Source organism: Cupressus sempervirens, chromosome 3, assembly GCF_028749045.1.
Source record: "Cupressus sempervirens isolate cs-2001-9-10 chromosome 3, ASM2874904v1, whole genome shotgun sequence".
Lineage (NCBI taxonomy): Eukaryota > Viridiplantae > Streptophyta > Pinopsida > Cupressales > Cupressaceae > Cupressus > Cupressus sempervirens.
In genome coordinates, this window is record NC_143120.1 from 1,118,316,977 (window position 1) to 1,118,389,065 (window position 72,089).

General features: G+C 34.7%; 1 pseudogene; it reads left to right on the top strand.

Moving 5' to 3' along the window:
• Window positions 1–18,706: 18,706 nt before the first annotated feature.
• On the top strand, window positions 18,707–41,406 carry LOC149570719 (WAT1-related protein At5g47470-like; annotated as a pseudogene).
• Window positions 41,407–72,089: the final 30,683 nt, after the last annotated feature.

Genomic DNA, 72,089 nt, shown 5'->3' on the forward strand with positions numbered 1-72,089 from the left:
ATGAAAAGATCTTACCTCTATAGTTATATTTAGATTAGGCCATTGAAGGATAGCCTTCACTTTCTCAGGGTCCATTCTTAGACCTTCTGCTAAAACTAAAAATCTCAGGTATACCAACTCCTTCTTCACAAAACTACACTTCTTCAGGTTTATCAACAACTTCTCTTCCCTCAACTTATCAAACACCTTTTTAATATGCATCAAATGCTCCTCCAACATCTTACTAAAGACTAAAATATTCTAGGTAAACAATGACAAATTTACCCCAAAACTCCTTTAGTACCTCATTCATGAGCCACATGAAAGTGCTCAGTGCATTGGTTAGCCCAAAAGGCATGACTAACCACTCGTACAATCCTTCCCTTGTCTTGAAGGAAGTCTTCCACTTGTGAAATACACTACTCCACTCAAATAGTCCATAATATCATCCATCTTTGGAAATGAAAGTCTATACTTGATTGCGATCTTATTGATAGTGCAAGAATCTATGCACATCCTCCATTCTCCATTATTCTTAGGTGCTACTACTATTGGTAAAACACATGGACTTAGACTCTCCCGAATCAACCTCTTCTATAACAAATCATGCACTTGTCTATTCAACTCTTCAATTTCTACTAGTGTCATTCTGTGCACTATCTTATTTTCAAACTAGCTCCTAGAATTAAGTCCATCTAGCAACTGATCTTCCTTATTGGTGGTAATCCACCAGACACATTATTAGACACAATATCTAGAAATTCTTCCAACAAATGTGCAACTTCTATAGGTACCTCTTCTACTTCTTCTTTGCCATCTTTTAGAATTAAAAGAAAATAGATATGTTCATACCCCATACCCTCTAGGAACTTCTTTCCATCAACAAAAATGACTCTATAAATACTACATAACTTTTCATCTATATCCTTCAATAACCTCAACTTATGTTACACTTCATCCTTTGTCAGAGTGTAGGTATTTGATTGCCCATCATGTACAACATGCATGTCAAGCTATCACAAACTACCCAACAACATATGACATATGCCAATAGGTATGGTATCATAGATCACCTCATCCTAGTAGCTTCCAATCTTGAACTTCACTAAGCACTGCTCATTGACCATGACCTTGTGGTCATCCTACACCCAAACAATATAATATGGATGTAGGTGTTTCTGCCTCTTGATATTCAACTTTTTAACCATATTTTTTGATACCGGATTGTTAGTTTTTTTGCCATTAATGATCATATCACAACATTTATCTTCACATTTCCACCTAGTGTAAAATAAACTCCTTCTTTGTTCAAGCTCATTCTCTCCACTAATCAAGACTCTCCTATTAACTAGGACTTCTCTATCATCATCTTCAGAATGGGATGATTTAGCATCCTTGTCAACATGCACAACTCTGCCCTAAAATTTAGTTCTTTTATCCATCATTCCTTAGCACTGGTAACATTCAAAGGCTCTATGCCCTTCTTCTCCAGAGTGAAAACATTTTCTATGAAAACCTCCTCTTCCAGCTCCTTATCCTCTTCCTCTTCCTTTTCCTCTCTGATCTCTTTTGTTCTGATCATGGAAATGATTTGAATTGTTTTCCCTATGGTTTAGACTACTATTTCTTGCCTCATCCTTGTTCTTTTTATCATCATTTTAGCCTCCATAAGACCATCCTTTAAATCTTCCACCACAACCTTGTTGATATGTGGTGACTAATCAAGAATGTAATGTACACTTTTCATAATTTTATTGGTAATTTTGGGCTAACATGTTGTCATTAATTATAACCCTAAAGAAACAAAAATCTTGTATAAAAAAGGCTTAGGGTGAGGGATTTCATAAGATGTGTTGCAAAAATTTATTTTCTAGTAGTATTGAGTTGTAACGGATTACAAATTATAATCACTGGATATTAATAATATTGGACTGGTTGTTTAGTGGACGTAGCTCAGGGATTGGGTGAACCACGTTAAATCTTGGTATCTTGTGTTCTCTTCTATGTGATTTTTTTTTTTTTTTTATTGGTTACATTTGCATGTGATTTTTATTTATGTCTGTGGTTAATCCTAACAAGTGGTATCGGAGCAAGGTTTTTTTTTAGTTATCCTCTAGAGAAAAGTCTCATGATCGATTGGGAGTCTCACGATTAAGTGAGAGTCTCAAGGTTGAGTGGGAGTCTCACAATTGAGTGGGAGTCTCATGGTTGAGTGGGAGCGATGGTAGATGAGGGTAAGATGAAGGTTGAGAAGTTTAATGGGTGAAACTTTTAGTTATGAAAAATGCAAATGGAGGACTATCTTTCTTAGAAGGATTTATGAAAGCCATTGGAAGGAAAAACCAAGAAATAGGGAACTATAACATAAGAGGATTGGGAGATTTTAGATAGAAAGACACTTGGAAGCATTCAATTATGCCTGGCACCATCGGTAATATTTGACATTATAAAAGTGAAGATGACAAAAGGGTTGATGCAAACCTTGGCAAAATTGTATGAAAATCCCTTTGCTTCAAATAAGGTATTTCTCATGAAGTATTTATTTAATATGAAGATGATAGAAGATGGATCTACTGTAAATTATTTAAATAAATTTTAATACTATTACTAGTCAGTTATCTTTTATGAATGTCAATTTTAATGAAGAAATTAAGACTCTCGTTATTTTGTATTCTTTGCCAAAAAGCTATAATGGCTTGGTAATGGCTATGAGTAATTCTATTTCTAAATCTAATACCCTAAAATTTGATGATGTGATTGGTGTTATTCTGAGTGAGGAAAAACATAGGAAAACCTTAGGTGGATGTACATCAAGAAGTTCTTTGAACACACAAAGTAGAGGCAAAATGACTGAGAGAGGAAACAATTCTAGAAATTATGGGAAATCAAGAGGAAAGTGAAAGGGGAAGAGGTCTCAATCCAGAGGATTGAGAGATTGTTGGTATTGTGGGAAACCAAAGCATAAGAAAAAAAATTGGACTCTAAAGAACAACAAAGATAAAACAAAAGGGAACAAGGAGGAAAATGTGGTAAGTAAAAAATTTGAAGATGAAGCTTTTCTTCTTTCTTTAGAAAGTGTTGATGATTCTTGGGTTTTAGATTCTAGGGCTTCATTTCATGCTACACCCCATAGAAGTTATTTTATTGATTATGTCCAAGGTGATTTTGGACTTGTTTATTTGGGAGATAATGAACTCTGTCAGATTTTTGGAAAGGGGAAAGTTAACATTAAGTTTTAGAATGGGAATCATTGGCTACTACATGAGGTAAGACATGTTCCAAGACTGAGTAGAAATTTAATTTTAGAAGGAAAACTTGGTGATGAGGGTTGTGTAGTTACTTTTAACGATAAAAATTAGAATGTTTCAAAAGGATCCCTTATAGTAGCAAAAGGTGTGAAAGTAGGCACCTTATATTTTTGTATAGGTCATATTGTGTCTTCTACTTTAATTGTTTAAGTGAAAAATGAAAGTTTAGGAACAATTGTTGTAGTTGAGAAGGGAGAACAAACAATTGTTGTAGATTCAGATACAATGCTATGGCACAAAAAACTTGGTCACATGAGTGAGAAAGGTATAAAATTACTTCATTCAAAGAAATTTTTACCAGGTCTGAAATGTGTCAATGTGGATTTCTGTGAAAGTTATGTGCATGGAAAGAAAAAGAGAGTGAGTTTTGTGAAGAGTGGGAAGAAAAAGAAAAATTTTAAAAATAGAGCTTGTGCATACAAATGTATGTGGACCAGCTTAGGTATCTTCCCTTGGTAGCACTCATCATTATGTTACATTTATTGATGATGCAACTAGAAAAAATATGGGTTTATTTCCTTAGATAGAAATCTAATGTATTTCAAATTTTTAATAAGTGGAAATGCTTGGTTGAAAACAAGATTGGTAAGAGATTAAAATGTCTTAGATTTGATAATGGTGGTGAGTATTGTAGTCATGAATTTGAAGATTATTTCTCCACTAATGGTATTCATAGACAAAAAATTGTTCCAAGGACTCCACAAGAAAATGGAGTGGCTAAATGCATGAACATGACAATAAAGGAGCATGCAAGGAGCATGAGGTTACATGTTGGGTTTCCCTTAAACATGTGGCGAAGACTATCAATACTGTTATATATTTGATTAATAGAGGTCCCTCTACTCCTTTGGGTTGTACTACTCCAAAGGAAGTAGGTGAGTTATTATTTTCTCAAAACTTTCATTTGTGAAGCATTTTCACATATAGATTCTAAAAATAGAACCAAGTTGGAAGCGAAGTCAAAGAAATGCATATTTGTTGGATATTACATTGATGGATTTGGTTATATGCTTTGGGATTTTGAAAATCATAAAATTGTAAGAAGTAAGGATGTCATATTCAATGAGAAAGTGTTGTACAAAGATGTATTGCAGCAACATGACAAGAAAGAAAATGATTATGTAGTGTTGGATGATACTCCAAAAAATGATGATCCAATAGCTCCTCATGATCTAGAACAACCACAACAACAAATACCACACACCCCAGTGAATGTTAGACGATCAACAAGGCTAAGTAGACCTCCAAAAATATTTTCTCCCTCTTTGTACTCTATTTTACTAACTGATGTAGATGAACCTAAATGTTATGATAGAGCTATCCAGGTGGATACAAAGATTCAGTTGGAGTTTGCAATGAAAGAAGAGATGGACTCTTTGCTGAAAATTAAGACATGAGATTTATGCAAGTTGCCCATAAGTAAAAGGGCTTTATAAAATAAATGGGTTTATAGGTTCAAAGAAGAGGATGGAGATAAGAAAAGATGTAAAGCCATGTTAGTGGTAAAAGGATTTGCACAGAAAAATGGCATTCATTTTAATGAAATATTCTCTCTTGTTGTTAAAATGACTTTTATTCGCACTATTTTAAGTATTGTGGCTACTGAAGATTTCCATTTGGAGCAACTTGATGTTAAAAGAAATTTTCTTCATGGTGATTTGGATGAAGAGATATATATGGCACAACCATAGGGATTTGAGGTCAAAGGTTATAAGAACTTAGTTTGCAAATTGTAGAAAAGTTTATATGGATTGAAGCAAGCACCTCAACAATGGTATCTAAAATTTGACAATTTTATGCATGAGCATGGATGTAGTAAGTGTTATTCAGATCATTGTATTTATTTTAAGAGGTTGGATGATGACAATTATATTATTTTATGTTTATATGTTGATGATATTCTTGTAGCTGGGTCTAACATGGATCACATTAAGGGATTAAAAGAACAATTAGCACATTCATTTTCTATGAAGGATTTGGAGGGAAAAAATTAATACTTGGCATGAAAATTTACAAAGATAAGAAGAACAAAAAATTGACATTATTTCTATTAGAGTGGGGTTTTCGTTGCACCAAAAGACCAATTTATCAATGACTAATACAACCACTCAACTTATAGTACACATGAGGTGGTTAAGCCCTTGTCACAAATCTCATGGGGAGCACTAAACAAATTTCGAACAAACTCCTCCTCAACATTACCCGATGGTCTAAGAATTTGAACATATGACCAAGCTTTGATACCACTTGTTAGAGTGGGGTTGTCATTGCACCAAAAGATCAATATGTTAATGTCCAATACAAAAACTAAACTTATAGTACACAAGAGGTGGTTAAGCCCTTGTCACAAATCCTATAGGGAGCACTAAACAAATTTCTAATAGTTGCAACATTTCTCTCTGGAGAATGCTAAAGCTGTTAGCACACCTTTACCTGGTCATTTGAAGTTGACTAAGGAGATGTGTCCAAAGATAGAAGAAGAGGAAGATAAGATGTTCAAGGTACCTTATGTTTCATCTATAGGCAGCTTCATGTGTGCTATGGTATGTACAAGGCCAGATATTGTACATGCAGTAGGAGTTGTTAGAAGGTATATGAGTCATCCCAAAATTGAGCATTGGAATGTAGTCAAATGGATTCTAAGATATTTGAAAGGAAAATCTAGTAAGAGTTCACAGTTTGGGGGCTCTACTACTGACTTACAGGGCTATGTTGCCTCAAATTTGATAGGGGATATGATATCATGAGGAGTACTATAAGTTATGTATTTACTGTTGGTGGGGTAATAGTGAGTTGGGTTTCTCGATTGTAAAAAGTTAGTGCCTTATCCACTACAGAGGCAAAGTATATTTCTGCTATAGAGGCATTCAAGGAGATGATATGTCTTCAATTCTTCCTAAAAGAATTGGGACACCTATAGAGGGATAATTATTTGTTTACAAATAGCTAAGAGTGTCATTCATCTTGCAAAGAATTTTGATGTACGTTGAAAGATAAAACACATCTAGTTGTAGTACCATTTCATTATGTTAGTTTTGGATGATGGATAGTTAATGCTAGATAAGATACATAAAAATGAAAATCCAACAAATATGTTTACAATAGTAGTGACAAGGGAGAAGCTAAAATCTTTTTTAGCTTCAGTTGGTCTTCTCGACTGAATAAGATAAAAGAACAACTAAGTCCAAGGTGGTTCGATCTAGTGGGAGCCCCATGTGCTAGCATTATTGCTACAAGATCAGTATCCAAGTGGGAGGTTGTTGTTTAGTGTGGAGCCTGATTAGTCCCCTAGTGGGAGATTGTTGATATGTAATGACTGATCAAGAATGTATTGTGCACTTTTCATAAATATATTTTGGGCCTATTTTATCAGTAATATTGGGCTAACATGTTGTAATTAATTATAACCTTAAAGTAGAAAAATATTATATAAAAAAGGCTTAGGGTTAGGGATTTCATAAGGTGTTTTTAGAATTTGTAATCTTTCATTGGTTGTATTTATTAAGTGGGATAAACCAAGGTATCCCTTACGTTTTTTGTCCTCTAGTCCACATGTGAGGACAAGTCTTTTTTGTAATTCCTTTATTAAGAAAAATAGTTTATTCCTCCTTAAGAGGATTATGACACTTGTTATGCACACACTTATGAATGTGACAATCATTCACATGGGAGTTACAAATAACTCCTCTTCTCATCTCTTTATAAGAGATGCTTCTCTCTCATTATCAACACACATTCATGATGTAGTTCATGTAATGAGCCCTTTGGCTCCACTTATCTCCCTCTCTCTCTCTCTCTCTCTCTCTCTCTCTCTCTCTCTCTCTCTCTCTCTCTCTCTCTCTTCATTCTTAGGAATTTGGCTCATTCATACAATTCACAAGGGGTTTTCTTTGCTTTCCCCTTTCAAAATTCATGTCTCCATTAGTGTTTTGATCTTGGGAAGCTCTTGTAAATTATGGTAATTATGTTCATCATAGACTCTCTTAGATTAATTTATAATTCTTTATTTTTTAGTTCATTTTGATTTTATTATTTCTAACAAGTGTGATGTGATAATTGATTCTTGTAGTGGTGTTGATCTATAAGTGATTACAGATTGTAATTAGGTTATAATCACTAGATAGTAATAATATTGGACTCATTGTTTAGTGGATGTAGCCCCGGGATTGGGTGAACCACATTAAATCTTGATATCTTGTTTTCTCTTCTATGTGATTTATTATTTTTTGATATTGGTTATATTTGCATGTAATTTTTATTTCTATTTGTGGTTAATCCTAACAAAATTCTTCCATTGTTCTTGTTATCAAATGCTTTTCTCATCTTCTTCTCAACTCTTAGGGAAAAATGATACACTTCCTCAATACTGGTCATTCAAACCAAATTCAGCTCCTCCTAGATGCTTGGCCTCAACCCATTAAGATAATGAGAAACCTTCTCCTTGTCAACTTCTACATGACCTTTTCTGATGAGAGCTTGGTAGAACTCTTCTGTATACTCTTGACTAGATCTTCTCGCCTACTTCAACCCTTGCATTTTCTTCAGTAGATCAATCTAATAATCTGTAGGAAAGAACTGTCATTTCATTTTAGCTATCATTCAATCCCATCTGGTAATTTTGTCCTTCCCTCTTCTATTTTTATCCAATTAGATCTCCTTCCTCTAGATATTTGTGTGGCCCTTTAGTCTTTCCTTTGCAAACTTGACACTATCTAGATCTTCAATATCTTCATATTCAAAGTACTCTATCAACTCATTGATCCAATCGATTAATTCCTCTGGTTAAGATTTCCCAAAAATGTGGGAACATCAAACTTAGGTATTTTTCCAATCTTAGAATGAACTTATTTTTTTTTCCCTCCTTTGGGTTAAGAACTTCATCTACTACTACTTGATCAACGTTTCCTTCTTCTTCTCTTTCATCCTTAGTTTCATCATCTGCTACAAAAAATTTCATTCCTCTGTGCATTTTTTCTTGTAATGCTTGCATTTTCCTCTAGAGGGCTCTAAAATGTTCAAGTGTAACACCTATGAATATTCCACCACACTCTCTTCATGGAGCCATTTTTGTACTTCCACAAAACCCCTAGTGCAAACTACCTCACAATTGGCAATTTTTCTACATGCTTAGCCCAAACCATGATCCTGGTGCAACTACCTCATAGTTGGCAATCTATTTACACACTTGGGAACTCCTACTCTAATACCACTTGATGAAAGGTGCTCCCCTTATTACCACAAACACATAACATAAATAAAAAAAAACAAAAATTTGTGAGAACAAAATATGGGTTTCTTATTATCACCGTAAATGCAGAATTATAGAATTCAAAATTATAATATGATATCCCACATGGTTGCCTTCATTATGGTAATTTGCAAGACAAAGTTGTGGACTATCATCTAGATCTTTTCCAGACAATCTACATGTGTTTTTTAAATAGATAATTTTATGTCACCCTAGAAGATTCTAGACACTCAAACATAATATGTAGGGCAGACAGACCCTAACAATACATATAGGGTCAGCCAAATACACCTTTGACATTTATTTTGAAAGTTTTGGTTGGTCCAAACTTTGAAAAGCCATAAATTTTGAATTGTTGCTCCAATTGGCTATTATAACCACTTTTTAGAATCCTCAGCTTTTGATCTACAGGCTCAAATCCACACAAGCACCCATCCATCAAGTTTTCGGGCCTCATCCAGGCATGTATAGGCCTTCAAAACTGAGCCCAAAGTTTTTGTACCAAAGCATTTATTCCAAAAATCCATAGTAGCTTTAGCGATGCTTATGATATGGCATTAAGCCTCAACTGGTAGGCTGATTATGACTAAGATGAACCTCCACCTTTGAAATTGGGACATTGTGAACTTGTATGATTGACTTACTGAGTAGCAAGCCTCCACAAACAACAACTCTACATTAAGACAACCATTATTCAAATAGTTGAAATGAAATATTTTTTGGTTGATGTAATATTTATCTTACACTCAGGATGATCCTGTATCAATTTTAAAATAGTTCACAAGAGCTATCAGAACTAAATAGAAAGTGTAAATATTTTGTAGTATCATCATATACAAAGTTGCATGAAGGTGTGTGAAAAATGTGAAAGAAATTGTTGAGACACACAATCATAGTGTTGTGTCCATGAAGAATACTTGACAACATTGAAAGAAAATGTATTTATATTATTTACATTTATAGGTGTATGTAAAGTTAATGTATGGAGTTATATATGTATTCAATAAATGAAAAAGCATTGAAAAGAAGAACATAAAAAGGGTTGTTGCCCTAGTAGTTGTAGTTGTTGTTGTAACAAAGATTTGTTACTTAATAAAGATGGTAGGTCCAAATGGAGTATTTTTTCTCCCTATGATGAGACTGAAAGGTTTTTGAGGGTTTTCCAGTCGGCACAAAATCTCGTGTCCCTTATTCCCTGAGTTGTTTATATTGTCTTTGCATCTTGAATTCATGAGATCAAATTTATATGTTTATTTTGATTTAACATTTAATGTTTTAGTAAATGTGATGCATATATACATACATACATATTATACATGCAGATACATAAATATACATATACATACACACACACACACACACACACACACACACACACACACACACACACACACACACACACACACACACACACACACACACACACACACACACACACACACACACACACACACACACATATATATATATATATGTATGTACGTACGTATGTATGTATGTATGTATGTATACATGTATATGTATATGTATGTATATTTTTGGTGTGAATACATACTTTACTATTTACACTTATTTAAGTTTACTTAGGTTAATGCATTATTTTATTATTTTTATTTGTGAGACACTTGGGAGTTTGCACACCTTTTGAGTTGTCATGTTGACAACACAGGAGTACACAACTCTATTTTAAGCACATGATGTCTACAACACTATTTTGCGTGTCCCACCCTTGTAGGCTTATCCTCTCATCACCGCACTTACTTCCGTGCTTAATGGAGGATAACCCATATCTGGTGGACATGTGCTTGGTTGTATGACACATCATGATGCTAACTTCTATGCATTCTAGAAGCTCTCCTGAGGCCTTTATATTCAGGCACTCCTAGTGTACTCTTATGAGAAAGTTATTGAATACATTGTTAGTCTGATCATACCCTCTCTCTTTGGTCTACTATGTGCTTGTGTTTGAGTTCTTAGTTCTTGGGTGAATTTTGCCCTTAGGAAAATTCTTACATGGTATCAGAGCAACTTGGAGATTTTCTCATCACAAGCCGTTTCAGACCTCTCTTGCTTCATCATCTCAACTTGAATCTAGAGTGCTGCAGAAATTGGGAGCTTCTAGCACCAAATCTGACCTCTCCATTGCATTCGAAACATTGAACCGGTGAAAATTGACTATAAACTCGGCTACCTTGGCCCAAAGTCAACTATGAGGCAAATTTTTTTTGCAAATCGAAACTCAGAGGCCCTGATTTGCGGTATGGGTATGGTCATTTTTCACAGATTCAATTAATTCATTTTCAGATTTGTTATTTTTTCTTTGTTTTTCCATCATATTTTTCATCAAATTTTTGGAAATTATTTTTTCCCTTTTGGGCACCAGCAGAAAAAAAAATTTTAGCAGCCCCAAGCAGTGACACCCCGGATCTGCCATTTTTGGAGGGTTTTTATTTGTTCGCAGGGTTTTATTATTTAATTCGCGGGCATTCCTGCATACCGACAGCCCCAAATAGTAAGGCTCACGGTCTGCGTAAGCATTTTTTCGACCACGGGGAATATTCACCGGCCAAACCTCTTAACAACTCGACAACATTTCCTTTTGTTAACTGTGTATGCGTGTTTTTTTAAAAACAGCGCTAACAGCGCACCCACTACCAATGTGGGATTTTTCTCGCTAAATTTTGGTAGCATTAAACTGTCCAGTAGCATTCTCCAGCCCGCGATCTGCTATTTGATCTTTCGATGGCGATAACAATTTGTCTTCTTTGTTTCCCAGCGTGATTCCCGTGCACGAGTTACATTTTAACGAGGGTTTGCAAAGTTTCCTGCCCGCTCGTAGACATTTCTCGGCTTTGGAGTTTTCGGCGATAGTCAATACTCCCACCCAAACTACAGCAGAGCTCGCGCCATGCAGCAATCTTTAACTCGCCCACGTGGACAGAAAGACGAAGTAGCCGAATCCTCTACACAGTCATCAAACACCTAGGTCACCACATCACTCCTATGACAATCGAGACTACCATGTTTTCCATGTGGAACTTGTGATTTTTGCCATGTCACTAGTACGGCTGACACAAGCACATTTCGTACAGTACAGATAGCCAGCTCAGCTTGCCACGTCAGCCTAGGGCGCTAATTTTTTGCTGACATCAGCAGAACACTAGGTTCAATTTGACGACTATTTGACCGTCATTCCTAGCCATTTTACAACTATGTTGACAATTGTTTGACCATCAAATTTAGACTCACAATTTTTCTTCCAGACCCCTCTCCAGATTACCTTTCAGTTTGGTAGCCTGACTTTGAGAGCCGATATCTCAGACATTTAGACTCCGATTCAGGTGCAATTTTTTTTGAAATCAGATAGAATTTCTTAAATTTTTTAGTGGTGGTGTTTGTTTCTGTTTTTGGTGCATAGATTTTGTAGAAATTGCATTTTTTAGTGACTGTATCTGCATAATCCTACATTTTGCAACTTCAGAAGCTCCGTACGGGCACATCTGGTCACTTTTTCAGGTTCTATTTTTTTTTTAAGTGCATTTTTTTCATCTACTTTTCAAATTTGAAGTCAGATTCTAGGGTTGTCTGGACAAATTTCTCACTTTCAGAATTAGGCCTTCTTTGGCATTGTAAAGGTTTGATTCTTTTTCATAATTGTTGTAAATCTAAGCTACAGTGCTTAAGTGACAAATTTCAACCTCATAAGGTAGTTGTAAAAGGAAAATCAGAAAGTCCACTTTTTTCATTTTGACAAGTGACCCATTGTAAACGCACTACTTATAAAGTGTCAAAGCATCTTTTTTTGAGGGGTCTTTTGATTGAGTGAAAAGGGGGGTGTGTACTATGTTTTTGTGTCTCTATTTTGTGCTCTTTTCATTTCTGCATCATGGGTTTTAAATGTCCTCCTCTAACTTCACACAACTATTCTACATGGAAAGATATTGCACAGAGTAGATTAATGGAAAAAGGATATAGTCTATATGTTGCTGGTACAATTACCAAACCTACTAATGCTAAAGAATTCATTGAATGGAAAAGACAAGACCAACAGGCTTTAGGTGTTATCAGGAGTTGTGTACATGGGGATCTTCTCTTTCACATTAAAAATTGTTCAAAATCTAAAGAAGCTTGGGATCAACTTGAACAGTTGTATGGTAAAGTGGATGAAGAAAAGGGATTTCAGATTGAGGATGGTCTACTTCTCTTGGATCTTAAAAATTATGACACAATTCAAGATTACATCATCAAAGTCAATGAGTATAGGGCACTTCTTAAAGATTGTGGAAATCTCATGAAGGATGATAGGTTGATTCATCACATCCTAAAGAAGCTACCTTCTGAGTATGCCAACTTTGTTTCAAGCTTTAATACTCATAGGTTAACCATGGGATCTTCTTACCAGAAGCCTTCCTTTGATGGATTTGCAGACATGTTGATTGTTGAACAATCTCACTTGGTGGATTTTGGACTTCTCAAGTCATCTAAGACCAAAGCCTTAGTGGCTAGTGATGATTCCAAATCAAGTCAAGGGGGGGAAAAGCAACAAGAAGAAGCAATGGAAGTAGAAAACACAATCTGAGACACAAGAATCCTCCTCTCAATAAGGCGGTTCTTCTTCAAACAAGAAGGGAAGTAATGAAAACAAGGACAAACTCTTTTGTGCATGTTGCAAAAAGCCAAATCATGACGAGCATCATTGCAAAATAAAAAGAATCGATGAGTTAGAAAATCTACTCAAGAAGAAGAAAATCTACTCAAGAAGAACAAGATTCAAGTGCCAGGTACTTCCAAGGATTCTACTCCAACCTCTTTGAAGGGTAAAGGTCAAGCACTTATGGAAAACTCAAGTTCTTTGGAATGGATACTTGACTTTGGTGCCTCTTACCACATGGATTCTTCAAGGGAAGATTTTTCTTCATTGAAGCAGTCAAAGGTACCACACATCTTCATGGGAGATGATACTAAAATGGAAGTTGAAGGAAAAGGACATGTAGAAATGGAAGATGGGGAATTCAAAGATGTTCTCTATGTTCCAAATCTAAGCTCCAATCTCCTATCAGTTTACCAAATCACTCACCTTGGAGATGGTCATAAGGTTGAGTTCCTTCCAGATTCAGTGATGGTGCGAAGTCTAAAAGATGATTAATTGGTAGCAGTGGGGAAAGTCAATGATGACAAGAGGTTATATTTCTTCTCCCACTTTGTGCCTAAGAGTCCTTCTCAAACCTTGTTAACTCACTCTACTTCAAACATCAACTTATGGCATGAGTGGTTTGGTCACCTAGACTTCCGCTCTCTTCAGAAACTTTGCTCAAAACACATGGTCAAAGGTCTACCAAACATCAACTTTTCTAAGGGAGAATGTTCATCTTGTTTAGTGGATATGAATCTCAAGGAGAAGTATGATAAAGGGAAGTCTTCTCAAACTCCATTTGTTCTTCAGCTAGTTCACATGGTATTAGCAGGACCCTTTGCAGTGACTTCAGTCAGCCAAGGCCGCTACATACTCACATTTTTTGATGACTTTTCGAGATTCACTTGGGTCTTCTTCCTTCATCATAAGAATGAAGTGGTTCATAAGCTTCAAGACTTCAAGACTCATGTTGAACACAAGTCAAGGAAAGCCATCAAAGTATTAAGGATGGACAATGAGAATAGATATGTAGACAGAAGACTTAAGAACTTTTGTAGAATTGAGGGGATTGATCTTCAGAACTCACCAGCATTCAGTCCGCACAAGATAGATATTGCAACTATGAGGATTAGGACTCTCAAGACCATGGCAAGTTGCATGATTAAGGCCAAGTCTCTTGATCCTACACTTGAAGTTGAAGCCATTAGCAGTGCTACTCACATACTTAATAGGTCTCCTCATCTAGCCTTAGATGGAAAGACTCCTTTTGAGGCATGGTGCGGCAAAAAACTAGGTGTGAGTCACCTTAGAGTCTTTGGTTGTCTAGTATGGGAAAACCTTTCTTCCAAGAGTTCCAAGGCACCAACATCTACACCTTGTACTTTCATCGGCTATGAAGACAATGCAAAGGCTTATAGACTTATGGATCTAGAGACTCATGAGATTTTTGTCGAGAAGGATGTTCATTTTGAGGAAAGTTCACCGAGCTTATCCTCTACCCCTCTTTGGACTTCATACACAGTGGAAACTGATAGTGACACTAGTGATAGTGCTTCAACAGGTTTAGACATGTGGGGTTCTATCGACAGTTGCAATGAGAGGTCACATCAGTCTAGTCCACATGCTTATATTGCCACAGTGAAAGGTCCATCATAGCATGGTACATCTCATCTTCCAGCTCTAGCTTCAGTTGACTTGGGAGATAGACTTGAGGACTTACATCTTCTCATTGATGATGATTCTTCTACAATTTTTGCGAGGGCTCACTCTAACCCTCATGTCCATTCTCTACATGATCAATATACACAGGTTGGCGTGATTGTGGATCCTTATGAATAACAATTAGTGGAGGTCTCTTTGTCAGTAGAGGAGACAGATGGTTCAGTGGAACAGGTTCAACAGACATCCTTGACAGATATGCATTCGTTCTCTTCACCATAGTTGGAATGGGTGAACTTCAGCATCAGCCCAGGGATACTTGAGCAGGTTTCAAGGCCACCATACATCTTTAGGACTGTACCTTTGGCATTGTTTATTCCTAAGGGGAGAACACCATTCTATATTTGTGGACTAGGTTCTTCATCAGAGCGGCTTACACCTGTTGGCATTCTTCTTTTGGGGGGGGGGGAGCCTATTTTGTCTCTCTTCCTTCTTTCATTCTCTTATGTATATACTAGATGTATGTCGAAATGGGGGGGTTCTGATTACTCCATCCATCGATGCATCCTTACTTATCTCTCTTTTTGGGGGAGGGTTTTTCCCATGAGGTTTTCCCTCTTTCCCCACTTTATGGGAGATTGCATCTTCATTATGTACATGGGTACCTAATATGGCCTAGTAGTTGGGACCCATTATGTATCTTCATCCTAGTTTGTAAGCTTAAAGGCATTCCCCTGAGTTGCACTTAAGGGGGAGGTGTTGGTGTAAATACATACTTTACTATTTACACTTACTTAAGTTTACTTAGGTTAATGCATTATTTTATTATTTTTATTTGTGAGACACTTGGGAGTTTGCACACCTTTTGAGTTGTCATGTTGACAACACAGGAGTACACAACTCTATTTTAAGCACATGATGTCTACAACACTATTTTGTGTGTCCCACCCTTGTAGGCTTATCCTCTCATCACTGCACTTACTTCCATGCTTAATGGAGGATAACCCATATCTGGTGGACATGTGCTTGGTTATATGACACATCATGATGCTAACTTTTATGCATTCTGGAAGCTCTCCTAAGGCCTTTATATTCAGGCACTCCTAGTGTACTCTTATGAGAAAGTTATCGAATACATTGTTATTCCGATCATACTCTCTCTCTTTGGTCTACTATGTGCTTGTGTTTGAGTTCTTAGTTCCTGGGTGAATTTTGCCCCTAAGCAAATTCTTACATATATATATATATATATATATATATATATATATATATATATATATATATATATATATATATATATATATATATATATATATATATATATATATATATGTATGTATATGTATATCTATATACATATACATATATATACATATACATACATACATATATATATATATATATATATATATATACAAACATATATATATATATATGTACACACACACACACACACACACACACATATATATATATACATACATATACACATATACATACATACATATATGTATATGTATATGTGTGTGTGTGTGTGTGTGTGTATAATTTCATACCTTGTACAAATCATTCCTCATAGTTTAATAGTTAATATTTTAGTTTGATCAACTCCATACTTAGACAAATCATTGGTAATTAATGCTCAATGATTAACTTTCATAAATGTGGATATATATTTCTTACTTTTTTTGTATATGTTGTTTTTTTCTCTTGCTATTGGTTGTTGTTTAATATTTATTAATCAAAGAGATAATTATTTTATTTATGTGAGTGATGAATGAATGCATTTTATAAAATATTTCGTTAGATCAATGTAAGAAAAAAAGGGTTGTCTGGTTAAATTTTGAATTTGAATTTTGAAAAAACAAAGATTATGTATATGTTTATGCCTAGGTTATTGACCTTACAATGACAAAAATGACATTGGTTGTGCAAACAAGTGACTAGATCTATAATGGACATAATGCTTAGAAAAGAGAAATCTATAGGAGCATTATAGTAGTTGAAACCAAATATATGAGAATGTTTGTGCAAAAGATAGGGAAATGAGTCCAACTTAATACAAGATAGTAGTTTGTAAATGTATAAACATATCAAGAAATCTTTTTAAAATACATCTATACTTTGAATAGGATAAAAAAAAGTGTAAAAAAAAATAATGTAATTTTTATAAAGATTAATAAAATATTGATAAAAGCCTTTTACCGATGAAAAAAGGTTTTTCATAATAGACAAAAGAATACATTTCATTACATACATATTAAAATTTTACAATGATACTCATGTACTTAAATCTTATATTTAATATATATAATTTAGATATTTAAAATTAAAATAATGATTGATCATAAATCTAGAATAAAACTTATATACAAAATATCTAAAATAATAACAGATTACAAATATAAAATATTTATTTATGTTGTTATTTATTCACTTAAAGATAAATTTGCATTTTATTTGATATTATTGAATCTATTGAATTTTTCACTAGGAACCTTTGGTATAGAGAAGAAATAGTATATCTAGATTTAGGATACTTGTATGTGATAGATTGTGTGGCATATTATAATAAAGAGGATATGGGGGAGGGAAATATGTAAAAATGCTTAATAAAATACACGGGTTGAGAGTAACAAGAAAAACATTAGTTCCTTAGGAAAAATGGTGCATTGGAGAGCTTGAGTCCCTACCTTGTAACGGGAAAGAGCTGCAAGATTGTAAATAACACATCATTTTCCTAGGCTATGATCATAAAAGATATCTTAATCCTAGGCTCATCGTCATCTATTTCTTATAAAGAGATTTTCATCTCTTTGATTTTCAACAATAGTGTGGTAAAAATTTACTTGTACTAAAACTTAATTCGAAATAAGTACATTAGATAAGAAGAGTATAATGAAAAATAATTTTCCTCAAACTTAAGCCATCACACTTTGGTTTGTCCTCATTCACTCTAATGGAAATATCAGATAAAAAATTTATAGTGACACGGAGACCATTTTCCTAATCTTAATCTGCCATACTTTGAATTGTTGCCCTCATGCATTCTAGTAGAAACAACACTTTAGCATTTCTCACTGCAAAAGAATCTACAGAACCATACAATTGGCCTTGCTTAGCTTATCCTCACAACTAAATAAATATAAGTTCAATTCTTAATCAGACAATCTAAACATCTTACATAGTTTCTTCCATGGGTTCACCATCATCTATTTCTTTAGTTCTAATTTTCTTGAGAACCTGCATCATATTTGATTGCATTAATAGAAATTTCTATTAAGATATTTTATTTTAAACCAAATACTAGATTTAGTAGTTTTCCATTTCTCTCCACATAGTACAACAACCCTAATTTTCCAAGCATTGCAACTATGAATAGCTATGACTTTCATCAATTTATCCACTAATAAGCATTTGAGACACATGTGTGACAATGTTATGTTCTAACCAACATCTTAAGGGTCTAGCATCATAAACCTACAAATAAAAAAATATAGATTTAATCAACATAAAAGATCTCAATAGGGAAATTGTACAAATACAATAATATAGTATTCAAATTGTATATATTAATAGAACTTGAAATTTATAACCAATAAGGTTTTGTTTTCTTTTGTTCTAACGATTTCAACTAATTAGTATAACAAGAAATTCCTCAAGGAAAAGAACTTTGAAATTATATTTAAAAGGTTAGTTTCCTTTCATCCAGTTTGAAGATGGTTCGAGTGTTTTCTTATGTCTCATCCCCATGTTCTAGTATAGAGTTCAAACCTTTCTACTTTACTATTCAATCAATGAAAATAATGCTTTTTAAACAAAGACACATATGTAGAGAGAGATTGTGGAAGGGTGGAAAATATCCTTCCAAAAGAAAAAATGTACATTAAGGGAGATTTTCCTCTTGGCTTATAGGACATAACCATTTATGCCTCCTTGGTGGGTTCTTAGATTTCTTTTGTTGTGATTGGTATTCTCATGGGAAATAAACGGAAAAGGGTACAAATCCCCCCTTTTTTAAAAATCTTATTCTAGTGCCTTTAGGGGCTTGGTACTCAACCCTTTTTCCTTCTTCCTTGAAAAGTACGTAGTCCTCTAAATCATAATATTTTCTATGATAGACTTTCAAAAATCATAATATATATATGAATTTAGGAATAGGGAAAATCTAAGAAGTCCTCTAAAACTATAAAATTTTCTTGCATGATGGCATGTGGGAATTCAAAACTTGAATACAACATGAAAAACTATAGTAGAGAATAAAGTAATATTGTAGTTAGCACTTGTTAAGCTTGAGTGGGTTAGGTAGTTAGGAAGTGAGGGAATGTGTCAGTTGGTCTTCCTAGCCAACCAACCCTTTTACAAGCACTTAGAATATTGATAATGTACTCATAATATCTTGGAATGAATAAAGAAAAGTATTCTTTCACCATTCTGATATTGTGGTAATCATGTACATGCTATGTTATTACTTTGTAGGTATATATCTTGTTATCATATAAATGTAAGTAGTATTTGTATTCTACATTTTGGTGTCATTGCCTAAGTCTGAACCCAGAGGTCATTGGCAAGACATGATGGATTAATGGGAAGACCCTTCCTACCACACATATAAGTAAGAACTAGTAATAGAAAAGAGGAGGAAATAACAAGAGAAGATCAATTGACATGAGATCTGGTGACAACCTGGGAAGTTGTGGTCAATTAGTACATGCAAAGGGAATCCTATAGCAGAACTATTTTTGAGGGCACGGTACATAATGAAATTTTGATGTCACCAGTAGTGTATGATCTATTGGGAAAAATTCCTCACCTATTGGCATGAAACTTGTTATGTGTTGAGGAAGAAAGAGCCGAGACAGAAAGGAAACAAAGGAGGCAATAAGTACTCCAACAATTTGTTGAAAGGATGACAAGGGAACACAACTTGGATGAGCGTGACAATCCTAGGAAGGGAAACATACACTAAACTAATTCATGACCTTTATTCCAAAATAATATTTGAGGTAGCAACCAAAGGAAGAAACTGAGGAGGAATTCACCTTGAAGATATTACGTCTCCAATAGAAAAAGGAGAGATGACATAACATAAGGGGACATGGGGATCCCACTAGAATCCAAGAAGAGTTGATTGAGCATACAATCGAAGGTATAGCCAATTTGGCTATCTTTGAGATAGCACGAAGTTAGGGTGCATAAATTTAGAGACCCCTACATGGAGAGAACTTAGACAAGAGAAAAACCTAAACATAGGAGAATAACATACTTGTAGGTTCAACAATCAAGAATCAAGTCTGTTAAGAGGGAACTTTGAGTTTTGAGAAAGTATTCCATTAGGACGGACTATTCCATTTGGAGGAAGTGCACCATCAAGAAGGATTATTCCATCAAGAAGAAGTGTTCTAGAAGGAAGAATTACTCCTTTGGGGGGAAGTTCTTTGTTAGGAGGAAATGTTCTCGGAAGAGGAGCCATTTCACCTGGAAGCAAACCACTAGGAGGGAGTATTCTACCAAGAGGAAAAAAGGACAACATAATAGCAATAGACAAGGAAAAATTTCCTAGATTTATCGAGGATAGTTCAGAGGACCTTGCACGTCACTATAAAATATGGATAACCATATGGCAAGATAATAGAGAGAATAATGGAGACGAGTGGCTAAAAGAATTCCCTGCCACACTAAGAGGTATAGACATTGACTAGTATACAGATTTGGAGGAAAGAAAGAAAAAAACATGGAATAATCTTCACATAAACTTTGAGGAGGAATCCAGACTCCTGAGGGACAATGATGAAATAAAGACCTAGATTTTTAATACAAGGCAAGGAAAAAGTGATTAAGTTAAATCTTATAATAGAAGGCTAAAAGAGATGATAGGGAAACTTGACAAAAAGTCTAGGATAGACTAAAGAAAAGGTGGTTCATTGAAGTAATGACATCATCCCTTAGGAAAAAGATAAAAATGGTTCCACTATCAACCTTTGTGGATGCACGTACTCGCACAATGGACATAGAAAGTGAGAACAAAACCTCCAAGGAAAGAAGGCACGAAATTGTGAGTGAAAGTTCAAAAGAAAGTGAGAATGAATCCAAAACCATCCAAGTCCCAAGAAAGGTTATGAGGTGATTAATGAAGGAGGTAATGGGGAGTAAGGAAGAGGAAAAAGAAAGGAGGGAGATATGGTGCACAAACTGTGAAAAGGAAGGCCATACAAAAGGGACATGCCCGTGAAAAGTATTTTGTGAGATTTGTCAGGTGTTGGGACATGCAATCAAAGACTATCCCTATAATCTTAAAAAAGATAATGCTCAAGTATTCTTCACACAGGGAGAAAAATCCACACCACTCTTCACCCCTCCAAAGAACACAAATATAGAAGCTTCATTGGGAGGATATAGAAATAATAGAAGAGGGAGTAATAATTATAGAAACAACAAAATCAATAATAAAATACCCTGACAAGCAATCCAATATGATTCTAAGGGAAGACCTATGATCCAATGTAGGTGGTGCAATGAATGGGGAAATTTTACATGAGATTATCAAAATGGAGGAGGGCAGAATGGATAATTTCTATGTCAATGGTGTGGACTAGGAAATCATGAGGATGCAAATTTCCCAAGACAAAAGGGGGTGAATATGTTAGACATTGAAGAACCAGAAAGTGAAATCATTTACATCAAAAGGATGCAATCCATGAAATTGGACTACCCAGATGTTACTATAGATAAGGAACAATTTCATGAAGCACAAAAATAAATTCAAGATAACATGTGAGAGGAAGGGAAGGGAAGGTTAGATAAACTTACTATGGATGGGGGTGTACCAAATATCGTGAGGTAAGTATTGGAGACCACCATCCCAATGAAAATTGTTGATTTACTAGAAACATTACCTTAGTTGCATGTAGCATTAACACAAGGGGCAAGTCTCAGAGGGATACTCTCTAAGGAAGACAAGAAAGAAAAAGCATAGGTTGAGATAGAAAACAATATCCCATTCACTACAGGAATGGGGAGGACATCAACAATAGTAGAAATGGAAATATTGGGGTCTAAACTCTTGAATACTATTGTTGATGGAGGTTCTAGTGTAAATTTTTTATCTGAAGAAATGTGGAAGGCAATAGGGAAACCCACACTCTAGCCACCTAGATTTCAATTGGTGGGAGCAATTCAACACAGAATTAAGCCAATAGGAATCCTAATGGGACAAAAAGGGATATGATTCTTTTCTAGGAAGAGTATGGCTAGTTAAAGAGAAAGATACTCATAATTGGAAATGTAACACTCTATCTATTGAATCAAAGGGAAAAAATACACCATAGACCTGAAGAACCAGTCAATAAGCTAGGACATGACATTAGATTCAAAAGAAGAGGAGGAAGATCATGTAGGGGTAGAACTAGATGAGGAAGGGGTAATCAGAATTGGGGAATAATCAGAATTGGGGAATGCTCAAAAGATAAAACAAGCTCCCTCAATGGATTATTCCACTAGAATATGGGAGACTATGAAGTCTTCTAGCCCGAATCTAATATGTTGCAAATCCAAGAATCAAATTCTAAAGAAAGATACTTGGAAGGGTATAAGGAATATAGAGTAGGTGTAGTAACCATTAGCAAGACACCATCACACATATTTAAGAAAGAGGTAGAATATAAGGAGGCCAAACTCCAAACAATAAACCTTGGGGAAGAAGATCAACGTAAGGAATTTCTGATAGGGGACGACCAAGATCCAGTGTTAAAGGCTACAACTTTTAGAATCTTTCTAGAGTACAAGGACATCTTTGCATGGATGTATAGGGACTTGAAAGGGGTGCCTCCAGAGCTATGCTTCCATTGGATTCCATTGATACTTGGAGCAATACCAGTCTAAAAATAACCTTATAGAATGAATAAAAACTATACAGCCAAGGTCTAGGAAGAAATCATAGAAATGCTAGAAGCAAGAATAATATTCAAGGTACAAACAAATGAATGGGTATCCCCTATAGTCATATCATTGAAGAAGGATGGAAACCAAATTCAGATATGTGTCGACTTTAGATGTTTGAATGTGGTAACCATGAAAGACCCTTTCCCCATCCCTTTCACTAATACCATCTTAGAGGAAGTGGTCAGCCATGAAATATATTCTTTCATGGATAGATTTTTAGGATATAATCAGATTAGCATTGTGGAGGAAGATAATCTAAAGACTAAATTTGTTGTTAAAGATGATCTACATGCCTATAACTGAATGTCATTTGGGCTATGCAATGCACCAACCACATTCTGGAGAATCATACTACACATCTTCGATGATATGTCGATAGGAAACTTTAAAGCCTTTCTAGATGACTGGTCTATTTATAGTGTGAAGGAACACCACCTCAAAATTATTAGTGAATGCATGGACACATGTCATAGAGAATGGTTGGCCTTGAATCCAAAAAATGAAGATTTGTGGTTCTACAAGGCAGACTTCTTGGTCATATTGTATGCAAGGAAGGATTAAAGAAAGATCTTGACAAGATCAGGGTTATTCTAGAAATGGAGGCTCTGTCATACGTAACAGGGATCAAATCCTTTTTGGGGCATGTGGGGTACAATAGGAGGTTTATCAAAGGATTTACAAAAGTATCTCTACCCTTGGAAAAGATAACAAGGAAAGGAGAATGGTTTGGATGGAAGAAAGAATAGGAGGATGTGTTCCAAACATTAATAAGAGACTAATTGGAGCCCCAATCCTCATATTGTTGAAATGAGATTGTTTTAAAGTGAAGTACCTGTAATGGAACAATCATTATTTTGTCAATGATGTCAAACTTGCTATGTGCTAGTGAGACAATTTCTTTTTGGTTTGAAAGCTATCATTTAGTTGATTGATGAAGAGGATTTGAAAAGAGGAGATAACAAGAGCACCTATAGAAAGGTTGAGTTATTTGGTGTATAAAAGGAGCACTAAGACCAAGTAAGACATTGATACTATAGTGTATTGTTTATCTACTTAAAGTATGCATTGAGAGATTAAGTAAGAAAAGTCTAGAAGAAGATCAAGTAAGAAAAGTGTCTACCAAGCCTTGTTGAGCAATCAATGCAAGATGAGAAGAAATCAGTAGAAGCCGAGTGAAAATCAAGAGGTGCCGAGCAAAGAAGAAAAATAGTGCAAGCCAAGTGAATGTTAGTATATGCTAAGTAAAGTTTAGTTGGTGCTAAGCATCAGTAAACTTTAATGTTTTCTGATTGAGCTAGTGTTGGCCGAGTGACAAAACAATATAGATGCTAAGTGACAAAAAATAGTGTTAAATCAAAGATTTGACAAATTTGACTGACTAATTTAATTTCTTGAATTATGTGAAGCATGTGGAAGATAACTGAATTGGTGGAACAAAATTCAAGGTAAACTATTTTGAGGTGAATTCAAGGAGGATTGTAGAAGAAGTTTCAAGAGGAACCAAATGGAAAAGTGGGTAGATTCATTTAATCCTACCTAACCCTAAAATGGGTGATTGTGGTTAAGCGAAAAAAGATCTAAATTCTCTATTTATACAGATAGTTGGTCAAAAGAAAAGATTTTCATGTCTAAGATCCTAAGGAAGACAAGGCGTCTAGGGTATTGCTTCATCTAGTAGCCAAATAGAGGATACTGTAGTTGGCATACAAAGCAAGAAGACTTAAAGGGATGAATGCTTGAAGGGTAAACAAGCTATCAAAGCTGAAGTGTATGAATGCCAAGAAAAATGGAGGATTGAAACAAAGATCTATAATCTACTAGTGAGTTGTAAGTTTTTATCAGATCAAGTCCTATTATTGCTTTCTAACAACTATACCAATGTGGATAAAATCCTTTGGATTAAGGTTGACCTAACAATCATTTGTAAATCATTTAATTGGGTGACATTCTAATGGAATGTTCTAAATTCTTTTAATAGGACTCACTCCTAATAGGGTGATTGAAATCCTTTAGCCAAGTCAAATTTAACACTATATATTGTAACCTTTAACAAGGTTGGCCTTTTACAAGGCATCACTTCAAAAGAGTGAGAATTAGTAGCATGTTACTGGTGGTTTTTCCCAAATTAGGTTTCCAAATAAAATCCTTGTGTCAAATTATGTGAATGTGTTTATGGTATTTCATGTTTACATTTTTGCAAAGTCATTTTGACCTAGGATAGTAACTTACAAAGTTAAAGTATTGTATGATCTAATGGATGTATGCATGTTAAGGTTTTATGGATATGGATTTGATTAGCATTGAAAAGTTTTATTTCTACATCTAGACCTTAGATAATTGATTTACCCCCCTCTTAGTTATTCTAAAGAATTCCAATGCATATACCATGACTAGAACAAAGAGTTCCATATCCATGTGGATGCATCCAACTATGCAATAGGTGCCACTTTGGCACAAACTAGGAAAGAAGGGCTAGACCACACAGTGTATTTTGCAAACATGCTTTTATCAAAAGCATAGCACACCTATAGTACCACTGAAAGGGAATCTTTAGGTATGGTCTATGCCATACAAAATTTAGACATTACTTATTAGCTAAACCCATTACATTTTTTGTGGACCATCAAGCCCTAATGTACTTGGTAAATAAGTTGGTGATTAAAGGAAGAGTGAGTAGATGGTTAATCCTATCATAGGAGTTTATGTTTAAGATCATAGTCTGACTAGGAAAAACTCATGTAATCACTAATCAATTGTCTAGAATCAAGTTAGGAAAAGCCTCTAACAGTGGAGTAAATGAAGATTTTCCAGATGCACAGTTGTTCCAAATTGTGGTGCTACCTCAAAGATACAAAAAGATTGCACAGTACTTGTCCATAGCCACCTTTCCCAAAGAGATGTTAGTAGTATAAAGGATAAAACTTGCACTCAAAAGCAACACATCCTAGTTGATCAAAGGATTATTACACAAATTAGGACTGGATGGGGTCTTAAGAAGATGTGTCATGGGGGAAGAAATTCTAGGAGTACAGAAAGAGTCCCATGAAGGATTGATAGGAGGTCACATGGAACCCGATACAACTACAAGGAAGGTTTTATTGGTGGGACTCTAGTGGCCCACATTGTATGCAAATGCTAGAGAATGGGTGTTGAGCTATGACACATGTCAGAGACCTGGCAAACCGCTAAAGAGGGACTTCATGCCACTATTTCCAACTCAATCACAATAACTATTTGAACATTGGGGACTAGACTTTGCGGGTCCCTTACCTATAAGAAATACCCATCAGTGTAAGTGCATAGTGGTCACAACATAGTATCTGACAAAATGGATAGAAGTACAGGCTCTGCCAGATAACACAACTCTCAATACTACCAGATTTTTGTATGAATAAATAGTAGCTATATTTGGGACTCCACTCCAGTTGACCAGTGATAGGGGGCACATTTTATCAATAAAACGATTAGGATAATGATAAGTGAGTACAAAAAATTTCATTCCTTTTCCAATCCCTATTATCCAAGGGAAAATGGCCTAGAAAAATCCACTAATAAAATACTAGTAACAATTTAGTATAAGACCTATGGAGTTGAAGAAAAAGATTGGGAAGAACGACTCGCAGTGGTGGTATGGACGTACAGAACTACTTATAAGGCTACCATTGAACACACTCCATTTCATCTAATGTATGGTCTGAAAGTAGTAATTCCAATAGAACACATAGTACCAAGTCTATGAGTGGTAATTCAAAATAGGTTGGGAGATGAGGAGAGTATAAATGAAAGACTCCACACTCTGCTAAAACTAAACAAAAGGACGGCACTTGCTTAATGGGATACCAGAGTAACCCAACAAAGGCATAAATTTTGGCATGAAAAGAACTTTAAAAAGATGGATTTCAAACTAGGCCAATTGGTACTCAAGTATAATGGAAAGAATGAAATAAAGCCAGGAGAATTTAAAATCTAGTGGTTGGGACCATATAGAAAAATGGAGGTTAAAGAAAATGAGTCAATAAAATTGTCAACTCTAGATAATAAACTAGTGAGGGGCTCAGTCAATGGGTCAAAATTAAAGCCATATCAATAAAGAGGGGAATGCGTAAGCACTTATTATATCAATATAAAGGAAAACTCCAACCTAAAAGAAGATATAATATTATAGAGGGAGAGAAATTTAAAAGACCTAAACAAAGAAAAGGGGGCATATAGAGTATGCACAAGAGCTACCACATTATCTCACAACTGTTAGCCCTGTGAGAATGAGAGAACCAAAGGAAGTTAGAGATAGAACAAACCTAGTATGGATAGAGCTGTATGACCACATGAAGGAGAAGAAAAGAGCCTAAAGGGGCCACATGTGGCATATGAACTAGGGGAAAGGAGGATGTATAACATAGGAGAAGTCTATAGAGAAAGGTCGTATAGACAAGAAGGTCAATAGAAAACCATATGAATGACCGTACATGGGACAAGCTATATAGAGATATCACTTGAGATCTTCCATATGGGTTGGACGTACGAGGAGGGTAGAGGTTGTACAGAATAGAACCACCATACAAGTGGGATGAGAGGAGGTCATATGGAGCAGGGTCATACATACCAAGGTCATACAGAGTAGGGTCATCTATATGGAGGTCATAGGAAGTAGAGTACAAAGAAAATGAATACAAATTAGTCGAATTGGTCACAAGACAGTGACAAAAGATCAAGTTGTAAAAGGCTTCTCTAGTACAAAGGAAAAAGAAAGCTATGAGGAAGGGGTTGTACCAAGAGTAACTTCCTATATTGTAGAGGGTCCCTACACAAATATTGAGGCATACCATGTATACAATAACTACCAGAGTCAAAAAAAACTTAAAGTCATAGGCATTCCTCCTAAATACCACAAAATGGTCAAGTCTGGGAAATCCTAGTAAAGGAAAGATCTTTGATTTGAAAAGGAAGAACTCTGTATTTCTCATGAAGATGAAGGAGGTACAAAATCCTATAGGCAAGGGGGACAAAGGGAAGATAAAATAAAGGATCACGACTACCAACATTTCTTTTGAAAGCATCATGGGCAATGAACGTTGCATCTGGTGGGAGCGTATAGAGGATAATAACCCTCTCAAATAGGCATTGAGGAAGGCTGAAGTAGGAAAAATTATCTTCATGCCAATATTTGATTTTAAGGAGTTTGAACCCATATTACGAAATATGGTGACAAGTTATGATAAATCATACCATCAATCTATAGTCTAGTATTTCCAGCATCCCATGACAATTTCTTACTCAGCTAAGGAAATAAATAAGGTTTTTGGAATCCCTAAATAAAAAAAGGAACTTGAAAAAAAACTAATGTTAGTGGAAGAAAAGAAGAAATGGTTGAGGTTAATGTGTAGAAAGGATCTCACAAATCAGGAATGGGAAGGAATTCTGAAGAAAAGTAGGGGTCAGAAGAATATCTTCATTACTAATGATGAATGATGGTGCATTATTGACTTGGTAAAAAATAAAATCACAATAGGAAGCCACATTTGATGTAGGAGCATCCTAGGTGTAAGAGCAATCTTAGATCACCCAAAAATATTTTATTTTTAGTCTTTTCTATTTTAATAAGGACTAGTAGATAGGGTGGTTACTATTTATGAGAGCTTGCTATTTTCAATAAGTTTTTCATATGAGCTTGGAATGTTCTCATTTTCTATATGAAGGTTCATTTTAGAGTTATAAGGCTACCATAAAAATCTCATTACTCCAGCTTAAGTATCAAAGAAGTTATTGTAGATTTTTGGTGCAAACATTTGTAGAAAAATCTTCAGGCTCATCATTGGAGGCCTTAGAGTGCCTGGATGAGGTCCAAAAACTAGACGAACGAGCACTTGCACCATATCGAGCCTATAGATCAAGAGTTGGCATTTTTGAAAAGTGGTTATAATTGCCAATCAGAGTAACAGTTCAAGAGTTATGCCCTTCCAAAGTTGGGCTATTTGAAATATCTAAAATAATTATCAAAGATGTATTTGGCTGACTCTATATGTATTGTTAGGGTCTGTTGGCCCTAGGTATTAAGTTTCATTGTCTAGAACCTTTCCAAGTGGCACAAAATTTCCTATTTAAGAAAGGCCCAAACATTGTCTAGAACAACTCTGGGTGGTAGTTCGTAGCTTATTCTTGTCGATTACTATAATGAAGGTGCCCATGTGGGTTAGCATATTGTACTTGTGAATTCTATAATTTCGCATTTGCAGCACAAATAAGAAGTCCATATTCTGTTCTCGCATTTTCTGTTGTTTCTTTATTCCTGTTATGTGTTTATGGTATTAAGAGGAGCACCCTTCATCAACATTTCAGATATTTCTCTCTAGATGTTACTCATAGTTGATGGATTGCATTAGGGGGAGGCATATAATTTGGCATAAATTTTTTTAGAAAGACTGAGAATTCATGGAATCAAAGCACAAAGTATTCTACATGCCCCACCATCTTGTGGCTTTATTCCTTGAAGTGATACACACCCAGTTGGACAATAAGCCCAGAGGGGCATTGATTCTAGCCAGCAAGGTGGAACCCTACAAGCGAACCATAACATATTGGCTTCATATGGATACCGTGGGAGGAGGATCCTACATTAGAGAACCTTGGAAGAAGAAATAAAAAAAAGTAGCTAGTATGGAGGAACAATAATAGGAGGCACCAAATGGAAGCCGGGAGGAGGATGAGGGAGAAAGTTTGGCTAGCAGTGATACAGATTCATCTTCTTCAGACTCCCAAGAAGCTGAAATCCACTTAAGTCACTTGAAGGGAACCTTGAAGGAATTTACCTTCCTCCCACCCATGAGTGGGCCACCACCAAAAGGGATGTCATAACCTACTGAGATTTACCATAATGAGGGTAGTGCATGTTGGATACAATTGATTAATTGTGTGTTGTCTTTCATATTACACAAGTGTCATATCAGTTGATAGTCAGTGCATGCCGAGCTTAGTTGGTTAGTATAGACAGTTTTTCTTATTTATCGAGTGTTCCTATGTTTGCTCTATACAAAGACAGTGTCTATCAAGCTCACTCAGGCATTGAAAGAATTTATGTAGGAAAAGAGCGTTAACCGAGCTCACTCAGTTAATGAAGGAAAGTTGAACATAATTAATGTTAACTTAGTTCACTCAGTTACCAAAGGATTTTTGCAAGTTCGTAGTGTTAACCAAACTTCTATTGGTTAACATAGGAAATTGCTTCAGAGTTAGTTTCTACTGAGTTGGGTCTATTAACAAAGGATTTTCTTATTTTGGCACATGAAGCTTAATTGTTTTATCTATTAGTTCTAGCTGACTATGATGATGAATATTGGTTAGTCTAATTTGTATTTAAGCTAACTTGACAATCTAGAAGGTATAAGCAAAAGGTCAAGTTGTGATTTCAAAGTATGCAAGAAGTGTTGAATGAATTGCAAGAGATAAAAGGAGGAAGTGAACTTGAAGGATAAGAAGAATATCATAGTGAAGCAAAAAAATGATATTCGACCAGGAAGGGTCAAGTGTAAGCTAGAACTGAGATCTATAATCAGCAATTCAGTTGCATCTCAATCAATTCATTTCATTGTCACTCTCTAACCATTATAGCAGTGATCTAAAATCTCTTAATAGAGTTGGTTTATCAGCCATTTGTAAAATCCTCTAACAAGGTGGCAATTCCATTGAATTATTTCAAGACCTCTTACAAGGCCACTCCTAATAGGGTGATTAAATCCTTTAACAAGGTCACACCTAACAGTGTGTTTTGTAACTTTTAATAGGGTTGGCTCCTAACAGGGTTTACTTTAGAAGAGTGAAAAATAGTAACTAGTTACAATTGGTGGTATTTTCCATATTGGGTTTTCATGTTAAATCTTGGTGTCATATGTGTTCATGTTATTTTTTTCATGCTTGCAATCAAGATTAAGTAATCACTGACAATATCTTAAGTTCTCCAAAGTTAACATTTTCTATATTTACTGAGCTACAGTATTTAATATATGTTTACCAAGCATGAACAATATTCAATTTTCAGATTATAATTTGTACTAACATCTAAGGGATTTGGGATTTATTTCAGCAATAACTAATTCACCCCTCCCCTCTTAGTTACTCCTCTTATATTTCCAACAATATAGGAGCCATGATTGGAGAGAAGATTACGACCTATACAACACTGAGGAGGATGTCCCCACACAAAATCTAGATGAAGGGTTGGTAATCAAAGAGTAGTATGCACTAGCCATAAATTCTGCAATGGGAGGCCACCAGATTATCATTTATATGGGTTGCATAATTGGTCCCTCCAGATCAAAACATTCACACTAAGGTGATAGACTTGAGATGCCAGCCAAAGTGTGACATAAGCTAAAATTATAAACACTATCAGGCCCTGAAGTAGTTCACCTGGTTGCTTTGGTAGTACAATCGACAAAGATAGGGAATGCTTTCCACCAGTAGGAAGAAGAGATTGATGCTATGAAGGATATGCCTATGGGAGATATAGTCTTGGAGGAGTCCACCAAATTACTTAAAGAGGAAGGGATGGTATCTTCACCTACCACCATAGTGCTTAGATAGGAGAGGTTGATGGAGATACATAGTGCAAGGGTGGAACCATCAAACACGTTCTCATTCATAACCAAGGCTCAACTATTTTTCATTGAGTTGCAAGCTATGGAATGTTCCACTTAGGAGGTCATGAAATAGGTGACATCTCAGAATATGGAAGTTGTAGTGAAAGTAGTTGAATGGTTGTCAGTATTTATGCATGATGGTTGCCATATAGATTAGGAACTATTACAACAGAGTGGGTATACACATGAGGAAGTGGTCGTAGAATGAACAAATAGGTACACCATTCCCTCCACCAAAAAAAAACCACCTTTCATGGAGACCCTTGTAGACATAGAAGTTTCTTTCCATAGAACCTACTTGGAACTCTAGCAAAAAAATAGTTTAGCTAAGGAGTGGGAGCTTGAACCAAATAATCTTCAAGACAAATGGAAGGCTGAGAAAGTTTCCATGGAAGAAGCCTAGGGGATGGAAATAAATAAATTGGAAAATAGGATCATCATAGCAGAGGCAAAGAAGATGGATGCCTTGTGAGTACTACAGAGAGTTCAGGAAAAAAAAAAAGTAGCTAAACGAGACCTCAAATGGCTCTGTGGAGCTCCAAGTATAGGGATGACTTCCCAACCCTCTTCTTAAAGTCAAGTTTTTGTTCTAGTGTATTTGGTGGTCATCTGGGAGATGACTTCTTTTATTGGGAGGATAGATGTAGTAGAGAATAAAGTAATATAGTATTTAGCACTTGTTAAGCCTGAGTAGCTCAGGTAGTTAGGAAGTGAGGGAATGCGTCAGTTGGTCTTCCCAACTAACTGAACCTTTTAATAAGCACTTGGAATATTGATAATGTACTCATGATATTTTGGTAAGAATAAAGGAAAGCATTCTCTCACCATCCTAATATTGTGGTAATCAAGTATATACTATGTTATTACTTTTTAGGTATATATCTTGTTATCCTATGAATGTAAGTAGTATTTCCATTCTAAAAAATCATCCCCAAAGCACACCCTGACAGTGTGTGAAGCATTTTGTTTCAATTGCAGTCTTGGTCTAAAATATTTCATAACATTATATAATATTTCTTGGATACTTCAAGGAATGTTATAAACTTAAATTTGTTCAAATATATGTTGGAAAAATGTGGAAAAAATTTCCCAAGATGAGTTTAGCTTTGTTGCTTCAAGTGCTTGCACTCTCCTCTGGTGGGTGAGTTGTTTTGGAGTTGACTTTTTTATGTAATTGATAATCAAAGAGCCAAAATTAAAATTTTAATACTCTATTTGTCTGTTATTGAAGAATTTGTGCATTTCAAGCTTTGTTATTGATGGGATTGAAAGAAATATCTCCTTCCTTCTCTCTAGCATTGGCTAGCTTAGCACCTGCAATTATTTTTATTGTGGCATATGGGGTTTTCGGTGAGTAGTGTGTAAATGTTTTTGACATCTTCAAATATTGAGTTTTGGTATTTATTTTTTCTTGGATGGATTGTATAACAATTTTTTAACATCAATGTTTAGGATCATACTATATGATCTATCATAAGGATGTTTTCTACTTCTTGAAACATTTAGTTCCTTTTCTCTCCTACATCCTGATGATGGATCATGCAGTATGATTAAAAAATTATTGTACAATCAATCCCAACAGGAAAAAATAACATCAATATGGATTGTGGAAATTTGGTTGACTTAATATTGAACTATATTTTACCGAGTCTTATGGTTTAATTAGTGTACATTTTTATCTTTGCAGAATGGAGAAAGTAGATATGAAGTGTGCTCACTACCAATTCAAGATTGTGGGCATAATAATTTGTATGTGTGAATCCATGGCCATGAGATTTTTGTAAGGTCCTACATTAAGAAAAATTTTGCCTTCACCAAAACCTAATTCAAAAGACATCATTCCTAGCTTTCTACACAAGTGGAATTTAGATAAAACTATTACAAGATGCATTTACCTCTTAACACATGTGACAATCATGCCATCTGCTATGAAATTATGTGTCTTAACTAGTATTTTCCTTTTCTTTCTATATTTTACTCATCTTGATGTAAGAAGTTTTTCTCACATCCATGGAACCTTTGTTATAACAATTGCACCATTAAGTTCCAACTAATAATCTTGAGCATACAACCTGAAACATTGAAAAAGTATCCAACCCCATTGTCCTCGATAACAATCACATTACTTCTTAGCTCCATCCAAGTTGTTGTCTTGAAAATGATTTTAGACAAGGGTGTTGTTGCATCATCATGGATTTTGGGTTGGAGTGATTTTATGACATTTGTTTTTGGGATGAGTGGATTGCATTGACTTCTTTACAGTTGATATATTTTGATCAACTAAGTCACTTGGTTTGAAATGCTTTGTGTAGATTTCTAATTTGGAGGAATCACTTATGTAGGGAATCTTTTGCAATGCAATAATTTTTTTACTTTGTACTTATGGTGCATTTAGAAAAGAGGGCATGTATGTTAGGATTAACCTCAGACAAAAATAACAATTACATGCAAATATAACCAATATCAGAAAATAATAGATCACACAAAAGAGAACACAAGACACCAAGATTTAATGTGGTTCACCCAATCCTTGGGCTACGTCCACCAACAACAAGTCCAACATTATCATTATCTAGTGATTACAATATACAATCCCTTACAGTTCAATACAACTACAAGAAGCTACAATATCACCATTACATTATGAAATCCCTAACCCTAAGCTTTTTTATACAAGCTTTCACCTATTACAAAATTAGGGCTAGAATAAGTCATCCAATAGGAAAAATAGTAGTCGATGCCTTTTACAATATAAGGGCATTTTTTACTTCGGGGGTGCTGCCCGTCAACCCCACCTTGTACTGCGACAAGGAGTGCACCTGGGGCACTGCCCCCAAACCCTCGTAGAAATAATATGGGGAGAAAATTACACCGAATAAACCTCTGAGCTTGATTAGGCTCCACATCACAACAATGTATTTGTGGTGACATTCAACTATGTCTCTAATATTTTCTCTGCTATTTTGTCATCCTTTTTCTTAGGTGAAACCTTGCATTCAAGAAGGTGGGTTTTACCTTTTAAATTTTGAATTATTTACTCTCTCTTTTTTATTATGTGTTGGCTTCTAATTTTACAAAATTTTAACTTCCTATTGGATCAGAATGCCAGGGAATTAGCTAAAGACCATAATGGGCATTCTAAGAAGCAAAATAAAAGGACCAACTAACAAGACTCTGATGTTTTCTCCACTTTAAATTCTATAGGATTCAGGTGGGTATACCTAGGAATTCATTCTTTATTCACTTTAAATTCAAATTGTCAACATGAAATCCAAAATAACAGATGATTTAGCGTTGATTCTTCTAATTCTAGGACTGCAAAAGAGATGATAAATGACTATGCTATCAAACTCTAAACTCCATGAATTAAGCACAGGCTGATGTTTCAAAACTTCAACAATAGAGTAGTAAAATGATTGATTTATATGAATTTTTGCACTATATAAGATGTTCCAAACTAGATCAACTTCAAGGATGACCAATGTCTTAACTATTGGGCTATAAACTCACAGGAATTAGACATCTACTTCTAGATCTATCTTAACACTTTGTGAGAAGATTATCAATGTTCATTTCCAGATCTCATACTTATCAAAATCTTCAATCAAAACCATAAATTTCTTCCAATTTACATTAAGAATTTACATAACCCATTATCTTATTAGAAAAATAAAATTGAAATATAACTCAAAATAAATTACAACTGAAATTTAATAAACTTTTCCATTAAACCTCAAAGAAAAAAATGAAAATAAAATAAGAGAAAAGATCTAGGATGAACAACAAGATTTTTGCATTTTGTATTAACTTCTTTGAAATTGTATACAATTCAATGACAATCCCTATCAGAAAATAACTCTATTAGACAAGCTACTATTAACTCTCTTCATTCAACTTTGGAATCAAATTATACAGTATGCATGGACCAACTCAAAACATGAACAAAAACTCTATTTAGAGTAAGATCTTTGACCCTCACTCCACATCTTTGAAATCCTTTTATAGAATAAGGATTCTAACAAGCTTTATATGGGAGGACACATGTTCAAAATCAAGATACAACAACTTTTAATATGAGACAAAACAATTACAAAACGAATGTTGGAGATAGCCAAATTTTGAATAGCTATTAGTATGGATGTTTAGGATCAACTCTGTAATTTGTAATGAGAGCACACCCATAGTGGGTGAACCACGAAGATAAGGTGTCTCTATCAGATAGTTGTCCTACCTCTTCATACTCTTTGACATTTTTCTGCATGCTCAGTCACTATCTCCAGATGGAATTGCCTTTATGTCAGCTATCACTTCCCAGATATTAATATCTAATTCCTCATTTGGCTAGGTGACTCCCCTAACTCTATTCATTTCATTTAGGCATTTAGTCCATTTTGCATCAGTTAAAGCTCTAACCTGTGCAACTATTTTGTTCATATCTACCTCAAGCTTATATAATATATCAACAATATCAAAAATTGTTACAATGTAAGTTTTCCCATTGTTGTAGGCAACAAACCTTTCATGTTTCAAAATGCTATCAAAAGAGTCTGACCACTCTTACCATTTCTTAAGCTTGTTCTCATTGTCAATAATTTCAGGTATGAAGCCAAGTGTCCCTTTGGCAATGGCCTTCATTTTATTGTTTATTGATTGTAGCTTGGCAGAAAAGAATGCATTTAATTCTTTTACTCTATTCACCATTTTCCTTGTGGCAATAATAGTTTCCTTGGGAAATTCTTTATTTTGTGGAAAAACTGGGACCAACCTATCAAATAATGAAATATATGGACCCCACTTAGTGAACAAGGGAGAAAGAATGGATAGTGCCTCTGTACATTGGTATTCTTCTTCCTGCGATGTAATATAATTTTTGTGGATACTTTGAGAAGCTTGTTTAAGAACATTTATTTTATGTGAGAGCATACTCGCCATTGTTCTGATCTTTGTTTCTTTTTCAACTTCTAGCTCATCCACCTCCATCAGCTGATCTATACCCATATTTTTTGTATCAGTGTTAGTTTGGGTCTCCTGATCTTTGACCTCTGTGATAGGTCTAGTTACAATCTTCAAAGTCCTTACCTCATTCTCGAGGGTACCCACTCTCTTCTCTAGTATATATGTTTTCTTTAGTTCTTCCTCATAATTTTTCCTGGTTTCAATGGATATGCTATAAGTTTAATATAGTTTCTCTTCAAGCATATCCCATTTGCTCTTCCCTGTGAGTGATGCAGTGTTCATTAAATTATGAATTTGGTCACTTGAAGTAGTAGTGACATTCCAAAATATCACATTTTCTTGGGGTGAATCTCTTACTTCCATCAAAGTTGGCTTGTCAAATTCAAGGTCCATGCTCCATAGTACCATTTTCTTAGAGTTAACATTGAATCCAAACCCCTACAACTCTACTGTAATATTTGTCTCCTCAAATGAGACAAATTTATCTTGTCTTCTTATCCGGTCTAGAATGAAGGATGAATTAAGCTCCCATATAGGGAAAAGTAACATCCCACTTCTTTGCACTATCTCCCTAGCCTCATCCATAGTGAGAGTTTCACTATTTGGCTCATACTATTGGAGGTTTTGCACCACTTCAGCTACTTTTTCTTGTGAATCTCCTGGTTGCAGTTCGAGAGTGAGTTTATTTTGTTTAATCTTGAACAAGAATGTTTTGAACTCCTCTGAATTCATGAAGTCATCATCTTTCATGAATTCTTGAACTTGGATTATCCTTTCATCCAATATCCTCATTTGAAGCTCCAGTCTATTCGGGATTCATTCATTCTGGCCTGCTTGCCTTATTAAAAATTTATATGCCTATTGTCATCAAAATACTTTGCTCTCCTTAGCAGGATTTGTAGTGCCTTTTCCCTTGCCTTATCTGGGATCCCTATCAATATTTTCTTCTTCCTGCCACCTTGGGCCCATGATGCACTTGTTGGTTGATCATCTTCAATATCAAACTCTATTACATCATCATGTTGTGGAGATTTGGGTGTTTCTATGTCTCTTATTTCAGGAGGAACTTGAGACATAATGACATCAAAATTGTCTAGGCATTTATTATACCTATCTAGGTACCTATCCTCATGGTAGAAGCCTTTAAAGGAGGGGTCTTCTTTTTTCATCTCCTCTTCTACTCTCATGAGCTCTCTCTACTTTAAGGTCCTATCTTTGCAATCCTTTGTCTCTAGGCAGTTCATAATGATATCCTCCTCCCAATAGGGTTTTCTATTTGGCAAAGTGTACTTCCTCATCTGCTTCAAGGCATGCCTAACAAGGTCATTAGGATCATAGGTCCTTGAAGGAGTAGTAGGCAATAAGAATTCACTCATGAATCCATCTATTTCCTTAGTTGCATATTTGCCTATGACAAAATCTCCTATTTTGACATTTTTGGGAACAAAAGAACCCTCTTTTATTATAGGCCCTAGGTATTCCCTATTCATCATTATTAGTTGCTAGAAAGATTCTATTGTCCCCATTCTCTTTGGAATGTACCTAGACAAAACATGAGGGGGTTGGGGGCATCCATAAACCCTTATTAAAGAAAAAATATCAAAAAGGAAAAGACTTTCCCAGTCATGGCCTAACTTTCTATCTTCATTAGAGCATGTAGAGGGTCTAATTAGCATCCTAACCCCCTAGGGACCATCTTTGTTATATCAGCTAGCATATTGGAAATTGGTAAAAATAAAATCATTATAAAGAGCAATAGAATTGGAGTAAGGGTAAAACCTTTTCCACGGCTACACCAACAAGTTTTCTCCATTCTTCTCCATCCCATCAATGAAATAAGGACTAATGGACCCTATATTTTTGTAGAGGATGATGTTCATCAACAATGAGTAATGGTGGAATTTGAAATTCCCCATTTCTCCCCTCTGGGCAGTAGTAATCTCATTGTGCATAACATTTATAATGTGGGTCATAAATTCATAACCTACATTATGTTTCAAATCTTGAATATCTAGGGCCATGATATAAATGGTTTCAAGAGAATTCATTGTGTCATCCAGTCCAATCACCATATCTACTCCAAACATAGTATATGAAAGTATTTGCTGAAAAATTCTAGGGGCATGAAGTCTCCTACCTTCTTTGGGAGCTCACCCTTTTCTTTCTTGGACATAGGGATATGTCTTCTAATAACCCTTTTAGTGAAAAAATTATTTTGATTCTTAAATGTCTCACTCATCTTCTCTAGCTCAATGGGCTTTTTCATTAGTCCTCCAAGGTCAAAAATTTCATTGAAGGTTTTTCTATCCAAGGTGCATAGTAGACTCGTATCCTTCCTATGAAATCTATGAGTTGTAGGATTGTAGGATTTTATCAGAGCCTTCACCAATTCTACATCCACTATCACCGTTGGCATGATTAACTTTATCAAGTTTCTGATACAAGGGTTGTAGATTAGTGGTTTTTTAAACCTATTGTTGTAAAAATGCCAGAACAACTCATTTCCATTAGTCTCCAGCATGGTCGCATCTCTATAGAAACTGTATGTGTCTTTGAAAATATGTGAATTTACTGTCTGGGCATGCGATGATTTTGGTAGAAAGTAAACCCACTCCTCAACACATAAGCTTGCTAACTTAGTCCTTGGTTTCTCATCACCTTGAGTGGCTTCTTCTACATTGACTTGTGATATCATCTTACCCTCTTCCTATGCCATTTTTATCTAAATTTTATTTCTCTAAACACTTCTTCTATAAATGAATTTTATGAAACAACTTCATGCTTAATTATCTTTTGGCTCTGAAACTATGTGAATGTTAAAATTAAAAATCCATTTCATCACCTTTTAATTGTAGTTGAGCACATAAATAGCATTAATGGTGTCTTTAAGTCAGCAATATGCATGAGAAATTTAAAAAACTCAAAAAGTGTCACAATCTAGCTTTACGACACTTGTATTGCTAGCTTTCAAAATATTTTTTTGTAATTTTTTAGACAATGCCCATCTTTTTGGTAATCATGAGGTTATAATAGTCATTTTATTATTAAAATCTTAACTCTTCACAACTCCGCAAGGGTTATTCACTAGCTCTTATTTCTCCTTGTGACTATGTGAAACCCTTGATCACAACATCACAACTTATCTTTATGATGAACCCTTTATCCTTGTGACTAAGTGAACATTGTTCTTAAGTACTGCATTACTGCTTCATGGTCTATGCTTTACCTTGTGCCCTTAACCGTGCAACTGATCGACCACATAAATCTTTCTCATCCCTTGACCACTTCACATGATCACTGCTTAATTCTAGCATTAACATTTAAAACTTAGGACCACACGAAACCTTTTAGACCTCAATGATCACTCGATCACTGCCTTTATTTCCTTTTATCATTCTAACCTTGCAACCATGCCAACATTAAAAACTTACAAACTTTTAATTGTTTCACTACTTCATAGCTTCCTTCTCACCTTAAAGTTTTAACTTTGTGACCTTGTGATTAATATCTCATGCACTATAGTTAAAAACTTTGCCAGGTCGTTGGTTGCCACTTAACCATAATCTTGATCCATGAAACTGTGTGATTAAAGAGTTCTTCAAAGGTTCTAAACCTTTTTGCTAGTTTGCAATCTCTTATTTAACTGCAACTTTTAGACATGCAGATGTGTGATCAAAGAGATCACTAGGTCATGGCTTCAATTTATTACATGTCTTCTAACCACACAACCACACGATCAATGCTTGCTTCACAAACTCTTAATCATGCCACCATATCACAACTTATACTTCTTTTTACCTTTTAAACCTTGTGACCACATGATCAAGCATTTCAATTACCCACATTGATGGTTTTGCATCATCACGGCTACCTCATAACCCTGCATCTTCAAGTCTCCAACCATGATATCACAGCCAGTTGCTGAGTCACTCCATTACTTTAACTATTTGAAATTTAGGTTGTGAAGCATGGACTAGCATTTCTCTAACCTTGATCACACCATCACACCATAATTTTTATGTTAAACATAAGTACTTCCTTTCAAATGTCTCCATGTGTCAAATCCTTGTGCTGTTGATAGGGTTGTGGCTTCAATTCTGACTTCACTCTTTAACTGTGCGACCCTACAATCAATTGCTTACAAACCCCATCATTCCTTCATTATCTGAAAATATCTTTGGCTATAAACTACTACAACCAGGTGAAAAATGAATTCTTAAATACCATCCATTATCATGTCATAAACTATTAAAAGTTGCAATCATACAACGACCATGTGATTACCTTGGTCGCATGGTTGCACCTTGATTTTTTTTGAAGTCTTTGAAGAGCATGATTTTTTTTTTTATAATAAGGAGGGTTTCTATCATAATACACATGAGGATAAGATCTAGGATTTTTCTAGGGGAATACTTTGCACATGAAAATTGCAAACCCTAACTGCACATAATGAACACTGGATTTTCACAACATATTTTTAGGATTTCAACAAGGTGAAAAATACAAGCCAACATTATGAATGACTAGAATTGTTTCTGGGATATTTATTGTTTGGATTGTATAAATGCTTTTTCTTTTCTTTATAGGATCAATTGTAACATGTCAAATCATACTACAAGAGAGAAAAAGAACGTGGATCATATACTATGATTTGAAACATTGCAATCGATCCCAAAAATAATGTATACATTGATATGGATTATAGAAATTTGATATAACTAAAAGGTTTTTATAACAACATTTCATATTATACAAGTTAATTTGTCATCAGAATATGATGTGTTAGAAATGAAGAATTATAGAACATGTTCAAAAAAATCTTTTATAAAATTGAATCTAAAATTAAATGAACCAAAATTTATATATTCTAAAATTTATATAATGATTAAGTAAAATTTTTGTTTGACACCCTGCTAGTGGTTTAATGTTGTGAATAGTGTAATAGGTGTGCTACTAATATTTGGTGGTTTGCACTTGGTTCTATGGGGTAAAAGCAAATATGTCCATGAAAATGAGCAGTTGAACAAGAATTATTATATCCCCTATTAAATTAAGGCATTAATTAAATATAGAAATAATAAGAAAAAAAAAATGGTGTTACAAGATTCCTTGTTCCCAAGTTTTGAAGAAAGATTTTCTCGCTTGGCCCTAAACCTAATCGGTGAAAAGGATTTGCAAACTAGGTGAATACATAGAAATTGTCTATTAGTGACAATGCTCAATAAGAATTGGAAACAAGGAGAATATTGCTACCATAGGACATGAAAAATAAGGCCCAATGTTTTCAAATTCAATGCAACAATTAGAGGGAACCAAAAATAATGGTTAGTTCCAACAAGAAGTGAACATGTTTAAAGTAAGGTAAAATTAATTCCTTACAAGCACACCATAATGATAGAGACTTCTTGGAGAGGTAATTATTTGCATCAAACAAAGCCATAATTGTTAACCATTATCACTACATATGCAATTTTTTCTAAGTTTGCCTAATCTTATTGCCTACATGATAATAAGTTAAATTGACTACATATTCATTGTCGGTTAAGCATAAAATATTATCAAATCATGGTTGCATGTTGAGTTGAATTATTAAATAAATTTGAAATTGTTTTCACAGTACTCAAAAGGTTAAAGGTTTGTGGAAACAATTAGAAGGAATACATGCACACAAGACATTTTATTTCATTAAAGGAAAAAACATAGTGCTTATTCCATACAAGACATGGTAACAAGTTTTGTTTAAACTTTAAAACCCATTGAATACATTTGCAATAAAGTTTAAATTTATATATGAATAATGAACACTAATCATTTATCAAGAACATTAAATATTGAGAGAGATCAATGGTTCCATCACAGCCTAATTTGGAGGCAACCATGTTGAACTTGACAGAGACCCCAGGTTCTCGCATCTTGGTTGACACTTGTAGAAAAGTAGAAAAAAGGATGTCAGTCACATGAAGTTACTGAGCTAGGGAAGCAAAGAGCATAACAATCAATGTTATCTATTCTCTTTGAACAAAAACAATGTACATCATCATATGCAAAAAATAAATAAGGAGAAAGAAACATAGGCTTTATACTAATAAGTTTGTTTCATGTGTAGATACAAGTATGAAGACCAAAGATTTTGGAGAGACTATTAAGGGGTCATACATTCATTACAAGTATGGGACCTTTCAGTTGAACCATAGTAGTTGATTAAAGACAATGAGATCATAGAAGGGACATGCATAAATTAAAAGTCTAAAAATTTCTAGTCAAATCAAGAAGGGACAAAGACTAAAGTTGGACGTACGGCTATCAAAGGGATACAATTATTAAAGTTGTGAAACCTTTCAGCCATGAGGGATTTTCAGATTTTAGACAGATAGGTTCAACAAATAATAAAAAGTATGAACAAAATGAACAAAAAGTGCAAAATTAAGAATAAAAATACATTAAGAGCATTTTCATTATGAGAAATGATAACAAACAACTTCCAAAATTTCTAATTCTTTATGACCATCTACAGAGTTGTGTTGATCAACATAAGGATTAAAAATTGTTAATGGTTTGGATCTCTGCAAATATAATAATATTGTCGTTATAACTGATATGTTTCAAATGAAAATCCTAAACTAATCATTATTAGTTAATATATATTAACAATATAAATCACAATATAACATAAGATATATATATATATATATATATATATATATATATATATATATATATATATATATATATATATATATATATATATATATATCAACATTAAATCTTAAGATTAAATCAATTTGACTATAGCTATAATCTTAACACTCCTTCTTAACTAGGGGGGATTGTTATGGAACAACATATGCTCTCAAAAATATGGAGACATATCATCTCAATGTGATATTTACAGATATCAACTTGCACATATATTAACATATATTACATATGGAATTTTCTTCAATTCATTATGAGGCTAAATTTCTTAAAACTCCCTCTTTAACAAAGAGAGAATTAAAACAATTTGATTACAAGATTTGAACACCACCTTAAGTATGGTCTATTATAGATTTAAGTTATGGTGTCTGACAAGATCCGGCCCAAAAAGCCATAACAACTTTCATGGTGTTTGACAAAGTCTGGCCCAAAGAACCATGATAAGTAGGTTATCAAGGTTTCCAACAAAATCCATTCCAAAGAACCAAGATAACACTTTCTACAACACATTTTTGTGTTAGTAGATAGGTCAACTATTGATAAGAACATCACCTTACAATAGTTGCCTTCTATTCATTATCATAACTTCCAGACTCAAGGACATCAACTTAATGTAGTTTGTTATAATAATAGGTCCAACTATTGATAAGATCGTCACCTTTCAATAGCTCCCCTCTAAATATATACATCAATAAAAGATCACCAATTTTCATGACATAATCAAAACAACATCACATAGTAACTCACATGATATCCATCATGAATGAAGTCAGAGGGTGGACCCACCAAAACTGCTACTAGAGGGTGGAACAAAGGATTTTCACTTCATACCTCTCTCTCATAAAGAAGAGAACATTACAAAGAATTTCACTTAGAACTTCTCCTCATAAAGAAGATATTATCCATAAATGATTATATCTCAAAATTTTCTCCCTCTAAACAATGATCCTAGGAAGTCAAGTCTTGTAGTTAATTTCTCAAAAGCTCTCTTCACCCAAGGATGCTTGTCGAACTCACTCCAAATCTGATATCAATCTTTCAATTTTCTAGTGATAAGTCAATACTTCCTCATAATGAACTCAAGACTAGGCCCATCAAAATCATGCAGTCTGACAGGATCATCATGGGTGTAGGAGCAATCTTGCATCACCCAAAAATATTTTCTTTTCAATATTTTCTATTTTAATAAGGACTAGTAGATAGGGGATTGTTATTTCTAGGAACTTGCTATTTTTAGTAAATTTGTCATATGTGCTTAGAATGTTCTCATATTATACATGAAGTTTCATTTTAAAATAATAAGCCTACCATAAAAATCTCATTGCTCTAGCTTAAGTATCAGAGAAATTATTGCTGATTTCTAGTGGAAAATTTAGGAGAAAAATCTTTAGGCTCATCATTGGAGGCCTTAGATTGCCCGAATGAGGTCTAAAAACTTGAAAGAAGGGTGATAGCATGGTTTCAAGCCTATTGATCAAGAGGTAGCATTTCCAAAAAGTAGTTATAATAGCCAATTGGAGTAATGGTTTGAGATTTATGGCCTTTCAAAGTTGGGCTACCTGAAATTTCCAAAATAAAAGTCAAAGATTTATTTGGCCAACTCAATATGTATTGTTAGGGTCTGTCGGCCCTAGATATTAAGTCTACATGTCTAGAACCTTCCTAGATAGCATAAAATTGTCTATTTAAGAAAGACCCAAACATTGTCTAGGATAGCTCTGGTTGATAGTTCGTAGCATTGTCTTGCATATTACTATAATGAAGGTGCCCATGTGGGTTAGCATATTGTACCTTTGAATTCTATAATTCTACATTTATAGCATTAATAAGAAGTCTATATTTTGTTCTTGCATTTTCTTTTATTTCTTTGTTTCTGTTATGTGTTTATGGTATTAAGGGGAGCACCCTTAATGATGCAGGAGCATCTTGGGTTTTCTCAGTGACTACTTTGGAGTTCATGGGAGGAGACTCAGTAGTTACTTTGGAGGGTGCTTGGACTGATACTCGGTTGAAGATGGTCTGGGAGCTCGGCATGGTCTATGGAGTTTGGTATGGTCTATGGAGCTTGGCATGGTTTGTTGCACTCGGCATGCATTGGAACTCGGCAATGCTTGTGAGAGCTCGACGATGCTTGGTTTTACTAGTGCTTGGCTTGGTCTTGGTTTTTGTTGGTGCCAAGTTTTTTGTGAGCCAAATATTGGCATTTAATTTATGTATGGGTATTTAATTTGTGTTGTGGCTGACTTTTGACTCAACATATATTTAATATGATGGGTTTATTTTAATTTGTAATTGATAGGCTAACTTGTGGCTTGGTTGGGTATAAGTAGGGGGGTCTTCTGGAGTCTTTTAGGAATTCATTAATAGAGTGATTCATTCATTCAGAAGAGGAGTGAGTGTGGAGAATAGCTGAAGAGCAAGTTTTTCCTGAGATTGTGAACAGAGTGCCAAATGTGAGGTAGTTTACAATAGGAATGCAATTATTCATCTAGCTTGGAGAAGAGCATGGAAGATTGAGTAGCTGAGTGAGAGAAGATTTCTAGAGTGTGTGGAAAAAGCACCGAATGTGAGGCAGTTTACACTTGGATCTTGGATAAATTTTGAGAAGAGCTAGTAGCTGCGGCTTGGAAAACAAGGAGATTACTTGGTGGGCTTACAAGCACAAGTGTAGATCTTCCTTGGAGGTTTCTACTAGAGTGTAATCTAGAATAGCTAGGGTTTGGATTGGATCTCGAGGGATCTTGTAGAAATGTTATTGTAATTGCTTTGTATTTTGTCGTAACTGGGAAGGCCTTACAGTCTGACAAATTGCATGTAACGATTATTTTATGAATAAATTATTGTAATTTGGTATCAGATCTTGCATTGTCATTCTATTTTCATTGTGTGGTTATTTCTTGGGGGCTAGGTCATATACTTTGGGGATTCTCCTGCCTTGCACTACGTGAGGTGGTATCAGAGAAAGGTTGTTCTTGAGCGTGTAGACAGATTGCCGAAGTTGAGGTAGTTTGCACCAAGACTCGTGTTGGAGAAGTAGATTTGAGTTGATCTTGATCTGGTGGTGGATTTCTTTTTGGAGTCCTAGATCTCTTGGTTTTGAGGTGGCAAATCATGGTTCTAACTTTCAATTACAGAGGACTTGTAGATGGATCAATGGATGCGAAGATGGTAGGTTGATCTTGTTTAGGTATGATCATAGAGAGTTTGTGGATTTCAAATCCATGGTCCTAGAATTGTGATATGGTTCCTGATTGTTCATGCAAGGTGGCAAGTTGTGATCTGACTTGCAAGTAATTCAAGGTTATCATAAGGAGCATAGGAAGGATTTTTTGCAAAGGGTTTACGAAGATCTTGGCAGATGGCTCCGAGAGGATTGGATCCTAAGATGATTGAAAATCTCTATGATGTATTGGAAAGGAGGCTTTTTGAGATTTTTTCTCAGTTCGAAGCTAGTTTGGATGATCAAACTAAGAAGGAGGTTGCTCAGTTTGAAACTAGTTCAACTGATCGAGATAAGGATAGGATGAGGAAAGCATTTCATAGATGTTTGTGGAGTTGGAGTTTACCAATCCAGAAGAGAGTTGTTTGGCCAGTTAAGAGACTTGTTCATGAGAGAAAATGGCATGACAAGGTCGAGGTGGAAGAGTTTGATTTTGTTGATCAATTTGTGGAATCTGATACAGAACCTACAGAGCAACTGGAGTTTATTGTTGAGAACATTCCTAACCTTGTTGATGTTGGGATGGAGATTGGTTTTCATGATTAGTTGGTTGAGTCTGACATGGAGATTGCAAAGCACTCGATCATGGATGATCTAGTTGTTGTTGGTGATGAGTTGTATGTTGTAGAGCATCTCGTTGTGAGAAATGAGATTGTTGGTGTTATGAATTTGGCATGTGGTGATGGAGATATACATATTACTATTGATGTGGAGTTTGTTGTTAGTGGTGTGGATTCACTAATTGCTGATCTAGATGAGGATTTGATGTTGAAGCATTATGTTTAATTTGTTCTTGGGAGTGAGCATGCTAATTGGATAGTTGAGATTCTAGTGTTTAACAAAACGATACAGATGTGGATGATGTGTAGATTGCTTTTCTTTTCCCTATTGGAGTGGAAGCCTTTGATGAAGATGAAGATGGTTGTTGATCTTTCTTTAGACATCAAATTGTGGAACACACTTTTCTATTTACTTGGAGAGTTTGATGCAAGAGCATCTTAGAGTTGCTCGGTGACTACTTTGGGGTTCATGGGAGGAGGCTCAATAGTTGCTTTGGAGGGTGCTTGGACTGATACTCGATCGAAGATGGGTTGGGAGCTCAGCATGGCCTATGGAGTTTGGCATGGTCTATGGAGCTCAACATGCATTGGAACTTGACAATGCTTGTGGGAGCTCGGCGATGCTTGGTTTTACTAGTGCTTGGCTTGATCTTGGTTTCTATTGGTACTTAGTTGTCAATGAGCTGAATTTTGGCATTTAATTTATGTATGGGTATTTAATTTGTGTTGTGGCCAACTTGGATCTCAACATATATTTAATATGAGGGGTTTATTTTAATTTGTAATTGCTAGGCTGACTTGTGGCTTAGTTGGGTATAAGTAGGGGGGTCTTGTGGAGTCTTTTAGGCATTCATTAATAGAGTAATTCATTCATTTAGAAGATGAGTGAGTGTGGAGAGCAGCTGAAGAGCGAGTTTTTCTTAAGACTGTGAACAGAGTGCCAAATGTGAGGTAGTTTACAACAGGATTGTGATTATTCATCTAGCTTAGAGAAGAGCATGGAAGATAGAGTAGCTAAGTGAGAGAAGATTTTCAGAGTGTATGAACAGAGTGTTGAATGTGAGGCAGTTTACACTTGGATCTTGGATAAATTTTGAGAAGAGCTAGTAGCTGCGGCTTGGAAAACAAGGAGATTTCTTGGTGGGCTTGCGAGCACACGTCTAGATCTTTCTTGGAGGTTTCTTCCAAAGTGTGATCAGGACTAGCTAGGGTTTGAATTGGATCTCGAGGGATATTGCAAAACTATTATTGTAATTGCTTTGTAGTTGGTCGTAACTGAGAAGGCCTTACAGCTTGACACATTGCATGTAACAATTATTTTATGAATGAATTATTGTAATTTGGTATCAGATCTTGCATTGTTATTCTATTTTCACTGTGTGGTTATTTGTTGGGGGCTAGAACATCTCCTCTGGGGATTCTCCTACCTTGTGTTGCATCATTTCATCACAGTCACACACATGTATCTCTAGACTCCCTCTAAGTATTAATCTTCTAAGCTCCTACATTGCCTTCAAATAAGTGTCATACTCCTTCTTAATGTAGAAGAATCTCATAATCTCAATCATCAAAGATTTTTGCTTCAAGAGCCTCATTTTATCCATCTTGATCATTAGGGTATTTGGAGATACTATCATTAGGTTGAGTCTACACAATATCTAGTAGCATGTGTAAAGTATCAACTTTCTTTCCTCTAAGACCATTCTCAAACACAAAGGAAAAGATCAAGGAAAATAACTTTTATAGTATGTATAGAAATTACAAATAAGATAGAGATAAATGTCAAAAATAAGAATACTTACCAACATATGAAGATTTAGAATTTTCTTCTTAGATCATTTGAGAATGGAACATCTCCCCTCTAAAAGTGGGAATGTAACATTGACTATTATTCCCCACACAATGTAAAATTTCCACTTTCTTATATTGTTGAACAATTTTGTATCAAATAAGACAACTCCTCTCTAAGTTCTAACTTGCTCTTTTTATCCATTGAAAGTCCAAAAAATTCATATAGCTTAATAGTAAAAGAGAACACAAAATTGTCCACAATACACCAATATCTTGATTGAGTATGATTGTGCCACATGAATGACTCTACAACTCATACATCAAGTTTCATCTATCAAAGAGAGACTTGTAGATGGTTCAAATGAAGTCACCAATTTCTCATGATGTACACAAGGGGTAGGCCCATTAAAATCACATAGTTGCATGAATTATAGTCCTCTTGATTGCTACAATTTATTAATTATTGGAGAATCCATCAAACATGATTTACTCCCTTTGAATCAATATGATTGAAATCATTGAAGGTTGACTGAATCATATCATCTATTTTCTCACTCTCTTTCAAGATTGCCTGAAATATCAACCTCCCTCTTTTCCTGCAATAACGTTATTGGGGGAAAAGATCAAGGCAAATGCTCGGATAGAAATAAAAATCACTTAATAATTATTCTCAATAATAATATTAGTAATTATAAGAACATTAAATTTTTGATTCTATACTTAGCTTATGATGAATTAACTCTATACCAATATTTGATGTAGATATTAATATATTTATTATAATTTATTATAGAAATAAAAATCACATAAAAATTATTCTCAATAATAATATTAGAAATTGTAAGAACATTAAAATTTTGATTCTATACTTAGTTTATGATGAATTAACTTTATACCAATATTTGATATAGATATTAATATATTTATTATAATTTATTTCCATAAGAATATTAGGTATTCATAGATATATTATAATCACAAATTATTACATGTAAGTTTATGTCAATATACATATTTAACAACATTTCATATTTACTATCTATTTTAAGTTTATCACTTAACAAGTTTATTAGTTAGAAATTGTCATATTGTAATGACCCAAAAATTTATCATTTAAGAAACATACTAACATATTATATAGTAGAGCTAAGAGATCCCATACCTCACTGTAGACCATACCTTATGTGCTTGCATAGACCAAGTGCTTAAATCCAAATTATGGAGTTTCTATACATTGATGCATGGTAGTTTTCGCTAAAGGTTTCATTTACTTTCACTTTCTTGTGTTACATATATGAGTAGTTGTGTTTTTTCCATGTGTATCAAGATGTCAATGTTGATATGTATTTCTCCATATCCTTGTGTCTAGATATGTCATTATCAAGCATTGGTTTTGAGTTAATTGTGACCTATCCCTATTTCTAAGAATCACAAAAAGATTGTATATGAATTTGGGATCACTATATTTAAGGAACCACATAAGTGCTTGTGCCTTCCCATTCACGTTCAATTGTGGAACCAGAGATTAGCCATTTGAAAGGAAAGCTTTGGACGGAGGCTTGTGAACATGCTACCACCATAATTTAACTACTCACCTTTGCATCTCCACGTTCCTTCAGTACAAGGATGAAGGTCACACGGAGGGTGAATTCAACTTTTGATAAGATAGATTCCTTATTTTAATTTAGAACATCTTCTTTTCCTCCTTGTCTTTGATTATTGCTTTAAGTTATACACATAATTATGATCTCCTCTTCTATTTGTGACTTTGCCCAAGGATATAAATTTATCTTATTTTTCCCTTTTTTTTGGCTTACAACGACATTATCATGGGTTCATATGTTGGATGGTCCTGTAGACACCTAAATTTGATTACACCTCTTTGGTAATCTAATTTAGCCATCTCTAAAGGCATCATTAATTAAATTCTTATTTAATTAATCCTTTGCCATCCCCTAGCTGATTAATTTAATTAATCATCTATAGTCCTAATTGATAAATCAAATAACCTATCATTTATCAATTAATCATATTCTCCTATCTAATTCCAAAACCCTCATTTAGTAAATAAATCTATTTGATAAATAAATCCCTCAAATCTAAAAGCTCCTAACTTATCCCTAACCCTCCATTTAGCCTAATCCACCCCATCCACCCATACTAACCAAGCTTAGCCACTAACTCACCCACCCTCATGAATGCCACCCACTTGCACATCTCTAACATCCCTAATCTAATCCTAAACCCAAGCCTAATCCATCCCCTAATGTTGTCACATTCCCTAAGCAAGCTTAAGACTTTCCTAAGCCAAGAAAAGTCAACAATCTCAACTCCCTCCAAAATATCCCAACCACTAAGCTATTAGTGCTCTTACAAAGGCCATAAAGACTCTTACAAGCCCATTCATTGCTCTTACAAGCCATTTATGAGGGTCTTTATGAAGATATTATTCCTTGAGCCTCCTTTGTTGACTCATCCTTGCCCTTTCCTCCATCCACTCACCTTGTGACAATTGTCACCTCCCTATTGGTGCTAAACAAGCACAATCCATGTGCTCCCCTTTGAGTGCATCCTAGCCCTCCTTAAGCTTTTATCTCTCTTTGCATCTTAACCCTCCATCCCTCAAGCCCTTGGCCTATAAATTGAATCCCCTCCCAAGCCATTTCATCACAACCTTTGAGCTAAAGTTATAATGCCATTTTAAGACAAAGTTTTACAACAAAGCCATCATCCACACCAAAATCCAAATCCTCCATTGAAGCAAATTTGAAACTTGACCACACATCCCATAATCCTACCAAAATAATCCATTAGACTCATCCATAAATCAAGAGAATAATCTCATTGAGAGAGCCATTCCATGGCTCATATTCTCATTTGAGGGTTTCTCTTTTGGTCTCTCTTATATGTTATAGTAATTTTGTTAGTTAATGCATTGTTCTTTTAATAGATTAGTATTCCTTTGCTAAGAAATTTCTCATATACAAGTCCCAGGTGCGTAGATCTCCCTATATATCTTTCCTATGATCCTTATTGTGTGTTTAAAAATCCTTCATTCTACAAGTCACAACTCTATTGTCAACAAAGACTATCTTATGGTATGGTGTGATTCCTTTCTCTAGTTTTGTCTAGTCACCTCTTCATGGGAAGGCATGTGATCCACCTTTCATGTCTTGCTACATGGAATTTACACTCGTTTCTTACATTTCCATGTGCTTTCATCCTTTAGTCATTCTTCTATCTTCCATGTCTTCCAATGACACATGAAGGAATTCACAATAACAAAAGGATACTCATAAATGACGTGGTGACTTGGCATCAACATTCCTTGGAACACAAACCTCCATCATAATATGATGTATTTATTTTCATATATATGAACTTATATTTTTTCCTTAGAATATTAGGCCAAACATCAAAGTGAGAAAATATCTAATGATCTAGTATGAAGAGTGAAAGTAGTAATCAACTTAAATAAGATGGAGCAAAAAAAATAAGAGAAGGAAGATTTGAACTGGACTAAGAATTTTGAATGTTGTACCTATACAAGATAATGAGTTGACTCCAGTGCATATACAACATGAGATGGAGCAAAAAAAATAAGAGAAGGAAGATTTGAACTGGACTAAGAATTTTGAATGTTGTACCTATACAAGATAATGAGTTGACTCCAGTGCCTGAATAGTATAAGAAACTTCCTAAGTTTGATGTTGATGCTAAACTTTGTACTGAGATTTGCAATAACTGAGATATGTGTTTTAAGAAGTAAACAATGATAAATATGTTTTTTCTTCCATGTCATCTTGAAAAATTGATGGAAACTTTATTATTATTGTTGGTGTAAATAAGTATTTACTATTTACACTTTACTTAAGTTTACTTAGGATAATGAATTTTTACATTAGTTGTCATGTAGACAACACAATTGTTTGCACTCCAATTGAGCACATGTTGTCTACTACATCTCTTTATGAGATACACCTTTGTATTCTTATCCTCTCATTATTGTACATTCATTCATGCACAATGGAGGATAATCCACTCTAGGTGGGCATGTGCTTAGTTGTGATGATTATCTCTTTGTTGACTCCTAGGCATTCTAGTTGCCTTTATATACAAGCACTTCTAGTGTGTATTCATCTGATATCCATCATCAATTTGATCATTATTGAGATTCTCATTTGATCACTATTTGCCTCTCTTGTGCTATCTATTGAGCTTCTTGATCTTGGCATTGAATTCTTGCCTTAGGCAAATTCTTACATGGTATCAGAGTTGTAGGAGCTTCATTGTATAGCCATTCAAGAGCTTCATTTTGCTTCAGTTTGGAGGGCCACGATTTAGATCCAGATATCCACAATTATTGGGAGCATTTTGAGAAAGATCTGATCTCACCATTGTGTCCGAGTAGCCGTTTCCATAAATTTTGACTATAAATTTGCCTATGTTGGGAAAAAGTCAAATCTGAGGCAAATTGTTTTTGCAAATCAGACTTGGAAGCCCAATTTGCCCATTTGGAGGATTACATTTGATCTTGCTCACCATGGTACATATTTGACATTTAAAAAAAAAAAAAAATTTAAAACTATTTTTCATTTTTTCTCTCAAACCTACATATATTCCATTATTTGGAGATTTGGAAATTTAGTATTATTTGGTGCATTTTTTCAAATCTCTATTATTTTGAGGTATTTTATCTTGCAAAAATTGTGGCAAATACTTTGGCAAAAGTTTTTTTTCTTTGCTAGAATCTATAGGAAAAGGTTGACATCATTTGTAGTGACTGGGCAACAATCATACATTCAAGATAAGGCTACTGCTACTTTGGCCATCGCTTTTCCCTCACACAGATTATGATTTCAAGCTTACCCTATAGTCAGCCAGAAGGGTGCTTCAATTTGTTGGTTACAGTTTTAACATAGATCTACATCCCACCCCTTAGATGGAGAATCAGGTGAAGCATAGATTCCTTCTGGATGTTGTAGTCGGCAAGGGTTTTGTCATCCTCTAGCTATTTGCTAGCAAAGATCAATCGCTGTTGATCTGGAGGAATCCCCTCTTTGTTCTGAATTTTGGCCTTGACATTGTTGATGGTGTTGGAACTCTCGACCTTAAGAGTGATGATCTTGTTGTGAGGGTTTTGACAAAGATATGCATCTCGCCCCTTAGATAGAGAACGAAGTATTTGAATTGACTAGAAATTGTGCACATCCACACAGAGGCATATGGCACTTTGAGCATGTCAAAATAGCACCACCCATTGTGAGTGCATTAACAGTCCTTTGGCCGATCAGATCTACCCTCTGCACATTGACATTGTGCAAGTCTATAGTGAGAAAGGTATCCAGTCAAATTTGGTAATTTTTGTTTGCATTTTTGCCAAATATTCATTACATAAAATTTGACACCCACTAGAATGTCATTTGTCCATTCTCTTTTTTGCCTTGACAGGACCTAAACCATCAAATTTAGCATTGCAATTTGCTGACATCATCAGCTATCGGTAAATGGGACCCCTCTTCATATGTGTTTTTGATTTGACAGTCTGACTTCAAAGAGCAATATCTTACTCATTCAGACTCCAAATCGGGCACAATGCTTTTTTAATTTTGGGTAGAATCTCCTAAACATTATAGTGGTGCAGTTGCTTTTTGGTTTTGGTGAGAAGATTTTGCAAAATTGAGAGATTTTGGTGACTGTTCCTGAGTAATCCTCCTGTTTGAATCTTTAGAGGCTTCATTCGAGCTCATACGAAGACATTTTCAAGTGCCATTTTTTTTGAAAGTGCATATTTTTTCATCTACTTTCCAGATTTGGTATCAAAATGGAGCAACTATAAGTAGATATTGTGTCATTTTTTACCTATTTTAGCACTTGTACTTGTTTAGATCCTTTAGAGATTTTGTGTCTTATCTATTTGAGTCTGCTATAGCTACATCTTTTCTGTTGTAATCATCAAAATCAAAATTCCACTTTTGTCCATTTTGACAAGTGGCCAATTGTAAATGCACTACATATAAAGTGCCACAAGCATAATTTTTGGCGTTGGTGTTATTCGATTGAGTGAAAAGGGGGGGTATGTCTTGTGTTCTTCTGTCTCCTTGATATTGTGCTCTTTCTTTTTCATTATGGGTTCTTTTTCTAAGTTAACACCACATAATTATGCTACTTGGAAAGAAAAGATAAAGGAACCATTAGTTGAAAAAGGTTTACTATGATATGTAATTGATGCAGCAAAGAAACTGGATGATGATGCTGATGAGTCTTTTGAAGAAGACTGGGCATCAAAACAAGAAATGACCTTAGGAACCTTGCTAAAGAATATCTCAGATCCTATCAAATAGCACATGAGGAACATTACCAATTCAATAGAAGTTTGGAATAAACTTGAAGCATTGTATGGGATAGTAAATGAAGATATGGCCTACACCATTGAGGACAATCTTCTCAAATTGGATCCTAGGAATTTTGACACCATAAAAGATTATCTTACCCAAGTAGACATATATATAGGGCACAACTTAAGGATTGTGGTGAACCCATCAAGGATGGAAAGTTGATCAAACATGTGATGACTCATCTTCCTCCTGAATATGTGGCTTTTGTTTCAAGTTATAATACTCACAAGTTAACAATGGGAAGTGCCTTCGCTAAGCCTTCATTCGAGTCATTTTTAGGAATGTTGATCTTAGAACATGAAAATTTAGTGAGGATGGGAATTCTCCAGTCTTCCAAGTCCAAAGCCTTAGTAGCTAATAAGGAGAATCAATGTGGTAAAAATTCCAACAAAAAGCAAAAGGAATGGAAGGCTAAGCCACAAGATGACACACAACAATATTCCTCTACACATATATCTCCCTCCTCACATAAATCTTCCTCCACACAACAATCTTCCTCACAACAAGGCAAGTCTTTTTCCAAAAACAATAAGGGGAACAACTTCAACAAAAGGGAGAAGAAAACTTGTACCTATTGTAAGAAGAATGGTCATGATGAACATCAGTGTAAGGATAAGCAAATTGATGAGTTGCTAAACATAATGAGGAAACATAAAATTGATGTGCCAAATGCCTATAAGGATAAGGGATCTTCATCCACTTCAAAAGGTAAGGGACAAGCTTTGGTAGCAAGTACAAACAATTCTGAGGAATTGGTTCTTGATTCAGGAGCTACACATCATATGGGTGCTTCAAGGGAGCATTTTTCCTCTTTGAAAGCATCACATGTCCCTTACATCTATGTGGGAAATGACACACAAGTGGAAGTTGAATGAAAAGGGAATGTTGAGTTGGACAATGGAGTTTTCAAGGATGTCCTTCATGTTCCCAACCTTAGCACCAACCTCCTTTCATTCTCCCAAATAACTCACTATGGATGTGGCAACAAAGTGGGGCTCCTTCCTAATTCAATTGTGGTGAAAAATCTAAAGGATGATTCTATGGTGGCAATTGGAAAGGCTAATCATGATACACAACTTTATTCTTTTTCTCATTTTGTGCCTAAGTCCACTTCCCTTGCCTTGTTGACCCACTCAAATTCACAAAATAAACTATGGCATGAGAGGTTTGGACATCTCAATTACCACTACCTTCAATAACTTAGCAAGAAGGATATGATCATAGGTCTACCTCAAGTCAAGTATTCAGAGGGTGTATGTACAGGTTGTGAAGTAGGAAAGCATCCCAAAGAGAAGTTTTACGAGGGGAAGTCTTAGAGAGATATTATTGTTCTTGAATTGGTTCATAGTGATGTATCTGGACCATTTCCAGTGTCATCATTTGGAAAGGCTTGCTATGTTCTCACCTTCATTGATGACTTTTCATGCTACACTTGGGTTTTCTTTCTCGCTCATGAGAGTGAACTGTTTGATAAGTTTATCACCTTCAAAGCTTAAGTTGAGAAACAATTAGGGAAAGCCATCAAGATTCTTTGAACAGATAATGGAAGGGAGTATGTGAACTCAAGGCTTATAGACTTTGTATTCATTAGGGTATTGATCTTTAACATTTAATTGCATACACTCCACAACAAAATGGTGTTAATGAAAGGAAGAATAGAACGCTTAAGGAAATGACCATTTGTATGCTAGAACATAAGTCTCTAGATCAATTTTTTGGGCAGAAGCTATGTGTTGTGCCAATTACATCCAAAATAGAAATCCCCATAAGGCCTTGGATGGAATTACACCTTTTGAGGTCTGGTGTGAAAGAAAACCAAGTGTAAAACACCTTAAAGTTTTTGGTTGTCCAACATGGGCAAGGGCCATTGGAACCTCAAATTAAACCTTGTACTCATTCTTTTGACGGATGACTCACACTTGATACTCATTCTTTATGTAGATGATTTGATCATTACAAGAAGTACTTCATCCATAATTGCTAGCACCAAATGTAGTAATATTGTTGTTATAATTGATATGTTTCAAATGAAGATCCCAAACTCTTATAAATATAAGAGCAGGAGACATGTCTCATGAAGAGAGATGTCTTTATGATTAATCATTATTAGTTAATATATATTAACAATATCAATCACAATATAGCATATAATATATATATAGTTATAACATAATATATAGTTATAATAATAATTTTATACATACATACATACATACATACATGTGTATATATATATATGTATATATATATATATGTATATGTATATATATATATATATATATATATGTATATATATATATATACATATACATATATACATATGTATATATACATATATATATACATATGTATATATACATATATACATATGTATATATACATATATATATATACATATATATATATATGTATATATATATATAAGTAGTATAATTATAATATTATATATATCAACATTGCATCTTAAGATTAAATCAATCCGACTATAGCTATAATCTTAACACTCCCTCTTAGCTACGGAGAACTTGTTACAAAACACAATATGCTCTCAAGCATATGGAGATACATCATCTAAATGTGATATTTATAGATATCAACTCACACATATATTAACATATATTACATATGGTATTTGCTTCAATTCACTAAGGCTAAATTTCTCAACACTTTTTTAACAAAGAGAGAATTAAAGCAATTTGATTAGAAGATTTGAACATCACCTTAAGTGTGGTCTATTATAGATTTAAGTTATGGTGTCCACCAAGATCCGGCCCAAAGAACCATAACAACTTTCATGGTGTCTAGCAAAATCTATCTCGAAGAACTATGATAAGTCAGTTATCAAGGTATCCAGCAAAATCTAACCTAAAGAACCAAGATAATACTTGCTCCAATACATTTTGGTGTTAGGAGATAGGTCAACTATTTATAAGATCTTCACCTTACAATAGTTACCTTCTGTTCATTATCATAACTTCTAGCACTCTAGGACATCAACTTAATGTAATTAGTTATGATAACAGGTCCAACTATTGATAAGATCGTCACCTTTCAATAGCTCCCCTCTAAATATATACATCAATGAAAGATCACCACCTTTCATGACATAATCAAAACGACATCATTTAGTAACTCGTATGCCATCCACCATGAACCAAGCGAGAGGGTGAACCCACCATAGCTGCTACTAGAGGGTGGAACAAAGGGTTTTCACCTCATACTTCTCTCTCAAAGAGGACAACACATTACAAAGAATTTCACTTAGAGCTTCTCCTCATAGAGAAGATATTATCCACAAAGGATTGTATCTCAAAAATTTCTCCCTCTGAACAATGATCTTGGGAAGTTAGGTATTGTAGTTACTTCCTCAAAAGCTCTCTTCACCCAAGGATGCTTGTCAAACTCACTCTGAATCTGATATCAATCTTTTGATTTTCTAGTGATAAGTCAATACTTCTTCATGATGCACTCAAGAGTAGGCCCATCAAAATCATGCAATCACACACATGTATTTCTAGACTCCCTCTGAGTATCAATCTTCTAAGCTCATGTGTTTCCTTCAAAGAAGTGCCATACTCCCTCTTAATATAGAAGAATCTCATAATCTCAATCATCAAAGATCTTTGCTTCAAGAGTCTCATTTTATCCATCTTAATCATCAGGGTCTTTGGATCTACTATCATAAAGTTGAGTCTACACAATATCTGGTAGCATGTGTAAAGTATCAACTTTCTATTCCTTTGATAACATCCTTAAACACAAAGGAAAAGATCCAGGAAAATACCCTTTATAGGATTTATAGAAATTACAAATAAGAGAGAGATAAATGTCAAAAGTAAGAATACTTATCTACACATGAAGATTCAAAATTTTCTTCTTAGATTATTTGAGAATGGAACATCTCCCCTCTACAAGGGGGAATGGAACATTGACTATTATTCCCCCAACAATGTAAGATTTTCACTTTCTTATATTGTTGAAATTTTTTGTATCAAATATGACAACTCCTGTCTAAGTTCTAACTTTCTCTTTTTATCCATTGAAAGTCCAAACCATTCATTTAGCTTAGTAGTAGAAGCGAACACAAACTAGTCCACAATACTCCAATATGTTGATTGAGTATGATTATGCCACATGAATGACTCTACAACTCATACATCAAGTTTCATTTATCAAAGAGAGACTCATAAATGGTTCAAATGAAGTCACCATTTTCTCATGATGCACACAAGGTGTAGGCTCATTAAAATCACGTAGTTGCATGAATAGCAGTCCTCTTGATTGCTATAATTTATTGATCACTGGAGAATCCATCACAACATGGTTTACTTCCTCTAAACCAATATGATTGAAATCATCAAAGGTTGACTGAATCATATCATCTATTTGCTCCCTCTCTTTCAAGGTTGCCTGAAATATCAACCTCCCTCTTTTCCTACAATAAGGTTATTGGGGGAAAAGATCAAGGCAAATGCTCGGATAGAAATAAAAATCACTTAATAATTATTCTCAATAATATTATTATTAATTATAAGAACATTAAAATTTTGATTCTATACTTAGTTTATGATGATTTAATTCCATACCAATATTTGATGTAGATATTAATATATTTATTATCATTTATTTCCATAAGCATATTAGATATTCATAGATATATTATAATCACAAATGCTTACAGATAAATTCATCTCAGTATACATATTTAACATCATTCCATATTTACTAGCTATTTTAAGTTTATCACTTAACAATTTTATTAGTTAGAAATTCTCATATTCTAACTACCTAAAAATGTATCAGATAAGACACATAATAACACATTATATAGTAAAGATAAGAGATCCCACACCTCATTGTAGACCATACCTTATGTGCTTGTGCAGACCAAGCGCTTAAATCCAAATTATGGAGTTTCTATACATTGACGCATGGTAGTTTTCGCTAAAGGTTCCATTTACTTTCTCTTTCTTGCGTTACATATATGGTTGGTTGTGTTTTTTCCATGTGTATCGAGATGTCAATGTTGATGTGTATTTCTTCATATCACCGTGTCTTGGTATATCATTATCGGGCATTGATTTTGAGTTAATCGTGACCTATCCCTATCTCTAAGAATTGCAAAAAGATTGTATCTGAATTTGGGAGCATTATATTTAGGGAACCACAGAAGCGCTAGTGCCTTCCTATTCACGTTCAACTATGGAACCGGAGATTAGCCATTTGAAAGGAAGGCTCTAGATGGAGGCTTCTGAACATGCTGCCACCATATTTTAACTACCTACCTTTACATCTCCACGTTCTTCATCGGAACGCATGTGCTCCACCTTTCGTGTCTTGCTGCGTGGAATTTGCACCCATTTCTTGCACTTCCATGAGTCATTCTTCTATCCTCCATGTCTTCCAACGACGCACAAAGGAATTCACGATAACAAAAGGATACTCATAAATAACGTGATGACTTTGCATCAGCGTTCCTTGGAACACGACCCTCCATCATAATATGATGTATTTATTTGCATATATATAAACTTATATTTCTTCCTTATAATATTATGCCAGATATCAAAGTGGGAAAATATCTAATGATCTAGTAAGAAGAGTGAAAGTAGTTAATAGACTTAAATAGGTCTATTTGTATAATCTCATATACAACATGACATAGAGCGACCAAAGAAAGAGAAGGAAGATTCGAACTGGACTGAGAATTTTGAATGCTGCAGGTGTACAGGTTAATGAATTGACGCCAGTGCCCGCATAGTATAAGAAACTTCCTAAGTTTGACGTTGAACTTTGTACTGAGATCTGCGATAACTGAGATATGCGTTTCAAGAAGCAAACAATGCTAAATATGTTTTTTGTTCTTTGTTCCATGTGATCTTGACAAATGGATGGAAACTTAATTATTATCTTTCTTAGATGTTGGTTATTGTCTCTCTTCATTGGTCGTCGAATGATCAACCATCTGATGATTATCAAGGGTATGTTTCTTTACCAGTAACCTTTTATCAATGGATCGTCTTTTGTATTAGTATAAATCGACTTGGCTATGCGTATTTAAATAGGCATGACTGCGTCTTCCCTGGGACATGATATTCTTTTGGTCTTCATTTCTGCTCTCTTTTTAATACTTCCACCTATTTACTCTATATCAGTGGTCTATATTTTTTAGCATAATCTGGACATAAATAACTATTAAATTTTCAATATCAACCTCTCCAATCTGAATCATCCAAATATTGTGTGTATTGTTCTCCAGCACTGTCGTTGTTCTGCCTTTTAATTTCCTCTGATGTGTGATAAATTGTTCTAATGGAAAATGATAATAATCTTCTTCAAAATATATATATTTTTTTATTTTATTTTTGCATAAATAGATAAAAGAACAGAGAAACATGGCATTTGCATTAATAGAGATCTTCATTGTTTACATATGCACAAGTACTTATGCATGCAAAGGTACAACTACAACAAGAATTAGTAAAAGGAAATAACTTTTTTTTTATGGCATCCATACACAGATACTTTCAAAGCCACCAAACCGTAGCTGTTCTTTTTGCAAAGAAAACTCAAGAAAAGAGAAAAAAGCATAATGGTCAAACTTGAGGTTTTTTCCCTCATTTACTATCGGTGGACTAAAAAGCTTATCAAATTTAATTCAATAGAGTTTCGGGTCCGCCAATGTAGAAGGACAAGTTGTTTATTTTATCTTATTGAAATTTATGTTTATGAAGTTAGATATATTAAATGATTAGACATGATTGTCTAATCATATATATATATAAAAGTTAAAAAATAAAATTTTGTTCTCTCAATATTCAATTCTCATTTGTGTATTTAGTATTTATTAAATAATATTTATTATTTATTATATATTAAATGTATTATTATTGATAAATATATAAAATGAAATTTAAAAAAAATTCCACTTTTTTTGTTTTTTATCGGTAAAAGGCATAAGTCTTGATATTTTTTAATAAAACTTTTACAATATGTCCTCTAGAATTTGTTTTCTCTTAAGAGGTTATAATAACTATTTCATTATGAGATTCTTCGTGGTTTATTTGATTTCCAACTTCCATATTTGCTTAGAATGTTTTGCATTTTCGACTCGATGTGCCTTTATATATAGGTATGTTCACAATATCCTGCAAAAACTCAGAAGCTTGGGCAAGATCGTTGTTAGCCCATTGGAAACCACAATAAATATTTAAATTTGATATATGTCAATGAATAAAACTTTTTTGGAACATAATCTTATAAATCAATCCTTATTTGTTTTTAGAGTTTAAAGAGACCAAAGCCTTTCCCTCTTTTTTGTTTTTACTTGTAATATATATTTTCCAAATAGATTGTATTATGGTATCTAGTTGTCATAGGTTAATCTTAATGAGTGTCATTCTTTTATTGTCACATGGATTCCCTAATTTGGTTATATTATTCCTAGGATTAATGGTTTATTATTTAATGATCTTAGCTTACATTTGAATTATTATCCTTGTCATTTTGATTAAATTGTATTCTTCAGAAATGATCTTATCTTCAATTATACCATCAAAGGCTATCTAGAATGCTAGTACCTTGATCATAATAGGGGTAGACATAGCTTCAGCTAAGGATAGATATAAGCCTAAAGAGGCAAAGGGCTATAAAATTTGAAGAAAGGAATAACTAACCGATAGGAAAATCGAAGTATTTTTTGTTTCTAAACCATAACCGAATGGATCTTGGTTAAGTTTGTAACTAGTTTAATATTTTAACATTTATATATAAATATTTTTAATATTAATGGTTTAGTTAATGTATTTATTTTATTCTATCTTTTTAATTATTTTAATGAGTACGTTTCCACCATCAACCCCTGCATTTGCTAAAGTATCTGTTGCTTTGTTGTCTTCCCTGTATATGCGTAGAATCTGAACTGACTCTAATTTGTTCATTAAATCTAAAGCTCGTTCTAATTTGGAATTGATTTTCCAATTTGGAGTTTATTTTTTCTTGATTGCATTTAAAATAAGTTAAGGGACTCCTTTAATTACAAACTTCTTGATTACGAGTTCCAAGCTCATGTGCAACCCTTCTATTGATGCCTCAATTTTTGTAACAATGTTAGTAACCTTAACTAAGAATTTGGCTCGTTTAGCTAACCATTCTTGATTATTGTTGTGAATTCAATGCATCCTAAACTTGTATTTCCAGGGTTTCCTCTGGATGCTCCATCAAACTTTAATTTGACCCAACCTCTTGGAGCTAGAAACCATTTCCAATTACCTCTACCTAGTTTATCAACTTTAGGGTACATCATTGGAGGGTTGATGAGATTTTGCCAATGATCCTTCAATTATGCATCCCATGCCAAAAACGATCCTTCTTCCTTAATCAAGTTTCTAAGGTTGTTATTGATGTTTTCTATGATACTAGCTTCTATTTTATTTAAGAGAGATGAGATCAACAACTCCCCGTTCATGAATAGTCTACGGTTTCTTTCATTCCAAATTCACCATAAGAGTAGAGATGGAGAAAGCCTACATAGACAGTTATATATATATATTAGGATCTTTTCTTGGGATAACTTTTAAGTAGGTCTGAAAGATTGATTTGAAATTTTGAGTGCCAATTTAGTTCGTTACACAACTAAGACCAACAATTTCTAGCAAAAGGGCAGCTAAATAAAATGTGTTTGATTGTTTTGTAGTTGTTTTTGCAAAGTGAACATCTAGATTGGCCTTCAAATCCCATCTTCAAAAATCTATCATTAAAATTTTGTTTTGGATAGCAACCCATTAAAAAAAATCTAGCTTTAGATAGGCCAGTTGAATCCCAACACAAGTCTAGAGGAATTTCTATTGCCTCCCATCTATGAGATTTAGTTGTGAGTTCATATACTAACTTAACTTTGTATTTCACATATTTTCATGCTCCCCAAATTAATTTATCATTTAGGTTCTTATAATTATCTATGCATTTTTGTATTAAGTGATTGTATTGTAATTTTTTGGATTCTAATAAGCTTGTTTCGGCTACTGATTTCTATTCACATTTGACTAATTTTTTGGAGATTGTAATGTTTTGATAGTCTTGTATTGAGAAGCCCTAAAGATTTGATAAAGTTGTTCTGATATTTGGGGGTAAATCTAGCTTGTTTGGGGTTGGGAGCCCATCACAAGAGTCTTCCCAAAACAAAGCAATGCTCTCATCTCATTTATCCCAAGTTAGATTCTTACAAATGAGGGAACAACATTGCATCATAAAATTCTAGGTTCTAGAGAGGTTCAAAAAATAGATAACGGGTTGGTAGCAGAAAGATATTTATGGTAAATGATTTTGGCCCATTTACTATCTTTTTCTTGGAATAATCTTCAGACTAGCTTAGCCCCCAATGCCTCATTTTTCCAACTTAAACTTTTAATACCCGATCCTCAATATTTTTTGGATTTGTAAATGTTATCCCAATGAATGAGAACTTGCATTTTCTTTTCTTCTACCCTATTCCAAAATAAGTCTCTCATTTTCTTAACTAGGTAATTTTTCACCCCTTTTGGTAATGGAAGGCATGACATGATGTAGAGAGAATCTGAGGGTACCCCTATTGTAGGTAATATGGATCCCTGCAAATAACCACACAATGGAAACACAACAATAATACAAAATTAGATACCAAATGCAACTATTTATTCATATATAAAAACTATTCACATGCAATATGCCTAGCTGTAAGGCCTTTCGAATTAGGGCCAAATACAATAGCAATTGCAAAAATAGTTTTGCAAGATCCCTCAAGATCCAATCCCAACACTAGCTAGTCTAGATCCAAACTTTGGTAGAAACCTCCAAGGAAGATCTCAACTTGTGCTTGCAAGCCCACCAAACAATCTCCTTGTTTCCCAAGCCTCAGCACTAGCCCTTCTCAAAGTTCTCTCTTCTGCCACATCCTCTTCTCCAAGCTGGATGTTTATGTCTTAAGACTCCATAAAACACCCTTACTTATACCCAACTAAGCCACAAGTCGGCCCAGCCCATTACAAATTAAAATAAGCCCTTATATTAAATATTTGCATAAGCCACAAGTCGGCTGCAACACTCATTAACTACCCACAACCCAAATTAAATGCCAAAAATTGGCTCATAGACAACTCGGGCAACACAGATACCAAGACACAACTGAGTGTTAGAAACCTCCACCGAGTATCAACAACTCACCAAGCATAACTGAGCTCCTTTTATTAACTGAGCCAACTCGAACAACACTACTATCGAGTTCCCAGTGTAAACCAAGCCACACTATTAGTTGAGTTCCTCCTTTGACGACCAAGTCCCTTCAATAACCAAGCTACTCGGTTAATACAACAATCACGAACAACTCAGTATCGACCAAGCCACACCTCTTTGTTTGACCAAGTCCTCCAACTCCAAGGTCAAACCACACCAACATGTAGGATTGCTAGCCAACCAAGGATGCTCCTGCATAAGACAATGCAAGTGCAAAAAGAAGTTTGTAATAGCTAGAAGAACATCTTTTGGGATTTAGCACATAAATCCCAAATTGGTTCTTCACATACATATCCTCCAATTCGTCAACTTGTACACTTTTTTCCTTAATCTTCTTTTTCTTCTTCACATCCATCCTCGGTGTTTCACATGTTTTCTTTCCATACTAATCTCTAACCCTCTTAGAATCTGCCAACTCAACTCGACTACAAATACTTAGGTTCCTTCTAATGAGCTCTTCATTCTACAAAGAAATAAGGTAATGCTTCCTGCCACCTGTCACAATTGAAAACATATTCTTGACACAATCATGCATAACCTTGCAATCATACTGCCAAGGTCTACCAAGCAACAAATGAAAATTGTACATGTCCACAATATCACACAACACTTGACCCTTATATTGCCCGATCTGGAAATCAACAAGGCACTTCTCCCTTACTTCCAAAGCATGCTCACCTTGCAACCAACCAATCCTATAAGAATAAAGATGACTCATTCTCTTCAAACCAAGTTTCTGAACCATCTCCTCAACAACAAGGTTATTAGTAATACCACCATCCACAATCACCTTACAAAATTTATGACCATGTTTACTACAAGTCTTAAATAAACTAGTCCTTTGACAAGATTCCAATGTCCTCTGACCAACCAATACTCACCAAGCTAGTAAATTCTCTCCTTGCTCAGGTTCATTGGTAGGGTTTTTAGCCTTATTCACAACAATAGATCTTATGTCACAGCCTAAGGACATTCATAAGATTTATGTTCTACTTCACCACACCTGTAGTAAGTATCCTTAAACTCACCTCTAAATGTTTTTTCTCTTTTGATCAACAAGTTTTGGTTTATCTTCTGCACTTGGTTTAGCCTTTTTCTAGTAGTCCTTCTTTTCTTTCCCTCTAGAAGTAACTTCACTTTTCCTCTTTAACTTATCTTTTGCCTTCAAGGCATACTAATAAGCATCCTCAACTAAATTAATCTTCAACATACCAACCTCATCTTGGATATTGAATCTCAAACCATTAATGTACTGAGCCACCTTCTCCTTTGACAATTCTCTATGCCCAGACCGAATAGTCAACTTGCAGAACTCCTCGGTATAATCTTTCATAGACATATCTTTTTATTTCAAATTTTGCAACCTCTTGAACAACTCAAGCTCATACTCAACAGGAATGAACTTAGCCTTCAACTTGGTTACCATCAACCTCCATACAATGATCTTCATTTCACCTTCCTCCTCTTTGTCTCTTTGCAGTTCTTTCCACCAAAGAGCAACATGTCCTTTCAACTTAGTTTGTTCCAACCTTACTCTAACAAGATCCTCAATATCCTCAAGCTCAAAGTCATCTTCCAATTCACCAATTCAATCAATCAAGTCTTTAAGATTCAAAGTACCTGAGAAATTAGAAACCTCAATCTTACGCTTCAACTTTAATTGAGATCCAGGTCTAGCAAACTAACAAGCCCTATTTTTGATAGGTCTCATAATGCGATCAGTTATGTCCTCACCACTCAATCCAGTAGCTTCAAATTCATTAGCAACTTCCTCATAACCATCTTCAATACCCACATGCTAAGGTACACCACCTATAGCACTTACAATTTCAAAAATCATGTCACTCTTCATCAACGCCATCTCAAATCTAAAACTGGCTTTAACCTCCTCTATTTCAAATCTAAAATCTGCTTTAACCTTCTCTGAGATCCTTTCTTCTACAGCATCACTAAGATCATCAATCGCCCTAGGGTCAAATTTTCTTGGAGGCATGTTCCAAGATCCTTTACAAACCCAAAGCAATAATCCACAAATCCAAAAGATCAATCAGCTCCACTAGATCAACCTTCTCTTCCAGCCTTCACTCAAGTCTTGGTGCAAATTGCCTCAACTTCAATTCTCGATCTACACACTCAAGAACAACTTTGATACCATCTGATGCAGGGAGAATCCAAGGGTACCCCTATGGAGGTAATTTGGATCCCTACAAATAACCACATAGTAGAAACACAAAAAAAGTGTAAGATCTGATACCAAATGTAACTCTTTATTCATATATAACACCTATTTACATTCAATATGCCCAGCTGTAAGGCCTTCCCAGTTAGGGCCAAATACAATAGTTATTACAAAAATAATTTTGCAAGATCCCTCAATATCCAATCCCAACACTAGCCAGTCTAGATCCACACTTTGGTAGAAACCTCCAAGGAAGATCTCAACTTGTGCTCGCAAGCCCACCAAGCAATTTCCTTGTTTTCCAAGCCTCAACTATTAGTCCTTCTCAATGTTCGCTCTTCTGCCACATCCTTTTCTCCAAGCTAGATGATAATGACTTAAGACCCCACAAAATGCCCTTACTTATAACCAACTAAGCCACAAGTTGGCCTAGCCCATTAAAAATTAAAATAAACCCTTATATTAAATATTTGCATTAGCCACAAGTTGGTTGCAACACTCATTAACTACCCACAACCAAAATTAAATGCCAAAAGTCAACTCACAAACAACTCGGGCAACACAAACACCAAGACATGACCAAGTGTGAGAAACCTCCACCAATTATTAGCAACTCACGAAGCATAATCAAGCTCCCTTCATTGACCGAGCCAACTTGGGAAACACTACTGTCGAGTTCCCAGTGTAAATTGAGCCACAATATATGTCGAGTTCCTTCTTTGACGATCAAGTCCCTTCAATAACTGAGCTACTCAGTTAATACAACAACCATGAACAACTCAATATCAACTGAGCCACACCTCTTCCTTTGACTGAGTCCTCTAAGTCCAAGGTCAAAGCATACCAACATGCAGGATTTCTAGCCAACCAAGGATGCTCCTACATCACGACATATGGTAGGTAGGAATAGAAAGGCACACATATTTGCTTTTGGTTTCTCTACCAATCTTAGTCAACCATTTCCATTTCCTTAATCTATTTTTTTCTATTATAGGGTTCCAAGACCTAGAATCCTCAAGGCACTTTTCCAATTGTATTCCTAGATACTTACATGGGAAGGAGCCTTGCTCGTAAACCATGAATTGACATATATTCTTGTTTAAAATCATTTTTGTATTCAAAAAAAATATTTTTGATTTATCTTTATTAACTTTTTCCAAATTCTTCTATATATGTTGTGATGATTTTTTTAGAGTTACGAGCTTCTTCCATGGAACTTTCCCCTCAGAGTATAGTATCATCTGTAAATTGTTGATGCACAATATCAGGTATACCTTTCACAGAAGTGAGACCTTTGACAAGATATTATGTGTGTGCTTTCTTAAGACTTCTACCAAAGGCTTCTATTATTATAATAAATAAGAAAGGACACAATAAATCTCATCAATGCTAAAGAGGGAGATTGCTAGCATGAATGTTGATGGTATTCCTTTGGGGGAGTATCCTAGGCATTTCTAGAGCATGTAGAGATTGTTAGCATGATTGACATGTTGCATTCATGACTGTGTTTGTCATTGATGACAACATAGTATGGTTTCTGTGAAAACTGGCAATGTAGCAGACAAAGATCAAGATCATATGGACAGAGAATTGATGTTCAAGTCAAGCACTATTGAGGATGTGTTCTATATTGTGTCTTGATGACAAGGTTAAGTGCACATGAAGTAAGTCAAAGACATCCAAAAGATACACTTGATTACAGAGAGCAATATACAAACAAAGTTCTTTAGAAGCAATTTCTGATGATTGATTTGTATCTCCTTACAGTGATAGAATCATGACATCCAAAGTTATATAGTGATAGATAACAGTGTAGTGATGATATCAGCATATACGAAAGGTCTAGAGTCGCACATGTGAAAAGTTGTAAAGACTGCGAGCTGACAATATTGTGTAATTGCAAAATAATTAATTATCTTAATATGGTCCTATTATAATTAATTGGAAAAGCCTCAAGGTCAACTCAAGGAATTATTTTGAGGACATGGTATAAAGGAAGGTTATATTCCTTTTGGTAAAGTGTGATTGGGATGCATTTTGATTGAGATAGTACAAACAAGAGAAAAGTGTTTGGTAAATGCATGTAAGTGATCCAAGGGATTACTAGATGCGAAGTTGATGATCTAATATCGAGATCAAAAGAAGAAGAGAAGTCCAGTTGATAGGACAGAGGAAGAGGAAGGACAAGTATAAATCATTTCTATTATTCTACAAGAATAATACAGAGTTGGCATAATATAGAGGAAGTGGGCCCATCTAACTTTTACAATTCCTAACAGGGTTGACACAATAGCTAATAGGGCAGGAATCTCCTAACATGGATTCAAAGTCTCCTAATAGGTACTGATATGTATTGAATGTTTTTATTGACTCCTAACCAGGTCCATCCTCTAAAAAGGAATATTTATATTAGTACATCATTTTGTGGGTGCCATCCCCACCGAGGTTTTCCCTCTGATCAAGGGTTTCCCTAATTAACATATTTGGTGTTATTGTGTATGAGTATGTTGTTATGATTGCTGATTATATTGCTCATATGGTTAAGGATTAATAAGGTTGATAATTGCTATAATAGTTGGACTGATTCACAAATTGAATATTAATATTTTACAAACTTTTTTCCCACAATTGAATATTAGTATTCTACAAACTTTTTCCCACAATTGAATATTGTTAATTACTCTATAACATGTATATGAAAGTAAACCAACAATGTTGAACAATAAATAAATCCATACACAAATTGAGCTCATAGCACCATATTTTGTTAACTAGGGAAACCCTGGCCAACAGAAAACCCCACTGGGGATGGTACCTACTAAATGATCCATTAAATAAAAGAATCCTGATAAGGATATTGACCCTATTAGGAGGCTATGAAATACATATAGTGTCTTGGTCCTTGTTAGAGGACCAAGCCTTGTTAAAAGCCTCAACCCTGAACATATTAGGACTTGTTTCAACCCTATTAGGAGTTGCTTCAACCCTGTTAGGATTTGGTAATACAAATACAAATGTAGGAAAGAAGATCCCACCACCCAAACATGCAATTATACAATGTAGTTCCTTTATACAAAAATATAGATATAAAAACCTTTTGTTGTTGTCTGTTGTACTTTGCAATCTTCTAATCATACATCAGATTTTGCATCATATAGTTCACATAATACTTCACATATCAACAATCACATCTCTTCACTACATTGCATATTTTGATCTTCTATTTATACATTTTCTTTTTACAAAAACCTTTTCTATTGACCTTCAAGCATTCACATGCTTGGCATAATACAAAAATAACTCTTGTTCTCTTAGGGTTAACATTTAGGATGTTGTCCCTAATTAGTTAAGTAATTATTTTGTAACCAAAAAATTCTTTAACCTATAATTTGCCTTTTACTATTCTACTCTGTTTACTATCTTTACTGGTGTTTACTACATAACTCATTCCATATAGTCTATACAGACTTGGGCACTCAGCCACATCATCATGAAACTTCATACTACTTGTCCTTAACTGCACATGTGCCATATATTACTCTATCATATGTACTCAACAAAAGGGTTCATGTGATGCCAGTGAAATTGTCTAATACTTAGACAATTTTCTACATCTAATTGTTAAACCTTTATCTATACAGTGTGCCTTCTCATCCTAAGATATATGTTGCCATAAATGACTACCCTAACTTGTCCTACTTATGCATATTGTCAACAATCTCCCCTTTGGCATTGATGGAAACATATGAAAAAATTGGATAAGTCCCAAAATGTTGTACAAAACTTCCTTCAAAATTGGCCTCCAAAAGTTTATAGAATTTCAAAATTAAAAATTAAAAATTTTTGGATCATTACATGTATAACCTTCTTTCCTTATATTTCCTAATACTGTACAATACTACTCCGCCTTAGTGTATTATTGTTACTCCCCTTTACATTATATTTTCTACAATTTTCCTGTACTTATCTCCCCCTTTGACATTAATGACAAAGGTGTCAAAACTTATATACATCTCAAAATTTCAGTTCATTACCTCTTCGTTAGGCTATTAGTTGAGAGATACAATCTACAAAACTTACTATTAGACTCTTCAAATTATTGTCCCATGTGTTTTTCACTCCCTTTGATATGTTGAGGAGTGCGCATAGCCCATAAGATGCAATTTCTACTGCATTTAAGTCTGAGTAAATGAATTTATCAAAGGATTTCTTTGTCGATAGACATTCATCTACCTATTGCTTAAGTATGCTTATCTTCACTTATAGATATTCTCTCAAATGGGAGAACCTTTTTGTAATCCTTTCTTTTCTAATTCCATCAAATTTATTTCATTATAAGCCTTGTTGACCTATCTTTCAATCTCTTCAACTTTAATACCAATTTGGTTGAGCTATTATGCCAATGCATTGACTGCATCATGCTTTCTTCTAAGATCCTCATCAATGTCATTGGTGAAATTGAAGGATATGGTGCATTTGGCATATAATGTCTTCCCTTCAAGTTCGCATCTTATCAACTCTTTGATGCATGCATCAAGATCTCCCAAGTCATTCCTGATGTTTTGACATACAGTGTCAAACATCTAAGCACCGTGCTTTTCTTGTGCCTGAGTTGTTGC